The sequence below is a fragment of the Microtus oregoni genome, unplaced genomic scaffold (genome assembly GCF_018167655.1).
Source record: "Microtus oregoni isolate MIOR12 unplaced genomic scaffold, Mior012 000011F_ref0000422, whole genome shotgun sequence".
Lineage (NCBI taxonomy): Eukaryota > Metazoa > Chordata > Mammalia > Rodentia > Cricetidae > Microtus > Microtus oregoni.
The window spans coordinates 20,623,366-20,695,454 of NW_024543070.1; the positions used below are offsets into that span (position 1 = coordinate 20,623,366).

At 42.0% G+C, this 72,089-nt stretch overlaps 1 protein-coding gene across 3 annotated transcripts; it reads left to right on the forward strand.

Annotated features, from left to right (window-relative positions):
- Positions 1-18,071: 18,071 nt before the first annotated feature.
- On the forward strand, positions 18,072-44,445 carry LOC121453713 (neuronal regeneration-related protein-like). Of its 3 annotated transcripts, none has more exons than XM_041660651.1 (5): positions 18,072-18,157; positions 18,570-18,613; positions 19,927-19,990; positions 39,696-39,773; positions 44,240-44,445. In XM_041660651.1, the coding sequence occupies exons 3-5, from the start codon at positions 19,988-19,990 to the stop codon at positions 44,363-44,365; spliced, it is 207 nt and encodes a 68-aa protein (XP_041516585.1). In that variant the 5' UTR covers positions 18,072-18,157; positions 18,570-18,613; positions 19,927-19,987; the 3' UTR covers positions 44,366-44,445. The 3 variants fall into 3 exon arrangements, with proteins under 3 accessions (XP_041516585.1, XP_041516586.1, XP_041516587.1); XM_041660652.1 differs by lacking the exon at positions 18,072-18,157 and adding an exon at positions 18,369-18,393; XM_041660653.1 differs by lacking the exon at positions 18,072-18,157 and adding an exon at positions 18,433-18,451.
- Positions 44,446-72,089: the final 27,644 nt, after the last annotated feature.

Below are 72,089 nucleotides of genomic sequence, written 5' to 3' on the forward strand. Positions count from 1 at the left end.
ACCCACAGGTGAGTGTTGCTCTCACTCCTCAACAGAGAAGGTTCCCTTTGCAAGAGACAGCAGCCATGACAGGGAGCCACAGCTGGCCAAATGCAGAGAACAGTGGCTGAGTGATGCTCAGAATTCTATCGTTATAAAGAAAAACGCTTTGCTGTAGGGACGAGGCATCTCAGATGATCTCAAACTTCGTCATTGGTCCTAGGGTCTCCTTTGTGGAGAGTAAAGCAACATTTCTGCATGGGAATTTTGAACATTTGAACTAACACAGAGGCAATTCTTACTGATCTCTGGTGTACAGCTGAAAGCAATAGGTCTCAACTCTTCCAACAAATTAAGATAACCCCTCTCTATTAACTATTCTTCGTAAGTAATCACCTCCAGATTTCTGGAGCAAATGACTTTGGTGACTTAGTTTCTGCTCTGTGGTGTGAGCAAACAAAAGCCGCCCAGTTACCACTATTGATTTTTTATGGTCAAGACCATGAAGTAACTTCCAAATAATGATTATTCGGTTTGCTTTAGGATTCATGTTTTAATGGATATGAGTGATTGATTCTACATCCCCAGACATAATGGTTCAGAGGGCTATTCCTTCCTTGACCAAGGAATTTGCTTCTAATTCAAGAATACAGTATAGAGAGGGTCAAGCAACAATTTCTTTTAAAAAAATGAAAAGAAAAAAATAAGTGAAAGCTTGGAGAATTAAACAGAACACACGTGTCCAATAACCTGCACACTCCTCAACCATCTGTTTGCATCCAGAACAAGAGATGTGACTATATCTACCAGCTGAAAGAAAGTTATATTTTAAGAGCTAAATAGTATTCTATTTATATATGTGCCACATTTTCATCACTCATTAATCTTTTGATAGACAGCTAGGCTGGTACAATTTTCTTGCTGTAACAGATAAAGCAACAATAAACACGAGGGTGGAAATATCTCTATGGTAGGGAATGCAGCTCTTTTGGTTTTTGCTTAGGTATGAAATGGCTGAGTCAAATGGTGGTTCTATTTTTAATTTTTTTGAGGGAACTCCAAACTGATTTTCATAATGGCTTGCATTAATTTGCACCCCTACCAGCAGTGAATAAATACTCCTCTTTCTTCACATTCTGTTCAAAATTGGCTGTCAGATTTCCTGATAGCTATTCTAACTAGGGTTAGGTGGTATCTCAAAGGAGTTGTGGGAAAATTTGTAGACTTAGAACTCTACTATTCAGTGAGGCCACACAACCTCAGAAATAGAAAAAAAAAATGCACGTTCTCCTTTATATGCGGATCCTAGCTGTGCATGTGTGTGTGAGTGTGTGTGTGTGTGTGTGTGTCTGAATAAACCAAATAAAAATATATGTATGGTTACAGGATAACACATAGAAAGGAGAACAAGGAAGGTAAATATTAGGTATGGGAAAGAGTAGGTAATAGAAATGTGTCATGAAAAGCAGACTTAAAGCTAATTGTGTTTCAAGTTTTAACTCTTTCACGTGTCTTTTCAGGATTTTTGGTGATGGATAAGTGCATAGAAATATATGTATAGTGAAATTGTAGAGGTAACTGACATGGGATGTCCTTCTGTATATGTGTTGCTTTTATTGGTGCTCATTATTCACCTCTCCACCTGTAGTACAAATTTTTGTGGGGTTCCTTATGTACTTTCTTGTATGCCTGGCCACACTTTTGTGCATTTTGGGGTTTACTGATCAGCCCCACGTTGAGCACCAGATGTTGGTGCCTCTTGCTAGGGTCGGGGCACAGGGATTTAGAAATATAAGTAAAAAATATGCATCCATGTAAAAAATAATAACTATAAACCATAAAATAGTACAAGGAGAGCATTTCAGTGAATACTGAAATCATCTGCATTTGATTTTTTTTATATACTCTTATACCCCAATAAAAAGAGGGAAGAAGGCAACAAAAGACTTCTTTAATGTGATACAAAGGACCACTCAAGCAGTTAATTGCTTTAGGCATCAAGTCATTAGCATTTTTGTTGTTTTGGCAGTGAAGCTACTCTGGACTAAGTAACCTAAAAACAGCCACTCCCCAGGTAACCTCCACAAGTACGCTTGCATATCCTGACCATCTGGATCTACTTGTATGAGCCATCTTAATGTCAAACAAAAACAAACAAACAAGTAAGCACATCCTGAGTTGGGATGTGTAGCTACACTTGTCAACCATTTTGAACAAGCTCCAAACTCTCTGACCATCAGACAAAGTAACAATAGGCTCACATTTTTGGGCCTCCACAGTTACCTAGTCCAAAGCTTTTGTACCATGAAACACAGATTAATTTGTATTAAACTCATGATTATTAATGTATAATAAAAAGAATTTGTCTTTTCATTAAAATAACTTACCTGTGATGCTCTGTGAAGGAGATTTCACTTGTGTTCTTCATAAGTGCCATACTGTTCCTCCTGGCCAACAGATCCCTGCCATGTGTTAATGGCTGTCTGAATGAGGCTTTTACGTATCTGAGGCCATCCGCTTGTTCCTTGGTGGAGAGCTAGGCATACACTCATCAACTACATACTGATGTTATCCCAGACACCATGAGGATATTATAATTGAAATTCTGAACTTGAAGAAAACTAGAATATTTGTTAAATAGAAATGTAACTTTATTTTTGAGAAGAACTTCTCATTAATGATAAAATATTCTCAAAATTATTTCTATATATTTAGTGATATAAGATGGATAAAACATCAAAGAAATAATGTTTCAAATCTATCTAAGAACTCTAACTTTAGAGTAAAAAAACACAGCCTCTTCATCTTCTCATTTCTGATGATTTTTTTGGGAGGGGGACTATAAATATAAAATCTTGGTGGGGCTTAAAATCATAGTTTACAAGTCTCAGCTCAAGGGTAACTGAAGTATTGCATTTAGGCATACAACATGGCTTCTACGTTTTCACACAGTAATTCTATCACAGATTCTAGTTCTGGGATTTTTGTGTTAACAGTGAAAATAGTCTGGAGAATGTCCTAGTTTCAAAGTTAATAAAACCTATAATATTACCACTTCCTCTAAAACTTTTCCTATTTTAAAGGGAGATTTAAAAGTCATTCTACAACCATGAATTTTTGCTCACTCACTGTAACTAAAGTCATAGAGATCTCTCTTATGGATTTTTACCTGATGTTGGTTTACACTGGAATAGAGAGATTCTGGTTTACACTGGAATAGAGAAATGCTGGTTTTCAGTAAAGTCCTGTTTCTAAATATTCCACTAGAACACACACACACACACACACACACACACACACACACACACATATGTCACATAATACATGTGCATATATTCAAATTACATGTGTCTATAACATATAATAAAACATATAATAAAACCTCTGGTCAGAAAATATTGCTTTTAAACCCTTTGTTGTTTATTAATTGTGTGTGTTATCTGTGATTTCAACCAGATTATTTCTTTGGTAATCCAAGATCAGATTCAAAGAATTTAGCGCCAAAGGATACACTTTCACTGCAGTTCCTGCATCTATGGCTCAGAGAACATCCTAGAAGAGCGGGTTCAAAGACTGCAAAATCCACAATACCAGAAAAACCACTGTGAACCTTTCTCCCAAGGAAATGGCTGAAGAAACAGGATCCAAAAAACAGCAGCACCATTAGACATGCTGCAGTGGGATCAGGAAAATCTCAAGGGGTCACATTTCTGGACAGCAAACTGTGGAAGGAGGATGATGGCTAAGAGAAGGAGAATTAGCCTCTCTCAGGAATGAGCCCTCTGATTGGTTGTCCAGTGCACAGTAGTAAGTGCTGACACTGTACATACACAAACAACAATAACAGACTCAGCAAGTTGTATTTTTAAATTTGTGTGTGTGTATTTGTGTGTGTGTTGTAACAATAATAATCAGGGAGAAAGAGACTATCAGTTTGAGAGGGGCATGAATAGAGTTGGAAGGAAGGGCCTTGGGAGGGGCTGGATGAAGGGAAGTCAGAGAGGGAAATAGTGCAATCACTTTTACCATATCTTAATTAATAATAAAATCATACTTTAATTAATAATAAAGAAGAATATATCACAACAAACTTTATTACATTTAGGGAAGCTATGCAAAGAAATGTGTTTATACAGCTTCTCAGAAGACACAGACTCAACTATTCCTTTCAGTCTTTTCTCCCTCCACTCATTTTCTCTCTCCACCTGCTTCCCAGAGGCACACTGCCTCCATCCATCCCAGAGTCACCTAGAGGCATTGACTGACATCTCAATCTCCTCTGCATCTTCCTATACTCTAGCCACACCATGTCATTCAAACTGCCCCTATCTCATGGAAATTCCTACTAGCTCATGCCTGAAGACTTTTGCATTGACTTCCCACTCTAAGAAGAATGTTCATCTCTCGGGTCTTTCAATTGCTGGCTCCATTTCAGGAGTCAGATCTCAGAGTTATTATCAGCTCAGAAAGGGTTTTCCTGAATCTGTCTTCCATCAGTCCCCTTCCTGGCATTCTTTGTCACATCATGTTATTGTTATTAATTTTCTTTATCTAAAAATAACTTACTTGCTGTTGTTTGTGTCTTGTTGACTGTTTGCAGCATTAAATTCCACCAGGACAATGCAACTGGGTGGACACTGCTCTATCTGAGGTGACTCACACCTTGTCTTATGCATAGTAAACAAATGCATAGTAAACAAATGCATAGTAAACAAATGCTCAATAAATCTTGAAGGTAATTAAATGATCCAGGGCATGTAGGAGAAGTATTGCGATGCTGAGGCCAATGCTTGAATGATTCTGTTTGATATGCAGAACTTATGAACATTCAGGATTAAGAGGAAGAGGGTTTGAGAAACTTTTTTACCTTGATTAAGAGAATATATGGGAAAGTACCCATTTACAAAAATAGGAAATAGAAGATGGTGTCAACTTTTCAAGGCAATTTAAATTTAGATAAAACAAGTTCATGGTGCTGTGGACCGTATAGATGGTGATGGGCTAGGGACACTTAGACAAGGGGAAATCTGTCCACGAAGGTGCCGGACATTACTGCCTTAAGAAGACAAAACACTGTCAAGCCACTTAGAAGAAGTTGCATCTGAACGGCATTTACAGTTACACCCAGCTTCTTTAGGACTGACTTCCAGGAATCTAAGCCCTGCGTATTGCATTATTTGATTTCATAAAATATTCCTTTGTACTTGTGTGAAAATTCAGTTCTATTTGAGTTCAATTCATCCTAACTCAGGTTGAACTAGAATGGTGATTATTTGAACTCTTGAGGACATGGTCAATCTCACCAATTGTTCACATGTTCTTAAATGCCCAGCGTAGCCAGTAAACTAAACTAACTTGTAACTTCTGGAATGTTTTAAAAGAGTATAGGACATTTAACCAATTCTGTAACAAGAGTCAGGCATACCTCTTCGGAGAGAGGAATTAGAACAGCAAGTAATAGTTATGCTTGGGGAAGCGATGATTGTAGGTTCACCTCCAAGGTCCATGACTTCACTAGCCCTGGGTAGTTGGCTGGGCTTCCAGTATTAGGTATGACTTTCCTCTTGTTCAGTGGGTCTTCAGCACAATTATGGAGCCAGTGGTTACCTCCAAGGAATGGTATCTTTAGGAACAGAGATACTCATAGTGCAACAACAACCACAGAGCAATTTAGAAGAAAAAAAAATGAATTTGAAAGAGACTAAGTGAGGGTGTTATAGAAGGGTCTGGAAGGAGGGAAGGGAAGGGGAAACAATGTTATAATCTAAAACAAAGAACAAAAACAAAAAGACAGATCCAAAAACTAAGAAACCCTACTGATGAGGGCAATGAGTTTTGGGAGTGGGAGGGAGATTGGTTAGGCATTTTGGGGTTAAAAGACCTCTAAGAAAAGTAACCTTTCTTTCTTCCTTCCTTCCTTCCTTCCTTCCTTCCTTCCTTCCTTCTTTCTCTTTCTTTCTTTCTTTCTTTCTTTCTTTCTTTCTTAAAAGCCACAGACATCTTTGAGTCTCTGGGTATCCTTGTTTTTGCAAGAGGTTAGAGTACTTATTTGGAGGAGAGATATGTTAGAGTAACAGTAACAACACATTAAGAAAACTCCTCTGGTTCAGAGAACAGAATCTCTACCCTTGGTGGAGAGCTAACATTCCAGTTGGCCTGCGTGAAGCACCTGGCCAAGAGATTACCCCTAGGAAGGTGGGGATCACCTTAAGCCATGGGAAAGAGACAAGCAGAATCATTTTTTTTTTTTAGTATAATGTTGTTCTTTTTCAACCCTGAGTTCCAGCCCCACCCTTCATCCCCCACCCATCTGCCCAGCATAGTCTCTGTGAGCCACCATGAGGCTCAGCTGGGTTTGCCCAGATTTCTGAGGCCTGAGTAAGAAAAGCAAAACTCTCCCTTTTCCTTTTTATCCTTCTTTTATCTGGTGGTCAGAACCTAAGTTTTTTGATAATTTGGACTTCCTTGCTTTTTCTCTAAAGCCACCCTTTCTGCCATGTACTTTCTTATACCATGTGTCTGACCTCCATGTTGGCTTAAATAGTGTGGCTGTATTTCCTCTCTCTTCCATTCTTCTCTGGGGAGCTGCCAAGATTTACAGTTACCCACTCTGGGGTATTTTTCTTTTAAAAAGTAGTACAACTGTCCTCAAACTTAAAGAGGAAAAAAGGAAGAGTTGGGGGCATTTAAAAGTATAAGAAATTATTGAAGGAAGAAATTATCTTGCTTATGAACTTAGCAACTAATTAGTGAGGGTTCTCTAGAATAAGAACATACACACATATCACATATATAATATATCATATATATAACTATAACTATACACACACACACATATATATATGTATATATATACATATATATATATATATATATGATTTATTAGAATGACTTATGGGCTGCAGTCTAGCTAATCCACAATGGCTGGCTATGAATGGAAGGTCTAAGAATCCAATAGTTGCTCAGTCTATGGGGCTAGATGTTTCCACTGGTCTTAGTAGATGCTGGAATCCTGAAGAAATAGGCTCTAATGCCAGTGAAAGAATGGGCTTGTTAGCAAGGTGAGGGCACATAGTCAAAGATCAAAAGCTTCCATCTTCCATGTCCTTACATAGACTTCCAATAAAAAAATGTGACTCAGATTAAAGGTGTGTCTTACCACCTACCTCAGGATCTGGATTAAAGGCATGTGTCTGCTGCCTGCTTCAAAAATCCAGATTAGTGAATCTACCTACTTCAAATTAAGCAAAAGTCTCTTACAGTTATGTCTTCCACGTTTTGGATTTCAGTTCATTATAGATAGATGCAGTCATGTAGAAGGAGACTACTGCTCATTCATTTCCCGGCTGCCCAGACCCGAATAATCACACAGCAACTATATTAATTATAACACTGTTTGGCCTATTAGCTCTGGCTTCTTATTAAGTAACTCTTTCTTTGTTTTTGTTTTTCAAGACAGGGTTTCTCTGTAGCTTTGGAGCCTGTCCTGGAACTAGCTCTTGTAGATCAGGAACTCACAGAGATCCACCTGTTTAACTAACTCTTACATCTTAAATTAACCAATTTCTTTTCATCTGTGTATCACCACAAGGGTGTGGTTTACTGGAAAGGTTCCGGCAGCTGTGTCTTTCTCCTTTGGCAGCTGCATGGCATCTCTTTGACTCCACCTACTCTATATCTCTATCTCTGTTTGTATTTCTCACCTGGCTTTATTCTGCCCTGCCATAGGCCAAAGCAGCTTCTTTAATAACGAATGGTAATAAATCATATTCACAGCATACAGAGGGGAATCCCACATCATGGTCAAGCTGACAACCAAGAAGAGGCATCACAGAAACCAATCAAGACTCATTATTCATATAATTGGTGGGGAAAAGATTGTTCTTGCCAAACCATTCTAGAGAAACACCCATGTCCATCCCTTCCTGGGCCACCACAAATGGAGAGAAACCAGCGGCACAGAATAGACAGCCGTGGAGTGCCAACTGGAATGTGAAACAATGGGCTCAGAAAGCTGAGAAGGTAGTGAGGACAGCAGCTCTGACATCTACCGGATGTGGACTAAGAATGGGGGCGGAGCTTTGAGGGACGGATAGGGACCCGTTTCCTGCAACTCTTCCCACCCGCATCCTTGTTTGGCTCAGCCTGGGGTCATTCTCTCTGATGAACAGCTGTGTTCTGCCTCTCCCGCTCAGGGTGTCGTTACAGGATAACAGCTGGATGTCTAAAGACGCTGACATTTTGGTGCAAAGTGAAACAAAGCTATACAAAAGAAAACTTGGCTTACTTTTCTTCTTCAAACTGTCCTATTCAAGTGTGAGCAATCTTAAGCTTGTAAGGGAAGTCTCAGAGATCATCCTAACCCCAGTATTAACTTTTTACTGTTTCATTTCTTTCTATAAGACCCATAGTTAATAAAAGCAAAATGTTTACAATAAAATATTGACTAGGATGTTTCTTTCACTCCTGCAAAGTGATTCATATGGCCTAAGAAAGTGTGTGCAACACCAAACTCAATACGAAATTGAAGTTAGGAAGTCTGGGGTGTAAATGAGAACTGGTCAGAGAAGTAGGCAGACAACAAAGTCAAGGAATTAAGAGCAATCAGGACACATAGTGTGGCCATGTTCAATGGATCCCAGTCAAACAGAGCAGCTATAGTTCATGAGCGTGCTGGCTAACTGGATTCTGGATCTAAGTTTTCTGAGTTCAAGCCTCTTTCTTTTCATTTACAGTGTTGAAACACAGTGGATCCTATGTGCACTGCATTCTATATGAATTCAACCAACCTTGGATAAAAAAAAATATTTCAGCCACATAGGATTTATATGGACTACCTTGGTCATCAATCCTAAGTAATGTAGTGTAACAACTATTTACCCAGTGTTTATACTGCATTAGATATTATAAGTCACCTGGTGATGAGTTAAAGTATATAAGTGTGTGTGTGCTTTGGTGTATGCAAACATTACATCCATTTTTTTTTTTTTTTACACAAGGGGTTTTATGTCTGAAGACGCAGGAATCAGAGAGGGATCCTGGAATCAATCCTCTGAGGATACCAAAGGAACACTGTGATCTGACAGCTTGCCTCTCTCTATCCTTCATTCATCTGTGAAGTATGGCTACTGCTGTTAGTATGTAGGCTAAGCGACAATGTAACGACTCTGTCATTCTTGAACTAAAGTGTCTGTCCATGGAGAATGCTTGGTTTGAAACCAGTCATCTGGGGGAATGTATGCTCTTGTGAAATAAGTGATGCAGTCTAGTCAAGATTTACCTAAGCAGTTTTGCTTGTGAAAGTTGCAATATTTTCACTTGTTTTTTTTCTACCTCTGTTTCTCAACTTGAAATGGGAATGAAGAGATATGGTTTTATAGCTTTTAAGACATACAGTAAAAGGTAGATTTTTTTCTTCCTTCCTTCCTTCCTTCCTTCCTTCCTTCCTTCCTTTCTCCTGGAAATTTCTCTGTAGACCAGGCTAGCCTTGAACTCACAGAGATTGGCCTGCCTCTGCCTCCTGAGTGCTGGGATTAAAGGTGTGCACCACCATCACCCAGCACATTTTAAAGATAGAATTTTTAAAAGAAAGTGTAGCAAACATGTGATGTTACTATTGTCAAGCACACACACACATGCACATGCCTTTTGCTGTTCTTTACATGTGTATTTCCACAAATTCTCAGGGGACCACATTGTCTGATGTATTACGTTCTTAAAAGGGTCTTTCCACAGGAGAGGAGGGTAATGACCTCACATATTTTAAGAAGGAGGAAGAAGGGGAGGAGGAGTAAAAGGAGGAGGAGGAGAAGGAAGAATAAGAAGCAAAAGGAGGAGAAGAAGGAAGAGCCTTCTCCTCCTAATGGCAAAGACCCTTCTGTCTTCCACCCAGCTGCTCGTGGATAAATCTTTCTATCTCTTCCTCCAAAGTATAACAGCACCACATTTAGTGGGCAGATGAAGAAGACACTTAAAGGAAAGGGTCCTAAGCTCTAACCCGCTATGCCTTAAGCTGTAGTGAATCCTGGGATCTTAGGTGATGTCCACTAATTCACGAGGACATTGCTTATCTTTCGGGTACTTGCATTAATTTAAAAATTTTATTCCATATGTTCAAATTTTCATTCTAACCATACCACAATGCCAGAGAATATGTAAATCTAGAAGTGTTTTTTTCTCCCTTTGGTTATAATCTCCATAATTGGTAAAACAAGCAGTACCCTACTATAATAAAAGACGTTTTCAGCATCTTTGAGTATATTTTGGCATTTTCCCAATGTTGTAGAAAATACTCATTCATTATTCTAATCAACTTTAAAAATTCAAACTTAAGTAAAGTAGAAAATTCTTTGTCAAGGCAAATTAGTTCACACATGCACGCACACACACACACACGCACACCACAGATGCTGGGGGTTAAAAACAATTTTCCTTTATTTATTTTAGCACAGCATTAAGCACTAGCTTTTACTTTTAAATTTTCACCCCGTAGTTCAGATCAGTTTCAAGAATGAAGAGGAAAGCGTTTTAATGTGTCTCGAATGCTTGGTTTGGTGTGGTGGGGTAGCTGGAGAATTTTCCTGGAAACTGCCTTCTCTCTTCGCTTTGCTTCTGCCACACCCCCCCTTCTTCTCCCCTCCAGGACTAGCCTGACTGTTCCAGGGAGTTTCAACTATTTCCAGATGTTGAGCAAAATAAAAGATCATGATACCAAGATCTTCAAAAGCTCTTAACTTTCACATGTATCCTTTATCTTTTAAATACTTTGGCTTTTTTTTCATTATATTTGATAGCACAGTGGCACTCGTGAGCCATAATCTATCAAATTTCTACATCTTTTCTTCATATTTTGTCAAGTTCTTACCTAATTTCCTTTCACTGCCTCTGTCCTCAGTGGCTCGGTTCCTGGTATTTTATGTCATTTCTCATGACACACTGAGTCCCTCAATGGGAAGGCAGCTAGCTATCTGCGTGTTTTCAGTGTGTGTCTCTCCAGGCTGCCTTCAGCAGCTGTGTAAATACAGCTGGGAAGCTCTGAGCAGACAGGGGCAGTTGTGAGTTATTTTCCTTTCCTTTATGTGTTTTGGAATGCTGCTCTGAGAACCACGGATTCCACTTGAGCCTCCACAATGGCGCCTTTCATGTACATGTTTAAGTGACTTTTGAGGGTTGGACAGAACTTTGCCCTTGATGTGCCAGGACAACAACGTCTTCCACTCTACAACAGCTCAATTCTTAGAACAAACATGGGGCTCAGGCCTTTTCCTCTTCTATATAATGGTGCAAGGGAATGTACTTAGCTTGCTAGACTTGGCATGTCTTAACAAAATACCTCAGATTGAATAGTTTAGACAATAGACATATGTTAACTTATAATTCTAGAAGCTGCTAATACAAGATCAAGACAATACCTATTTTGGTTTCTCTAGAAATTTCTTTGTCTTGTAGATAGCTCTTCCCACCTATGTCTTCATGGGTTACTCCTTCTGCCTGTGTCTATGTTTGAGTCTTAGCGGTTTCCTGTTCAAAGGATAAGTCAATTAGCCCTGAGACTAGGGACCAACCATTCAACCTCATTTGACCTTTGTCACTTTAAAGACCTCTCTGGATATAGTAATAATCTGAGATACTAGAATCATAGCTTTAGGTGAAGTTGAGGTATAACATGAGGGCCGGCTTGTTGGGGTTTATGTCCTGCCCAGTTCCCACAGCCAGTAAGCCCCAAAGAAAATCACACAGAGTCTACATTAGAGATAATCTGATTGGCCCATTATCTCAGGCTTCTTATTAACTCTCATAAATTTTATTAACCCATTATTTATATCTATGTTAGCCACATGGCTCAGTACCTTTTTCAGCAGGGTAGATCACATCCTGCTTCTTCGGTGATCTGGGCAGGACTGCAAGGAATGGACTTCCCCCTTTCCAGAATTCTCTTGTTCTCATCACCCTGCCTCTACTTCCTGTCTGGTTGACTTGCCTATACTTCCTGCCTGGCCAATCAGCATTTATTTAAAACATGATTGACAGAATACAGACAATTCTCCCACACCGTTGTGGGGATATAATTTACCTTTCAACAGAAAGGAAACGCAAGGATAAAGGAGACCCTGGTAAGAAACTTCCTCTAGTCTAGTGGTTAGAACATTGTGCATGGTGGCTATACACTTAACAGGCACAAAATGAGCTCTATTACCACCAGTTTCTCTTCCCAAATTCATTTTCTTCCTGTGTTTTGAGTTTTAGGAAAGACCATCATTATCCCACCAGGAACAAAGCCAGAAGCCTGGCATTGTCTTAGCCTCTCCTCCAGCTTGTCTCTCATGTTGCCTGGAGACCCTAAGGAAGCCTGCAAGCCCATCTGCATAATTAAGTGGAATGCTCCCTCTTTTCTGGGTCTCCAGCTTAACTTGAGCCATTCATAATTACTCACTGGGGTTAGCGAACTATTATTTTTATTAAGTTCACTCATTCAATTCTGTCCCTCCTTCATACTCAAATCTAAATATTTGAAATACTCCAAAATATTTAAGAAATGTTTCTAGGGAGAAAAACAATCAGTCATATCACTTTCTGGTTAAATTTAATTCTTGGTTTGTGTTGCAATTGGATTGCATTTACGTTATGTAACTACAGTATGCAATCTAATACTTCCCTATCAGTTAGGTTGGTTGAGTTTCCAGTAATATTCTCACTATCTCTAGTCTATTATCAAATCCGAGGATGTCAATTCACATCGACTAAATAGTTAGGCTCTGCTTCTCAGAGTCATCTCACCTATACTTGTGGGTTGTATGGGGGGTGAGGAACACCAGGAAAAAGTCAGTGTTTCATTAATAACGGGGAAAGAAACAATGGCTGTTAGGCAGGCGATCCATAATGGTGTAGTCTGCTTGCAGTGGAGAAGATTGAAAAAGTAAAGTTGATGTCACTTGTCACATGATAAGGATGAGCCTACAGTTCAGCATAGAGGAGCACAGAAACTCTCTAAATTGGACCAGGAGATTAATGATAGATTCAGACTGGTGTGTGTGCCTGCGTGTGTGTATGTGTGTTGAAGTGATGAGGATTGAATCCAGAGATGTATTCATGCTAAACACTTGCACTAAGCTATACCCCTCAACCTCTAAGTCTTTGTTCTGTTTGTATGTGTGTACATACATCTTCATGTATGTGCACCTGTGTGTCCATGGGGGAGTGGTCAGAGGTCAAAGTCAAATCTCTTCCTCAACTGTTCTTTATCTTAAGTTTTTAAGACAAGGTCTCTGAGCACAGAGCACACTTGTTGAACTACACTAGCTGTCCAGAGGGCCTTGGTGAGCTTCCTTTTTTGCTTCCTCAGCCAAGCACTCAGTGTTTTACATGGGTGTTGGAGATCCTCCCCAGACTCAGGGTTTAAAAGCGCTGGCTGCTTGTGTAGAAGACTTGGGTCCAATTCCTAGCATCTACATGGCAATTCACAAAGTCTATAACTGCTTTCCTGATTATCTTCTGGTTTCTATGGGCAAAACACCCATACACATAAAAGCAAATTAGCCAGGTGGTGGTGGTACACTCCTTTAATCCAAGTGCTCAGGAGGCAGAGGCAAGCAGATCTCTGTGAGTTTGAGGCCAGCCTGGTCTACAGAGCAAGATCACTCCATAGCTACTGAGAAACCCTGTCTTGAAAAACCAAAACCAAACCAAACCAAACCAAACAACAACAATAACAACAACAACAACAACAAAACAACCAAAAAAACAAAAACAGGTTCTCATGCTCCTGTGGTTGAGAAATTTTCCCAACTTTAATTTTGTTCTGTTTTTTAAGGTAGAGTTTTGCTATGTTTGCAAAGTGGCCTCAAACTCAAGAGCCACTTCAGCCTTCCGAGTGTTAGGATTGCAGGCGTGACTCCCTACACTGGGCGTCTAAGCTCAAGTCTTGAAGAAGCAAGGGGCAGCAAGTTGAAGGGGCTAAGGGCTTCCCCAGCAGCCAGAGCAGCACTTGGGAGACTCACTGGGGACCAGCCCATCATTCATTTTCACCAGAGAAGGACAAAAGCTGAGACCAGGGTGAAAAACGAGGGCACGACATGGCATGTCACCTAAGATTTACTCTCAAAGCTTGCCTATAAGACTTGTTGATGTCAAACACTGCCCACAATGGCACCTATGTATTCTGTGGGATAAGCTTTAACCGAAAGCTGATGAAGCATAAACAAAAGGATATATATAATTGATCCAAAGCTTCATAGGCCTGCTTTTAACTACTCTCTATATAGCCTTCTGCCTGGAATTTGTGGTTCCAAACCCAAAACTAAAGTCACAGGAATGCCTGTGTGAGATGCACTGGGTCGCATGAAGCTGTATCTGAGAAATAATTTTCTTTGAGCGTTGCCTGCACCCTTTTCTTCTGATGTACTCTGGGATGGAATATTCCTTGGTATCCTTGCAGCCAGGGACAGAGTGCATGAGTCAAGTCCTAACCTAGGGCTTTCCTTCTCTCAAAGCACTTAGTGTCACCAGCTGCAGAATTTCTAAGTTTATGATTCTGCCCTGCTGCCTATGCTGGATCAACTCCGCTCCCCTTTCCTCAGAGTGCTGCTTCCTTCTCCACAAATGCAGCTTAGGCATTAGCTCCTCTGAGACTTTCTGTGAAGCGTGGTTTGGTTTAGAACTTGCTGTTTGCAGTGTGTCCAGAGGAGGAGGTTATAATTGTCCTTATTACATTGCACAAAATCTTTGGCTTTAGTTCTTTCTCCCGTCTCTAACTTCACACTGCAAATCCTGTGAAGATAAAGACATCGTCTACTTCAGTTTTTCTCTTTCTGAAGAAAATCTTGATCCTATCCAGGTGCTTGCCCCTACTCCACACTGTCTGCAGGACTCCAGAGAGCCCCTTTCCATCCCAAGAAAAAGACTCGATTCTGACAGTGTAAGTCAGTTTCTCTCAACTAGGGGTCAACATAACTGGTCAGACCACAGTGAGGGACTTTGGTCTGATCATACACTCCATGATTAGGAGAGAAACAAATGATGAGGATGGAAAGTTGGACTGTAGTCACTTTGAAGTTACAGATGGCTTTTATTTCTAACAGAGCCAGGCATGTCACGATTAAAAAGGAGAGCTGGTCAGCCGTGAGATCTGCAGGCTAGACAATAGTGAGCAGGACACAGTACTCATGCAACCATGAAATGGCTATTGCTTAAGCTCTTGAGCGAGGTGACCTGGAGTGACATCCTTTCTATCCTTGAGTAGCTGGTCCCATCCCTTTATAACCTAGAAGGGACTCAAGGATATATCTTGAATAGTTATATTATAACTGTTTTCTGGACTATTACAGATGACAGGGCTATGATTGTGAGCCAGCATTCCTAAATATCTGTCACTTGAATGTCTATGGTTACAATGATGAAAAATTAGCATTTAGCAAATACAAAATTGTTTTGGTTTTTAAAAGATATCTGAAGGTAATTTTTCATAAGTATTTTAAAATCCACATATCTGTGTCAATGCCTGTGTGTGTCCATGTGTAACCAGTGTGTATGTGTGTGTGCGTGTTGGACGTTTACGGGTCTATGTGTGTGCGCACAGGTTCATGTGGAGACCAGAAGTTATGAATACCGTTTTCTGTGAAGACATAATGCACCTATGCCCAGCTGCTCCAGAAAGGCAACCCAGGACAAACCAAGGTGATGATTGCACTAAGGTCCAACTTGGCGGACTGGTGAGTTTTTACTGTGGTCACTGACAGAAGTGTGGGTGAGAAGCACTCACAGGACCAGGGACGACTCAAAAGCAGCTGCATCATAGAAAAGCCAACCCCAACTCAGGTCACAACTCAGGACAGCTACATTCCTGGAACTTTCTGCACACTCTGCAGGCAGCTTGACACATTGGAGAAATTTCTTCCCCATGGCTTGGTTGGTCAGAGTTCCTTCCCCAGGCCTTTGTTTAATTGTGCTTTCAAGCTGGGGAAGGAATGGATATCCTCTACATTCCATTTTTTCCCCAGGGAAAGTGCAAAATTCACGAGCTTCAACCTCTACCCTGAAGGGAGCGTTTCCATTCCGAGGGAACTGCTGTACAGCATCCACAGTGCAGTCACTTCTGCCTTATTTGTTTGTTTGTTTGTTGAGAGGAAGTCTCTTGCTGAGTTTGGGGCTCACTTAACCAGCTAAACTGGCTGGCCAGAGAGCTCTGTGGAAATCTCTGGTCTTGGCTCCCCTAGCACTGAGGTTGCATTCAGTGCCTCATGAGCCTCTTTCTGCCTGTCCTAAGGCGAATTCAAGTCCTCCGGCTTGTGCAGGAAGTGCTCTGCAAACTGTACCAGCACAGTGTGCAAGTGGAGCTCAGGGGACAATTTGCTGGATTCTCTTTTTTTCTTCCTAGTAGGTCTCAGGAATCACCTCAGGCTTGGTGGTATATCCACTGAGCATCTCTTCTGTCCAAGATCCAACTTCTTACACATTGCTGGCTTGGGATTTGGTAATCTTTGATGTGGTAGCAACTGTGGGCTGAATGGCAGAGGTCTCCTGTGAAATCCCCTTGATCAGCCTTTCAGGGGTTCAAACCGGAGAAACTGCCTCCTCTTCCACACCTGACTACTGTTATCCTCAGTTTCTTTTCAGTGTTTTCCCGAAAGGAATGAATGTACCAGGGGAGTTCGATGAACTAGGTTTCTTTCCTTTGTTCTTCGCCACCCTTCCAAGTATTTCCCACTCTCCCCTCCCAAACACTCCTGGGCGGGGCAGGGGGGGGGGAATGACGGTGAAATTTTCAATGAAGAGAGGTCTCCTGGGCTTCCCAGGCATCGCACTCATGTCTTTCTGAAAGGTACTTGTTGCTATAGTGGCTTTTGTAGTTTGAAAAGCACTCCAGTCTTCCAATAAGCTTATATTATTTTAGAATTATCCTTATAAAAGATTACTTTTCAAGGTTTGCTATTTCCGTACCCAGTGCTTGACTCTTGAGAAAAAAAGACATTCTGTAAACATATGACTTAAAATTGAGTTTTGTGAATCTGTCTTTTTTTTTGTTGTTAAAATGGAAAACATTCTTTTTAATAACTAGAGGTAAAATATAGATAGAAAATTTGGAAGACATTAGCAACCTTTATTCCCTCCCCACCCCCCGGCAAAGCAGTTTAATTAGGAACTATTTTTTTTTTTTTTTTTTTTTTTTTGGTTTTCGAGACAGGGTTTCTCTGTGGTTTTGGAGCCTGTCCTGGAACTAGCTCTTGTAGACCAGGCTGGTCTCGAACTCACAAAGATCCGCCTGCCTCTGATTTGCCATGAAACATCTGACAATCGCCATAGTATAAGATATCCTGCCGTCTTGGCAACACTACCAATTTGTTGCAACATTTTAAGCTATTACATTACTACGGAAAGAGCGATTTTGTACATGAATTTTTAAAAATAAAACAAAACAGATTTTTTCCCCCCTTAAGCAATCCATAACTTAAGGAAAGTTGCTCTACAGGAGCTGAGAATGAGAACTTTGAAATCCTTGAGGGAAGAAGGAAGCTCTAGGGCTGAACGTCTCCGGTTGCACCCACCAGGCCGCTCTTGCAGTATGGATGTGCGCGTGCACGGGCGCGACCGAAAGTGTCCGAGTGCGCGCGTGAGATTGTGCACGCGACCCCGTGCGTGTGCATTCTCCCGCCCGCAGTTCCTGATCTGCTGCGCCGGCCTGGCGGACTCCAGGCTCGGGCTTCCCCCGTGCGGGGGCGGGCACAGCGGGTAGCCCGGAGCAGCTAGGACACAGACGGTCGTGCGCGCCCCGGGGCTGCGGTGGGCACCATTTTCTGCTGTGCTCAGGACAGGCACATAAAAGGGAAGGCGGCAGGGCCGTGGCTGTCCCGGTTCCCTCAGATGCCCCGGCCGCAGGTTTATTATTACAGTAGGGCTGCACCGCCTCTCCCTGGCGGGCCGCCTCCGCGCCTGGCACGCCCCCAAACCGCCGCCTCCGCCTCCTTATTTGTCTGCAAAGCCGCCGCGCGGCGAGGCGGAGAACCCGCCAGAGTGCGCGCTGCGCTCCCGGGACTGCTCGGCGCGGTCTCCCCCCCCCCCCTTCCCCCCCCCCCCCCCCCAGGGCCCAGTGCCCTACGGCGGCGACGGCGCGGGTGCGGGGGCCGGGGAGCGCGCGCGTGTTGGCCGCGCGCCCACGGGGCCGCGAGCCGCCGATTCCTGCCGAGTAAGCAGTCTGGCTCCGCGGTGGCAGCAAGGCTGGGGCGCTGGCCGCGCGCCAGCTCCATCAGAATTAGCTCATTGTTCACTAGTACACTAGCAGAAGAGAGGGGAGGAGGTGGGAGGAGAAGGGGGGACAGAGGGGGGAGAGAGAGAGAGAGAGAGAGAGAGAGAGTTGAGATTGAGAGATCGGTTTAGAGGAAGAGAGAGACGCAAGACACACACTTGGAGAGAGCGCGCAAGGCAGGGAACCCTTCCTTCCCCTCCTCTTCCGAGGCTGCACTTCTTGGAAGTGAAGCGGGTTGGGGTTTTGTTTCCCTTCCCCCCTCCGCCCTCCTCTTCCTCCACCCCTTTCCCCTCCCCCTCCCTCAGCTGTCTTTCTAGCATGATGCCCTTTTTCACCCACATTTGTGTTTCAGGTGTAGAGAGGAGAGAGAGTGAACAGGGAGCGGGGCTTTTGTCTGTAAGTATATGCCTTTCTCATCCCCAGCTGGGAGCGCTGCTTTCTCTTTTGTGTCAATTCCTTGCCTTTGCGCTAAACTGGACCCTCCAACCTTGCAGAGTTCATGCTTTTTCCCCTCTGAATTTTAGGGCTAAAGCTGACACCTTGGAGAAATTATGTCATTTTGCTCCTGCTGCATTAAGGCTGGAATTTAACTCGACCTCCCCCCTCCTTTGTTTAATGCACAAGTTGAGAGAAACGAATTCTTTTGTGAAGGGGTGGGGTTTTGCTCGCTGGTGGGGTTAATTTTGTTCTTGCTCATTGTTAATAAGGAGCCTTTTTGTTCCTTTGCATTAAATGCACTTTGGTGCATGCAAGCTTCCCTCTCCCCGTGTAAAATCCGGACACTTGATTACTCTTTCAATGTTGCTGCTGCGGCCGTGGGTCTTTCATGTTTTCTCTCCTGCAACACTTTTCTCTGTATTTTTTTTTTTTTTTTTTTTTTTTTACAAAGCAGTTTAACTTGGGTTCGGGAGTATTAAAAAGAAATGACTGCTTTTTCTCGGTGCTGCTAATAACCTGATTTGCATTTGTGTTTCTATAACAACATTATAGGAAAACTCGAAGTGCCTCTGATACCCGTTTGGAGAACTTTTAGTTTTTCCATTCATCTTAATTTTGCCATAACTTACATTAACAAAAGAGTTGTGCTGTAGTGGAATAAAGGCGGAGGGCGAGCCACCGAAGGATCTACATGAATGTTTATTGGGTTTGGGGAGAAGGGCATAATGGTGTATGTTCCTGGCTTTCTCCCCTGTGTAGGTTCTTTCCTTCTTTCTTTTTCTTTCTTTCTTCTTCTTTTTTTTTTTAAACACGGAAGGTTATGTAATGCAGTGCCATTTCCAAAAATATCCACTCTGAGGCATCACACTACGGTGGAAGGCTGATTCTTGTTCTGCCGTCTTGATTGCAAATACACTGCCAGTAGTATGTCTGGGAACAAAGAGCAGCCAGCAAACAATCTATTTTTATCACTTGGGTCTACTTTTAAGTTGCCAAACCTTTTGAACTGCAATTTAAAGATGAACCAGTCACTAAGAATAGCCCAGGACTGCAGAGACAGGTGCCAGGGATTCCTTTGTCCCCTATGTAGACCTGTAGACCACTCGGGAAGCTCTTTCGGGGACTCTAGTGCTTAGAATAATTTGCATGGAACTCATCTCCAGTTCACATAGTGCTTGTCTGTGACCCCTGAGGAGGCATTTTTTTTTTTTTTTGCATTTGCTAACCTGTGGTGAAACAAAGTGTCTACTGTATTTAAACATATTTTGCAGATTGGTCTCCCTGGACTGAAGCAAGGGAGAACAGAAGCTCAAGACTATTAAGATTCTCAAAATGGTAAGACATGGTCATCAGAAGAAATTCTCAGTAGCTCCTTATCAATAATTCCGCATAAGTAGCAGCCACCCACCTTCATCCTGCCTGGTTCTCTATTGTTCCTACCCCATCTGACCTTTCTCAGGTCTGTCTCCAGCATGTGGAGCTTGCCGGTGCAGCGGGCTATATGGAGGGCATGTGGTGAATTAGACTTGCAGTCATTTGGAATAGGAAATGAAGATTCTTGTTTTCAGAGCAAGGATGTTTTAGCTCGAACAGCAGGAACTATTCTGTTCTTTAAGAAGATTGACGTGTTGTGACATACATGCGGGGAGAATGGCAGCCGGGCTCAAACCATGGGTCTTCTATACAGATAGCCAGAACTTACCCCAAACTATGAGTCTGTGCCTAAGGAACAAGCTATAGTATGTGCTGTCCTTAATAGCAGAAGATAGGATTTTTTTTAGTGAGTGCATCATGTATTGTTGTTAAAATGTATATGTATATTTTTTTCTGACTTACAACTTCCTTTAGAAGAGACATTTCAGTTTTAGAGGGCAGGCATATTAGCCTCTAAATTAAAATATAGTGATTTCTCCTAAGAAGTGTAAACCAAAGAGAGGATAGTTACATTTCTGATTAAATGAAGCAACATAGAAAATATAAATTAAAAGTAGCTAGATACATATGTTAAACTTCCGGGGGAGGAAACAAAAACGTTTGCAGCTTTCTGTGCAACCTGCCCTCCTGGGATGCTGATGGGCCTCCATGCACTTGTCTTCTACGTACAATGTGTGCTTTCCTAATTTGCCTCTTATTTTTTTTTTCTTTTAAACAAGGGTAGAATTTAGTGAATTAAAATTGGATTTGATATACTTCATGTTTTCTTTGAGAACAACCAAGAATTAGCTTCCAGGGAGAGAGATGAGTCAGAGGCAGTTAAATGAGTTCAGATTGGCTTTCATTAAGAAGTGAGCTTTTTAATTTTTTAACATATGCCTTGCCTGTCATTTCAACAAGTGGGTGTCAAAGCACTGAGCAAAGTCGGTCTGGCTTGGACTGGCTTGCTGATGATGAAATTAAAGAATTGGGGCAGAAAGACAAAAGAGGTAAACATAAAATCAAACTAATCAATGACCTCTTTGCAAGCAGTTACCCTCATAGCCCCTTCCCAGTTAGCCACTTTTGCAGAGTTGCAAGGTGGTGGTGGAGTGTAGCTCTCGTTATTCAGTGCTCTTGCTGGAGGGGCCGCCTCACTTGCCTCTGCCCTCCAGCCCACTCCCTTTGTATAGCTGTAGAGAGACCACAGAGACTGTATGTTGCAATGTATCAAGTGATAGTTTTAGTTAAACATAAATAGGACCATTGAGCCCTGCCAAGTCCAGGCCTATAGATCAAGGTCAAAGCACAGCACCAGGCTTCTGTAGGAGGGGGTGGAATGTGCTCTGTGGAAGGCAGGCATGCATGCCAAGCTGTGAACGAAAGCTGGAACCACTGGAAGGCAGAAAAGCAAAGACAAATTATTATCAAACACTAATCTTCCTCATGTGTCCATGTTGTGTGGTGGAAGAATGGACGGTCACAGTTTGTTTCTCTTGGGAGGATTTTACTCATGGAAAAAAAAAAAGAAAGTTCTCACAACTTCTCGGTGCTCCTTCCATCAAGACGTCAGTCCCTTCTGGCACAAGCCCATTGCCTGAAATAAAACCCCCGGCAGTTATTGTCTGAGGGTGATTCCAAGTCACTTTCTAGAAATTCTTGTATCTGGAAAGTCTAAGTTCTTTAAAGTCCTTGTGTGTAGTATTGTAAAAAAAAGTTTTAAATATATTTTTTAAAGACTGATATTAGAGATACCCTCAACCCTTTTCTTTTTTTTCTTTTTTTAACAAAATGAAGTTCATTTCCTTTCTTTGATTAAAACTGGGATTGCTTTGTAGAACTCTGTATCTAATTTACTTGAAGATTTGGCTCACATACAGTAGAAATTTCTTACAGGAAGCGGCCTGATTAACTACTGGCCATCTCTGGAATGAATGTGTGTGTGTGTGTGTGTGTGTGTGTGTGTGTGTGTGTTGCTTTTTCTCTGAAGCATATATTTTCATCTACATGTATAAAACATTACAGAGAATCTAATCTCCATATGCTATAAGGGTTCATTTCAAACACAAATTTATAATCTTTTCAATCCAGCGTAAGGAATTAGTCAGTGAACTGTAGACTTCTACAGGTTGGGATTAAATATCTGGTCTTTTTACACACTCTAAGTTGGTAAGGTGCACTGGTTAGTTCTACTTGACACAGATTAAAGTAGCCTGGGTGGAGGGAACCCCAATTGAAGAATGGCCTCAGTTTTTGGACAGGTTTGTGGGGCATTTTTCTTGATTAATGATAGACGTGGGAGGGTCCAGTCCACTGTGTGTAGTGCCACCCCAGACAGGTGGTCCTGGGTTGTATAAAAAAAATCAGGATAAGCAAGCTGTGAGGAGCAACCCAGTAAGCAGTGTTCTTCTGTGGTCTCTGCTTCAGTTTCTGCCTTCAGGTTCAAATCTTGGCTGCTGCCCTGGCTTCCCTCAATGATGGACTTCTAGGCCAAATGAATCCTTTCTTCCCCAGGTTGCTTTAGGTCATAATATTATTACAGCATCCGAAAACAAACTAGAACTTAGGGTTTCACAATAGTAAATTGGAGGCATGCCAGAGTCATAGAGTGCTGTTTGTATTATTACAATAAATAGATAAATAAGATGATGTGACTGTCTCCAGCCCTGTGCCACCTTTCACAGCATTTGTACATCTGAGTACAACAAAGAGGGTGCCAGTCACGTGTGATGGTTTTGGAGGTGATGCCTGAGGTAGTAACAACCCAAGAATATTGTTAAATTGTTAGTTCTAAGCATATTTTCTGCATCTTTATTGTCCAGAATATTTTTATCAGTGACTCATTCTCCAGTTCTTTCAGGCCCTTGCTTTTATTGTTTGCAATTTGTAGGATTTTGTATAGTTTTTTAATTACCGAGAGTTTACAGCAATCTTCAGGATTTTTTTTTTTGTATTTCATGAGGGTTTTTTGCTAATTTTTTAATTTCTAGACCTGTAATTTTATGATGTGCCGTCGATTCATGTAGTTTATTTTAAAGGTGCTTGGCTTGTATATGTCAAAGAAGAGAAGACATTTCAGAATATATATTGAAACTAGTTTGAAAAACCAGATTTTTAATCCACTGCCAAAGCTAAAGTCTCGGTTTTACCCTCTGTGGAGTAAACCTGCCTCCCAGTATGTGTGTGCCATGAACTCCCAGTGACATGAGCATGAGCTTGGAATGTTTTAACAGAGATGTAGGAACTGGAACAGTTTCCCTTCTCTCTGTGGCTGATGCTGGGCATTGAGAAAGATGGGTTGGCGCTATTGGACCGCTCAGGCTGCTCTGCTTCTGTACAGGTTGTGAAGGAGCATCCACGGGCTCCTAAGAAGACCCCTCAGCAGTGCCCCCTCCCCCTTAACATAAACTTTCTGGCTCAAAGAAAAAGGCTAGACTTGGAGAGGGTTGGTCTTACTGGCTGTCTGTGCCACTAGGTTTGGGGTGTAAATTGACAAGTAGCTGCAGTGACTTTTGCTACTACCTGGGAGGTAATTTTATATGGTGCCATCTTGTCTTTCCCCAGGCCTTGCTGTGTATGAAGGGGAGAATTAGCAATTGTTTGGGAGAAGTAGGACAGAAGAGATAATCAGTCTGTCTGGGCTTAGCCTCAGTCAGCTTCCTCCTGATCTATAGAGATAGTCGGGTTGGAAATGGTATTCACGTACCTACCGTCTTGGTGTAACTAATCTTGGAATAATTAGCTATTCAAAGTGTGTCCCACTTTAACACTGTATTTCTTGAAAAGTTAGATATAGGTCAGGTTATCATAAATATACAAATGGAATTCACTTCATTTTAAATCTTAAATTCTTCCCAAATCAGAAAATGCACTTCTAAAATATATTTTGCTCAGATGAATGGGTAATCCTGAAATAAGAATTTTAAATATTCATTTACCTGGTCCCTAAATGTCACGCCTTGAAAGGTGGTGCTGCCACATCCTTGGTCCCCAGCTCTCTGATCAGTGCTCTTCGTGGCTGGAGAGTCTTTTAAGACCAGGTCCTTACAGCTTCAGCGAAATGGAAGACTGAAATAATTACCTGAAAAACTATGTTATATATATATATAAAAAACCTTTGATTTCATCTGATTCAACTTGGTAATTCAGATGTTGCTGGAGTGCTGTGGTGGTGGAAGGGTTTGCTTGCTTTATCTGTGTAATTCTTCTGCTGTGCAGAAAGGGCTAAGGATAAGGCAATCTTATCAGCAACTCCAATCCAGATATGCAAAGGGAGAAAGATTCAAGTGGGCTTGCACTGCGTTATCTTGTCTGATGATGTGTTGCAAGATTCCAACTTTAAACTGCTCTGCTGGCTTGCACTAGAAAACAGCTTAGCACTGGGTCTAAATTTATCCCAAATGGATATTTAGGAACATTCTTATCCTTGAGAGAATTTCAATAATATTTCAATAATATTTCATCTCATTGGCTGAAAAAAATTCACAATGCTTCTGTCTAGTGCATTGTATACATTGCCAGCCCTGTTAGTTTGTGACTTAAACATTTAAATTTCTCCCCACTACATTCTCAGTCTCAATCCATTCGTTGGTAGCAATGGCATGCTACTAACCCCAATGATGTAACTTGTTAGTAGTGCATAAGCTTTTTTTCATATTGCCCAATTGATTATAGGCCTACAGAGGAATTATCTACTTAATATTTCATGCTTAGAAATAGTAAATATGTAGTAGAAGCTTAAAAAATATTTTGTGTGTCCATACTAATATCTATTAAGTTGGATGTTTTACAGTGTAGCTCTAATGAGTTACCATGATTAGTTTTTGTGAAGTAGAAGTAATTTGCCTCATTGACCCCCTCCTTGTAAAGTGCCAGGGACCCGAAATGAATGTAACCTTCATTTACACAGCAAACTGCTTGCCATTCTTTGTTAAAAGGGTAAGAAACTTAGTGGTTAAACCATAAAGTGTGGCACTTGCCAAGAGAGAGTAGCTTGGGCTGCGCTGGTGACCAGTGTTCGGAGCCACGCTCTGAGTAGGCAATGAGGTTCTGCCACTCTGGGGTTTGATCCATCCGTGGTACTCAAAGCCCACAGCAGCTTATCCTACAGCGATAAAGAATCCCCTCCTGAATCCAGGAGGAGCTTCACTGTCAGCCTTGTGACATTAACACTCACTTGTTTCCAGTATACTCTGAATCTGTGGTCCAAAGGACACAAAGGCAGCCTGACTGGAAACACGAGACTAAGAAGAGCCAGCATGGGACTGTGTACCATTTGTGTGCCACGGAACAGCATTTCCTCCTAAGCACTGTGCGTAGATTGCAGACATCACGTGACCCCCATATTCTAATTGCAGGAGGAAGACTAGCATGCACAGCCAATCTACCAGACACTGCAAGACCCCATAATCCAGGACTAAGCATAAGATTCAGAGGCGCAGGGTGTGCGGTACCAGTGGAAATCTTTCTTATTGGTGGAATAGAAATTAATCTAGAGCTAGAAACGGCAGGTTTACCATGCATGCCACCTCTGACTCCCATTGCACCTGTGGCCGATGGCCTCAGTCAGCCTCCACATTCGTCCTTCATCCTGAGTGTGGTATTTAAGTCCTCCATGTAGTATTTCAGGAAGACATGCACACTTGACTGCTGTTAACGCAACATTTGAGCCCTAGAAGTGAACTGTTTTCTCCTTGAGAGCAAGTAATATGTGACATTACATTTTCTAATCTAAAGTCTTGAAAATTGTCATTAATAAACATTGGACACATGAAGAATTAAGTATATTCAGGTAGCTTTAGAGGAGGCAGAAGAGAATTCTAGATGAAAAGGATAGATCAGGGAGTTATACTTGCAATAGCACCTCTTCCCTGTTAAGGTCCTCTGTGCTGTCAAGGATAGGCCTCAGAAATTAGACCTAGAAGTCAAGGACTTGATGCCCTAAGCAAGAAGAAGCCACGGAGTAGGCATTCTCCAGATGGCTGAGGGCACTCACTCGGGTTACCAGACTATCTCAGATTCTGTGCCTTCCGACTGAGCAGAGCGTGTCCCCTACTCCCATACTCTGGTTAAAGGTACAGCTGTCTTTATTTCTCACTTTTACTGTCCTTGGACCAGGGCTTACCCTGATGGGAAAAGGGGTACCCCTGGCCAGTGATCTGGAAAGGGGAAAGGGAGCCCAAGGCAGCAGCAGCCCCTCTTTGTGACAGTGGTGTCCTCTGAGTGAGAGACCCTCCCAGTTAGACAGACTGGGTGCATGCTCAGGCTGACCAGATGTGTTAGGGATTCGGCTGCTTGTCGCCCTCAGGTCTCCCTGACGAACAAACGAGACAGACTTTAAAGTACAAGCCAGCTCCAAACAGCGTCTTGATAAAACTGTTCACCATTTGGGTCCTGTAGACTTTAGTATGTGTAGGCAGTAGCTGTGAGTATCGGAGGGGAATCTCCTCGCATGGTTCACCAAAGTTGGGGAAAGTCAAGTCTGTCCTCCAGGGACTTCTCAGAGGCCCTCTTGGGGAGGTGTTAGCTGCAAGGTCTCCACAGGAAGTGACAGGACTAGGCTCTATGGGACTGACCCACAGCCTCTTTAGGTGAGTTGGGCCCATCCCTCAGTCTTCCAGTGAGGGCAGTGTAGGCACCTGTAGTTCCCTCAGGTGAGTTGAGCTCTTCTCCAAGGCTTTCTCCGAGGATAACATAGATGAACATTGCTCCCCGGACTGTTTATCCATCCTCCATCATGTCCTAGATCTTCCTTAATTTCTGGGGTGAAACCAACTTGTTTGGAACCATTTGAAATAATCCTTTATTTGTAGCCATGATTGGGATTAGCCCAGGTCACTTGTCCTGTGGTCCTTCCTTCTGTGCCTCACCACTCCTTGGTCTATATGGAATGCACCACCCAACAAAATAGAGGTGGGCTTCAAGTCTGAAAATGATCTCTATGAAATAACCCTAGTACCCCTTTATCCCTGTAGGGGAGACTTTCATGTACCTTGTCCGTATATGACACCAGTGCCATTCCTCCTGTGCTAACCTACTAAAGCATGTTTTCCTAACCTGCCAAGGTTGTGACCTTGAAGTATTGACCCCCTAACCACCACATAAGTCTTGGTAGCAGTAAGGCTGTGACACCTTGCTCCACTCCACCCCCTTCGTCTGTGGGTAGGGTGGAGAATTCGGAGATGGGAAAGTTTCATGACTCAGAACTTTAGAACAACTAGTAAAATAACTTGATGTTCTCATTACATAGTGTGGAAGCAAACCCTGGCCTTCGTTAACATGCTCTGATGGGGCCTTGGAATGGCGCCTACATCCATCTATAGGCCAGGTTGATCTCTGCTGTAATGCCTAACCAGGATCTGCCATGTCCCCAGTGACCAATAAATGTGCCAATGCTTGTGGAATAAATAAATGAGTCACTGGTCATAGATACATGACAGTCTGGCATTTCTGGTCAGAACCAGGTGGCCTACTTCGGGATTTATGACCATTACCAGCCTGGCCCTGGGGAGAGTTGCAATCTCTCAGATTATTAATCTTGTGGTCCAGGAAATGAGATGAACCTGGACAGGTGATGCATTCATTCACTGAGCAAAGCCTCTGTCGTTGAGCATCCTGGAAGAGTCAGGAGGTAAGGGAGACAGTTAGGTCAGCTCTAACCAGCCTAGAAGCACAGCGTTAGCTCAGGATGCTGGGTTTGTATGGTTTGCTCTTTCCGGGGAGAGTCCCAGACCTCACCCAGGGTGCTAGCTGTGGAGTATGCACTCAGTAGTGACATGTTTCCAGCAGGCAGCATGGATAGCCTCTCAGTACTCGAATGGATGTAGTTGAGCAGAATCTGCTCTGGCTTCACAGTGATGAAATCCTCAAGACAAAATTATTGCCAAGTACTTCCTTGGCCTGCTTTCTAAAATCGTTTTTCTTCAGGGTGTTTTGATTCTATAGCTGAAGGTGTTTCAAAGCCCGGATTCCAAGAGGCTTGGTTCAGTGGCCATCCAAACTTTCACGGAGGACAATACAAGAGTAACTTGAGTTTGAGATGGAGGAAAAGATGCAAGAGAGTGTGGCTGAAGAAAGGAAGGTCTGTTTCTCCTTTTTGGCTAAAATTGGCAGTTAGAGACACTGACTGGAAAAGAGCGGGGAGGAGCCAAATAGCTGTGGCCAATGAGAATCCTGAATCCGAGCCTTCCCGATAGGTAGTTAAAACAAAGTTTTTTTTTTTTTTTTTTTTTTTTTTTTTGGTTTTTCGAGACAGGGTTTCTCTGTGGTTTTGGAGCCTGTCCTGGCACTAGCTCTTGTAGACCAGGCTGGTCTCGAACTCACAGAGATCCGCCTGCCTCTGCCTCCCAAGTGCTGGGATTAAAGGCATGCGCCACCACTGCCCGGCTAAAACAAAGTTTTACGAAGTGTGAAGAAGTGTTGGTGTGGCTGGCCAGCTCTAGCCCTTCAGCCCCAGCCCTCAGGTCACGATCACACAGCTGTCCTTTGATTACCGGGGCAGGTAACAACCTTCCTGCTGGAGCCAGGCTTGATACAATTCCAGCAGGGAAAAACACCACAGGCTGAAGGGGGAGAATTTTACAAAAGTTGTTTTGTTTAATATAGGCCCAGGCATTTTGAGGACACTTTTATCAGGTAAAGTTGGTGTCTAATAAAGGAAACCATTTTTTGGGGGTGGGGGACAGGAAGGAGAAAGTAAGGGAACACAGTGCTTCTTGGACATTCTCTGTGAAGGAAAAACTATAGTCAGTACTTAGATGGATAAAGGCAGTGGTAAACATGACCCCAGTAAGTGCTATTAAGTACTCAGTACTCCACCACAAGAGAATTTCATAACCTTCACTAGGTCATCCTTGTGAAAGCCCCCCGCCACCCCGGCTCCTTGAGACCATAGTCTGAAAGGTTGTCAGGCGCTTGCTAAGTGGGCATATTAGCACGTGTGGGGTTGGCAGCCTAGGGTTGAGCGTTCACCCTGATGCGTTGTAGGAACTCAGCTAAACCAGATGAAAGAGAGAACATTGTACACGGCATACAGCCATAGTTAAGTCATGCAAGCAGCATTGGAGGGTATCAGATGTTATATGATTAAGATAATTAGAACTAGAACAGATGAGTGATACTAGCCAGCCCATTGCTTTCCCGAACAGACTTTCTTTGATTGGCAGCTTGTGATGTATGTGCGTGTGTGTTGCTCACCCTGCGTGTACACGCAGAGGCTAGAGGTTGGTGTCCACTGTCTTCTGCTGCTATCTGCCTTGTTTTTTGAGACCAGATTCCTTATTAAATCTGAAACTTGACATTTCGGAGACTGACCAGAAAGCCTTGCATGCAACTCTTGCCATCCAGCGCTGAGGTCATACACTGCCACACTCAGATTGTACCTGAGTACTGGGAGTGCAAACGTTAGTCTTCCTGGTTGTGTAAGGTACTTTTTCCACTGAAACATCTCCTTAGCATGCCTATCTCCTAAAAGTCTTTTGGAAAATTGTATTTACTTCTTTGATGGTCCCAGTCCAAATTAATGGGACATTACTAATTGATAAAAATGTGCTTTCTGTTTTTACAAAGTGCCCACCATACTTACTACTTCACAGAAAGTGAGGGCTTTGTAATACTTTTTCATGGATTGATTGGGCAACTGAAATTATATAATTAATTAATATGTTAGTTAATACAGAATCAACATATCTGCTCATATCTTTAAGCCCTCTGTCTCATATGTTTTTATCCTGATTGTCTGGATTTGATTTTTCCAAAGTCCCAATGATCTGTATCAGGTCAAGTCCCTGGGCTTTGCTCTCTTCTAGACTTGGGTCTAACTACACATCATCAAGTGCTTTGGCCTGACAGTTTGCTTAGTTCTTGATAATAGAATCTTAAATTATTCAAATCTTGCTATCATGGTCTGGGAGCCAGGTCTATACATCTTTTTATTTAATCTTTACAAAGTCTTTCTCCACCCCACCCCCTTTTCCTGAGGACTGTTTTTTAAACTTTAATTTTATTATGTGGGGCTTGGTTGTCTACCCTGTCATAATCAGTTCAATCAGAGGTTCAATTAAATTTATTCTTGGCCTCATAGAAGCAACTTCTTTGATGATGTGAATTTTTACTAAAATCACCAGCTATTCGTACCCTATAACTTTGATTATGGTTGAATGCAGTCCTCCGTGGGGTCTGAGCATGGCATAGGACACATTTTCTTGCTTGATATTTGGTGTGTTTAGACCGTGACTACCTGGTAATTGGCTTGTTACCCCTTCTCCATCTTCTCATTAGCCTGTCTTTAGAACTGTCTGGATCTCTGCTACGTTAATTAAAAGTTTTCAAATTAAATCATGTTAAATCTATTTTCTTTCTGAATGTCTAATTTCTAGGAGCTTTCTCACTGCCTTTCTGCTCTAATGAGTGTTTATTTTCTTCCTTTCTGGTCAAGATCACATTATGTTTTGTGCAATGCATGGTCTGTCTCCACAGATCACTGCTGAAGATAAGATTCTAATTCTCTTAGCAGTGTGTTTTAAAGTTGGCTAAATTTTTGAAAAGCAAAGTTATAGTGAACAAGATTTCAAATCTCTTCCGTGAAACAGAACCCTGTGCAGCATTAGAGCGGCCTTTGAGGGCCATCTGAGGAGGGGCTGTCGGGGAGTTCATTTGGGGGTCAGATTAAAATGACGTGTGTTTTTCAGCAAATGGTCTTTGTCATCTGCTGCAGCGATTGCTAGATACATTTGTGCTGTGTTCATCATTTCCTTGCAGGGAAGTGGAAAGGGAGGGAGAGAGGGAGGAAAAGGGAGGGAAGGAGGAAGGGAGGGAGGGAAGGAGGGGAGGAGAGGGGAAGGAAAGCTGGAAAAAGGAGACTGTCAGGTTGGGTTCAGTAACATCCAAAACCTTAATGCAGCCATCCATGCTGGAGTTTCTGCTCACGTAGGAGATTTCCACAGCAGCAGTGGTAACACTTGAGCAAATCTTGTGTTTATTTCCAAAGACTGCTTTATTTTTTCCCTCCTTAAGGTTAGTTCTATTTGAAGGAGTGGCTATTTACTGGAAATAGATTTTAGAAAAACAAATAATTTGAGAAAATTGCTTTTGACAGTGGGTATCAGACATCTGTCTACATTTCACCTCCAGCCACTGAGAGGGGGTAATGAACACCCTTGGGGGTTGGGAACAGACCTCTCCATTCTGTGGAGGGCCTCAGGGAGACACTCCAGTGAAGCTAGGAAGAGCTCACGATGTAAGTAGCGACAGGTGAGTCTGGGAGGATAGAGATGTTCTACCTTCTCCATGTCTTGTCTGTGTGACCCTGGGAAACCCCCACCTCTCCCTCAGTCTTCTCATCTGTAGCATGGTAAAAGAGGAGAGCGGTCCAGGGAGCACCCACCTCTGTGCTGGGCCCTGGTGCCAATACTGTGTATTGACTCATTTCATCCTTACAGTAAAATGGTGGAGATTAAATTATTGCCCAGGCCTGGGGGTGAAACTTCAAGGTAGAGTGTTGGCTTGGCATCATAAGATGCTGGGTTCCCTCCCCAGTACCAAATGCCTACAACTTTTTTTCCCTGAAAACACGGGTGTAAATTGAGGTGTATAGCTCAGTGATAGAATGAACGCTTAACCCTGGACTCATCTTCTGCAAGGAGGAAGGGAGGGAGGCAAGCCTCGTGATGGACTCTGTGATGCCGTACCACGTGTACCTGTGGGTCCATGACTTTGCACATTCTGTCCCCGCGGGTTCCCACAATACCCACGTCTTTCTCTTGGAAAAGGATAGTTCTGATGTTTGGTGAACAGTGGAGTGAAGACGCAGGATGGAGGATAAAACAGAAGGCTGTGGAGTAAAGTCAGGTTTATAATGATGGTCTCAGTTTAAACAGGGTTTTCCTGGTGCTTGGAAGACAGGGTCTCAGTCAGGCACTTTCCCTTCTAACTTGGAGTCCCCTTTACAGACAGTGTCACAAGTCCTACGACACTGTTTCTTTCTTCATGTCTTGCTCTGGAACACCATTTCCACTTGGGGTGGGGGGTCCTCCTCTGGTCCTCTGCCTTCCGGGACTCTTTAACAGAGAGGTGCCTTCATCCCTTGCTCCACCTAGTAGCTGAAAACCGGGCAGTGTTCAGGGCTGTAGCACACCCTTTCCGAGCTCGTTTCATCTCTCCTGTCCAGCTAGGTGTGTGCTGGTTTGTCTAGAGGACAGGCTACGGGAAACTGCTTTGTGGCCTCCCTTTGGCCTGAGCACCCAAAGAATGAGCAAACAGATCGATAGACTCGTCTCCTTTTCTTGCAAAGGCCAGGCTGCTTATAAGCTGTGTCTTCCTACATAGAAACTACTTTCCCTCCAGTCCTGGAGGTCTCTTAGGAGGCTGTGAGGGTCCCTTGGTCTACACAACAGGGCAGCGTTTACTCCGCAAGCATTGGCCTGTGAAACGTCTTCCATCAAATGCCAAGCAAAAGACAGGGCACTGATAGAAAGAGTGAATATTTCCTTCGGGGATACACACTTGTGGAAGAAACGCAGGTTTTCTGGAAAGCTTATTCTTAGGTCTTTTACAAAAGTCAACCAGATGAAGGCTCCAGAATGTCTTTAGACCTGGGCAAAAGTCCATCTCATTATCCCACCGGACCAGGGAAATCCAGCATTCTCTGTCTAGATTAAGTATCTCACTAGCCTTTGACTGAAGGCTTTAGCAAAAGAAAGACAGGTTTAAGCAATTGTTCTTCCATTTGATATTTTTTTTTAATTCTTAATGGGCAGCACAGTAATGTTTTGGTACAAAAAAGAGGGAAAAAGGCATCCTCAGTGACGAGAGGTGAGGCGTCTAATAGTTCTTTGAAGTCCGAAACCTGGAAGAACATTACCCAAAGTGATTGACACCAATAGCATCAAGTCTGTTTAAGCTTGGGGCATGGTTAATTTTGCTGTGTGATGTTTTTATTTATTTGCAATTTTTGTTTTCAAGACAGGGTTTCTCTGTGTAACAGTCCTGGCTGACCTGGAACTCTGTAGACCAGGCTGGCCTCAAACTCACAGAGATCTGCCTGCCTCTGCCTCTTGAGTGCTGGGACTAAAGACATGTGCAACCATCACTCGGTGCAAGTTTTTTTTTTTTTAATAGTAAAGTTCATAAAATTTAAAATGTTAAAAAAATTTAAGTCTGGAGTTCCTGCTAGCCTTGGGATGGCTGTAGAAGGAGCTCTGAGGCGCTGGGCTTGCAGTTTGGGGAGAGAATAGCAGTGTTATTCTTCCTGTGGTAGAGAGTGTTGTCCTGAGGTGGACAGCTGCAATTCAGCACATTGAACGGGACACAGAGCTAATAGCCCAGTGTTCTTTTCCTTTTGATGGGCCTTCAAAGTTGGAGAAATATCACAAGACGGAATGTTTCTCCTTTCTTGCTGACACAACCGAGCAAATTCATCTAATGGAATAAGGTGGTCCAGACTCAGAATTCAGATGTGTTAAATAAATATTTACTCTGGTTCTACTCCACGGAGGTAAAAGATTTTTATAACATATTTGTTGGAGTCATGGGGGCAAAGAGAAGCTTATGCTGTGCCTGCATGCCTCGAGGGCTTTTTGACTGCAGCTTAACAAAGGCTTCGTTTTTCTTTTTTATTCTCTTTATCATTCATTTTTCCCCTTTACTGAAAAGGCAAATATATTGTGGCCTCTTCTTTAAAATAATTTTAATTACATTTCTTTGGTTAACTAATTATGGTACATGTGCACATGTACCATAAGTCAGAGGACACAAGCCAGCTCGTACTCTGACCAGCAGCCTTGGCAGCAAGCCTGACTCACTGAGGCATCTGAGGCATTTCACCGCCCAGTTCTCCTTCTTGTTCTTCAGCTGCAACTCTGTAATCACGGAATTTAAAAAGCTCCCCTAGCTTTTGGCTCTTTGTTTGGAAAGTCTCTTCTCAGGCGCGATGAGCGGGTTCCAGAGCTTTGGTCTTGTGCTTTACTTTGAGCTGTAACCAGCTGTGGAGACTTTGTTTTGTCTTCATTGCTGAGGAGTCACCCATGAAGTCCAGATTTGAAGCACGAAGCTTACTTCCTTGAGCCTAGACCACACTTGGCTCTGATCCCTGTACCAGACTGACCTCCAGTCCCAGGGAGGTGTCTTGGCAGAAAACTGGGAATCCCTCGATGCATGCTCTCTGATTTGGGTGTCTGTCGTCTTTAGGTGGATTTTATTGTGCTAAACAAGTTTTTATTGGGAAGGAATGAGGCTGGGATAAGAGGGGGTGTTTGCTTGGTGTCAGTGTTTGCAGGTGACCTCGGTGTTGTTCTGCGTTAACAAGTCACTGCCTTCTATCTGGATTTGTCCCATCAAAACCTAGAAAATTCACATAATGAATGGGTTTAAGCAATGGTGTAAAAGGAAAGCCAGATGCGGTTGTTAACCTTTTGTGGCTTGTCCCTGCCTTGGTTTGTTGCTACCCTTGAAAGTCTCTTCGCTGTTATTCTTAGAAAACAAAGTCTAAAAGAGTCGGCAGCCAAACAGACTCTTACGTTGTGGAACGGGAGGACTGTGAAAGCTCTTTCTGCCGACAATTAATTTCACATGTAAACACTTTCAGTTTGTTGCCAGCAAGGAGATTTTCGTTTCCTTTCTCTGCCTAGTTGAAGTCTAGAAATAAAATTCCACAGCTGTCAGGTTCCCACGTATTCATCAGCGCCTCTCACGGTGGCTTTCCAGCGAGCAGAAAGAGTTCAGAGGATTCTACTATTAAAGTCCACACAACTGTTTTAAGGCAGTCTTTGGATGATAGTGCAGCACATGATGCGAAATGGTCATATAATCTGCTCAGACTATGAATCAGACGTGAAAATTTTCTTGGCCCATCAGAGGAACATGCAGCTAGGGTCAAGCTGATACCAGTGGGTCTGACCAAGTTGGGAGCTGCCCTTGTCTTCCTTGTGAGGTCCAGGTATATTCCACCACCCCACTTTCTCCATGTTAGGGACTTGTCGGACCGTGGGGACTGGCTTGAATGTCAGCAGGACTACCTGAGCCAGCCATTCCTTCTTGGCAGGAAAACTCACAATGTTTTCTCTCTAATTACTCATTGTTCTGACTGCCAGTGTGTGTGTGTGTGTGTGTGTGTGTGTGTGTGTCATTTATTTCTCAACAAATGTTTGCCAACTTAGGCACTAACACCTTTATTCTGCTTGCTGAAATTTGCAAGGATTCTATACATCATTTGGGTGGCCCAGTGGTTTTCATGCTTTCTTTTCCCTCTTCCAGTGGCGATGGCTCTCTCCCCATGTGCTTTCCCTGGGAGAAGTTCTGTCTAGCTTTTGCAGGGCTCTAAGGCCAGAGCTCCAGAGAGCGAGCACAGTGCACCGTCTTTTGGCACCATCTGGTCTTTGGTGCAATGCTCCTTAGAGAAAAATGATCTTTGTTCCTCATTGATGGTTTCAGTTTACAGTCTTCACTCATGCGACCAGCAGCACTTGGGACTCAGTGGCTTTTGAGGAAGAATCATAATTGTGCTCCTTCAGAGGATATTTACCGAAATGAGCTATATGAATATGCACATAAATTCCCTTCAAATTATAGGACTAGGTTTCACAACCTCCTGGCCAATTAGGCCTAGCAGAACGTGTACATATGCAGGCATACACTGCTTAATTGGCAGCTAAATTATGAAATGTACCCCTTTGCTATGAAAAGAATTAACTGTGGAGGTTGGGCACCCGCTACCCTACTCTGTTTTCTTAATGGCAAGGGGTGGGCATCTATCTTTTTAAGTCCTAAACAGGCCATTTGTGTACATCCTTGAAACACAATGGACCCCTCCAAGGGTAAAGAATTGCATTACAGTTGTGGTCATTAACAGCCAAGCCATGCAGTAGTCTTTACTTCCGATTTCTGGGAAGGTTTGTTGAACAGCTAAGGAAGTGGCGATTAGCTATGCGGTAAGTATTTGCTCAGAGTAAAGATATAATGGCGCCTTTGTTGGCCATTATCTTAGGACAGTCTTCTCAGAGAAATGTTGGGAAAAAGCAGCAAACAAATAGGGGACAATTTAGAAGCCTCTAAATTACCAGCTGGTAATACATAGAAATCAAATTCTGCAATGGAGTACTGGGAATGATAGGAAATAAGACAAAGGACTTCTCCAGCCCCCTAAATATGGACCACAAGACTACTGGAAAAAAAATAAAAATAAAGCACAAAAAGAGCAAACTTTCCAATGAAAAGCTTGAAAGAATTTAGGCAATGTTCTATGTTGCTTTTTTTATTTTTCTTTTAAACATGAGACTGGTTTTTGATTATCCTCCAACACACGTACACACATACACTTTATATTTCTCATGTAGAATACTAGTTGTTAGTTATAATACCACCAGATAGCAAATGGTTTTCAAGCTTATTACCTATAGGCTTAAAAAATGAAGGTTTTTTTTTTATTGTGTACTTGACAGAGTAAAGTAAATCTTTGAAGAGAGAAGCAAAGAGGGGAGAAGGTAGGAAGAAAGGAAGGAAGGAAGGATGAAAGAAAGAAAGAAAGAAAGAAAAGAAAGAAAGAGGAAAAACATGGACATTTTATTCTCAGTATGTTTGCTGTGCTGGGATAGTTAAACTGAAGGCCGAGCAGTCCGGTACTTTAGGGATAAGAAATCATAAATTTCATCATAAGCCACATTTAAATGTATATCATGGATTTACACCTTCACATAGTCATGCCAATATATTGTTATGGGAAAAGGTACATTAATTAGTATTCTCAGAGACAATCATGAACACAATTTCAGGCAACATCAAATAAAAACTGCTCAATTCTTCTCTATATTTTAGAACACTCATATCTTTGTAGTTGTCGAAAATAGCTTGTCTCTCTGGGTCCCTATTTGAATTCTAAGAATAATATTTCGGAAGGATTTGATAGAAAGTTCTGTTTATTTTTCTACATGGAAGACAGCTTTGAAAGACTGCATGCTTCTTTTGTGATGATCAAGGCATAATTTGTTTAACTTGTTTAATAAAACAGTTGTAGGGTACTTTCATGTATATTACCCAGAATACTGGCATTTTTGAGCTGCAAGGTCCCGTCCCCAAAAGTAAGAACTCAACAAAGTGTGAAGAAGAATGTTACTTTAGTTTTCATGAAAAACAGGAACATGAATCCAGAAAGGTGAGTGCAGGTAGAGCCGTGTGTAGTTGTGCAGCATGAACCATTGGGTACCGAGGAGAAAGAGAGGCTTCAGTCTTCACACAGGGTCTCCAGATGGGTCCCTAGCGGATTCCCAGCAACATTTGCAGGCCTTCTTTATTGGGAGTCATTGCCAGATATTAATATTCTGAACAGGTTGGAAAGCCAGACAGGGTCTGACAGCCTGTGACACTTGGGTCCTGAGAGCTACAGCAGGCACAGGAGCGTCTTCCTGCTTGGAGCACATCCCCTTGAACTTACCCATCAGTCTATTCCTGCATCTGCATCTAATAGCAAAGTTCCTTCCTAGAACTTCTCACGCCAAGCAGCCTGTGTCCTGCCAGAAGTTCCGAATGTTACACTAAATGTTGATTTTGCTTGCTCTTAGTTGACACATGCTCTAGTAGCTTCAATATGCTAAGGCGGTGTGACTTTATTAAAATGGAATATCCCTAGAGAAACACAGTCATAAATGTCACTTCTTGACTCGGCCTTTGGTTCCTGAGCAAACCATTTCTCACGTGTGTGTGTGTGTGTGTGTGTGTGTGTGTGTGTGTGTAATTGTAGTGAAAATGTTGAAAAGGGATCAGCCACTGAGGCCAAGTTATATTACGTGAACTTACTCCTGATTTTGAGTTGGGGTCAAACTGAAATGTTAGGCTAAACTGGGATTTTATGTGCTATGATTTTGTTATATGCCTTGAAACAAAACGAAACAAAAGCTTATTAAATTTAATTGATTGTAATTTAATTCCCCCTTTTCTGGCTCAAGAGAATGCCAAGACTGGCTGCCTGTCCCAAACAAGGCAGATGGTGTCATTCTGTAAGAAGGAGCTGGGCAGGGAGGGGGAAATGTGTGAAGAGAAGGTGGGGTAGACTTGAGGGAATCACAGGGCTCAGAAAGCAGCTGCACTCCGAGGAGAGGAAATGGTTCTGCTTCTTCCAGGGTGGGCACCAGCCCCTTAAGAGCCAAAAGTGGGTGGTGGCTATGGACTGGTCCTGTTTTAAAAGGGGGGCATTAGAGAAGAGACATTTTGCTTTGGGGAAATGTGAGACCAGCATCATACTGGGAAGAAGGGAGCTGAGATCTAGGAACCCAATTCGAGTTGCAGTACTGACCCACTCACTGTGTGATACTTTGGCCAAGCTGGCTTGCCCTTTATGAGTTTTCCTTTTCCCATCTTTATAATTAAAATATTACTATTCATAGGCCCACTGCTGTAAAGAGTGTATATAGTGTGTGCACTTACTCTGATCTACAGTGTGCCCTAACCATTACTGATAGAACAGCAAAGACAGTTACTATTATGTTACCCAAGAGGAGGAGTGCGTTATCCTTTTATGCTCCCTGCTTCACACTCCCAACCAACTAGACTGGTTGAGACATACAAAATAGGAACCCTTAACTCAACAAGTAGTGCTTCCAAAACTGAAAATGACACGTGAGTCTCTTTGCTAATCTGTTAATGAGATCTGTGTCTTAATTGTTACTGTACGGAAGGGTTACTTACAAAACTGAGGCCTGGAAGGAGTCGCCTCTAGTTTCATCCCCCACGTCAGGCAGCGTGGTGTCAAATGTGACTTAGTTCTAACAGATGGCTATTGGATTCTGTCTCTAAGTTTTTTTTAAAGAAGATTTCACAGTTTTCCACTCTAAATACTTTTAGTAATTTAACAACTCTCGTGCCAAGTTCTTTTTTATAGCTGACCTAAATCTGCAATTTGTAGTTTAAGCCTCCCCGCGCCCCCACACACACTCCCTCCATCTTGCTTTCTGGAAATAGAGAACAGCTGGTCAGCAACCTTATGCGAATAGCCCTTTGTATATTTAAAGGAGACTTGCTCAGCTTGCCTCCCTCCCTTTACGTCCGCCCACCCTCAGAATTCATCAGCTCTTGTTATCTGAATCATTCATTGCACAGCTGTCCAGCTCCCTGCCCCTCTCTTAGTACCAGGCTGCTTCAGGGAGCTGGATGCAGTGTGGTCTGAGTGGTCTCATGGGCTGGGGAGATCGTAAGACATTTGGGCCCTCCTCCTCAGCTTTGCATCTATTCTTCAACCTTCTGATAAGTGAAGGATAATTCCTCAGAGTGTCGATCACTACCTGAGCAAGGAGACTTGCAAGGATACTCACGGAACATAAGATACTTTGAAAGCTCTCCACGGGCGCTTAGCGCACCCGGCCAGACATGCATTAGGCTGCCACTTTGCCTGCTAACGCTCACATTGATTGATATCACTGCTCTGTCGGACTCCATCTTGAAAGACTAGCCAAAGCTCTCCTGGGTACAGTGTGTATTCAGAAAATGTGTAATGAGTTTCCTGGTGCTCTGAGCAGATGGGGAAAGAGGAGAATGTAGACTCTAGAATGACCATTAAGAACTGAGCTTGTGGGAGGTGAAGCCATGTGGTTTCAGGATGGACCTTGTTTGTGATTTGAATGTGTGCGCTTTTATGTCTCCATAGGTTTACTACCCGGAACTCTTGGTCTGGGTCAGCCAAGAGCCATTTCCATACAAGGAAATGGAGGGAAGTCTTACTAAGGTAAGAGCCCCAGCTGCTGTTTGTAAACATTGCTTTCAAGTTTGAAGTGTAAACACACATAAGGAAATAATCCAGACCTATTTTATTTTTGTCTTAATATCCATTGTATACTCCCATAATAATCCACTAATACGACACTATGCTGGTCTTAGAAATAACATATTTTTTAAAACATAACCTAGAGCTGGGATCAGTGGTGCTTACCTAATAATCCCAGCACTTAAAGGCTGAGGCAGGAGGACTGCCGGAGATTTGGGCCTAACCTGGGCTACATCATGAGACCCTGTCTCAAAACAGACAAGTCAACAACAAAAACAGAAAACAAGCAAACCAGCCTCGTAGCCTTTTGTGATCCATAACTCAGATGCAAATTTTCACTTAAGAATCTCCCTGTTTCAAATGTGTCTTTTACAATTTCAAAGTTCAGTCACGAGTTTTCCCTGTAGATACTGTGAACTACAGAGAGTTCAGTCTCCAGTTCTCCCTGTAGATCCTCTGAACTACAGTGAGTTCAGTCTCCAGTTCTCCCTGTAGGTACTGAGAACTACAGGGAGTAGCAATCTGACTTTGAGTGGAAGATTGTGCTTCTTAGCACCGATCTGCTAGTTTCACAAGGAAGAAAGACTCCAGTAAAATTTCTGCTCAGCAGTTTCAGGGGACTGGAGGTGACTCGGTGGTTAAGAGTTCTGCTGCTCTCCAGAGGGTCAGGGCTTGAGTCCCAGCATCTACATGGTGGCTCACAACTGTCTTTAAGTCAACAGCCACTTCTGACCTCCTGGTCACAATTTGTTCATAGCACACAGACACGCATGCAGGGAAAAGACCTCTACACATAAAAGTCATATTTTTTCCCGCAAAAGGTCAACATTCCATGTCATTGAACCATGGTACCACCCCACATGTGATATCACTGCCCTTTTCCTATATGAGAAGACCTTATTTAACTGACTGGTTTGAGCTGTTCTCCTGGTTAACAGGATCTTCAGAAACTGCAGTCCTGTTATCAGCAGGTGGTGTGGAAAGAATACAATCCTGTCGTTTTTTTAGACATTCAGAGAATTTCCGAAGTTTAAGTTGAAACTTTCGGCAGAAAGGCAGATGGAGAACATTTTATGGGACCTGGTGGAGCTGAAAGTGTGATAGCCTTACAGAGCTGGAGTGGAAAGGACCTGAAGTGCAGAGTCCAGCTGCACCCCACAGCTCCAGCCTGGGCCACACACCTGCAGTGCCAACTCCATCCTCACCACTACCATCACCGCCTCCTCTTTCTCCTCCTTATTATTATTTATTCTCCTTATTGTTGTTGTTGCTTTGATGGCCCGAGAGGTAGAGCCCATCCTAAGTACACATTTTGCCCCTGGGCTCCATGCCCCACCCCTTAAAATTATTTGTACACATACATGTGTGCTTTTGTCCTTAGACATTCTTTTCTGGGCCAGACCAGGGCATAATTCCCCTAAATTAGCAGCTGAGGGTGGAAAAGAAAGCCATGTAGTCAATTTTTGTCTCAGTCAGCCCTCCCCACAGTACCCTTGGATAATGGAATATCAACCAAGTGGGAAAGACTAGGCGAGGCTCCTCTATGAGCTGGGAGGTCCGTGGGGTGTCCCTTCACTCCGTGCCTACACCAAAGCATGCTCTAGGGTGGGTGTGGAGGATACTGGCCACCACACTTCAGCCCTTTGGTTGTTTCTTCTCGACAATGGAGTGGTATTTTAAGCATAAAATACTTGCCCTTTTTCCAGAAGGAAGCTTCGGGAAAATCACACTTTTGCATAGCTGCATGAAAGATGATTTCAATTTACTTGGTCCAAAGCACCTTACTTAGTAGCTGGGACCGAGCTAGCAGTCACCAGAAAAAACTCCATCCGTGAGGATGTGGCTTCTGGCGGAGCAGGCCTGTTGTGGACAGGGAGCACCTCTGCTTGCCCTCCACCCTCAGACTTCTAGATAACCCAAGTTCCTCTGTCTCACTAGAGTCTTTGTGTGCGGATGGTGGAGAGAGGTGACTGTTTCACCTCAACTGTCAGAAAGCCTGACTGCTGGGAAAACAAGGTATACGGGAGACAGACAGTTCTGTAGAGCAGAATGGTAGGAGTCAGGGAAGAGGATTGTGATCTAGTAATTCTGGGCTCCAAAGAGGAGGTGCAAAGAGCCTGGCTCTGGGAGTTGCTCCCTTTAAAGGCGTTTTGGTTCATTTGGCCCTTGAGGTCTTGTAGTAGCATGCCTCTGCACGACTTACTGATGGTCCTTCTGCCATCCGGTTACTTGGATGTCTCCCACAGAACAAGTTAATTAAGGGCAGGCTGGGTAGGGACAGTTTGTTGCTGTTTCTCTGTAGGCTCAAAATCCAGTAATGCGCAAGCATTCAGCACAGCAATGAGTGATGATGTGCATGGGGGAGACGAAGTAGTACAAGTGTTATGTTCACATCTGAAATAATCCAGTTTTTTGTCTCTGTTCTGGAGAGAACTCTTCCCAGTTTTCATTTGGTAGTGTATTTTTTATGGAGGTCAAAGGTTAGTGGGACAGGGCCTCATAAACCAAGACACAGTGGTGTGCTGACTTTAGAACAGTTTCAAGGCCACACTAACGGTCAGATGGGGTGGTGGCATTGCTTGGAAAGTATCGATGGGTTTTGCTTTTGTTCTGTGATTTGTGGATTATATACCAAATTTCAAGATTGAGATTTTTTTTTCCACAATTGCCATTTTAACTCTTTTTATGCACTATTAATGAGTGCCCCGATTTAACATGCTTTGAGAAATTTTGTTTAGAACCTTAATGCTGTGTGAAGAATGATACTTCTCTGGCTATTCACTGATATCAGAACACCCTCTGAAATTACAAGAATTATAATTCTCTGGCTACTTACTGATATCAGAACACCCTCTGAAATCACAGCCTAGACCAGACTGTTCAGGGACACACTGTGTGGGTTCCATATAGGGCTTTTGTGTGGAAATGCTTTCAAAGTTCTAGGCACATTGGGTGTTGCATGTAGTAGGTGTTGCTTCTTCAGCTTGAATGACCTACCCTGAGGCTGCTGGAAATAATACTTAGCTTCAGGTGGTCTAGAAACTCCTGGCTCCCAAATTCATCCTTAATATAAATTCAAATGTGTAATTTACAAGTCACAAAATGAGACTATCGCTTCAATCCTAGTACTTCTATCCAGGCAACTTCATCGATTGGAACTTTCTTGTTAGAACCTAAAACCCAAGCAAAAAGAGATTTAAAAAGAAAAAGAGAAGAAAAGAAATACTCAAAACCCACAAAGGCTATTCCCACCCCACCCCCCCCCAGAAAATATAAACAAGTTATGGTTTCATTAAGAAAGATCTTTGTCTTCATTGTGAGTATGTCTGGATGGGGCATACAGTCTTTCTTATTTTAATGAATTAAGGCTTTTGTTCAGTTGTTCAGTGGACCCCACTCTCTGGCTCTCTTGCTGCTAGATTCTGATGGAGCCTCTCCTCCTCCTCCTCTTCCTCCTCCTCCTCCTCCTCCTCCTCCTCCTCCTCCTCCTCCCCCTCTTCCTCCTCCTCCTCCTCCCCCTCCTGTGTGTCCAGAAGCAGCACAGTGGTGGTCATCAGTTGGGCCCATCATCTTAGTCCTTGACTCTGTAAGAAGAGACTCGAGTCCTAGGCTGCCTGAATCTCACCATCCTCTGGATGTGGTTTCTCACTCTCCTCTTCCTTCCTACGGCTGCCAGCTGAGATTCCTTTTCATTGTGCACATCTCAAACACTTTCATCTTGGGTGCCGGTTTAGTCCCGACATTAGCGCTTATATGAAGTGTGCCGGTTGCTTATAGAAAGTTCACATAGAAAGATGCATTGTGATATATTTTTAAGTATTTTATTGTGTAAAATGGGAAGTAGATTACTGTCTTCCCTCCATCACGTCACTCACTGAAAAATAAAAGTATGGGTCTAGAGAGATGGCTCAGTGGTTAAGGATACTTTCTATTCGGGCAGAGGACCTGGGTTCAGTTCCTCACATCCACATCACGGTTCACAACCATCTGTACCACAGTTCCAGGGATCTAATGCCCTCTTCTGGCCTCCATGGACACTGGACATACATGCTGCACACATACAGACAGACAGACAAATGCTTGTACACATAAAATAAATCTTTAAAATATGTATTGGCACTCCTGTGTGCTCTCCTAACCCAGCTTGATCCTGGGTACTGACTCTAAGGAGTGTTGCCACCACCTCGAGAGAAACACTTGCCCCCACACAAGCAAAGGAAAGCTGTCTTTAATGGCTTCATCACCCGCTGACCTAATATTTACCTTTAAGAGAATACTGTTAATATATAAACTGCAAAATAGCAGAAGTTCAAGAATAAAAAGTGGGTAGAAGTAAAAAACAAAACAAAAACTTTTTTCAAATGGTTTAAAAGTGTCTTTCTTTGTGTGTGTGTGTGTCTGTCTCTCTGTTTGTGTGTTTCCTGCAGGGGAGACTTCTCGTGCCAAAGGAAGTGAACCGCAAGAAGGCGGAGGAGATCAGCGCTGCCTTCCTGGCTCCACCAGGCAGCCATGAACTCTGCTCCCCAAATATCAGTTACCTCTACTCTTTTTAATCGTAACACCTCCATTTGTATTGCATATGGTATATGGGGTTTTGATGAGGTCTTGGTATCATATATGGGATTTTTTTTTTCTGTGTAAATCATCAAATATAAGAAGAAACTATGGGACTCTAAGCCTTGCTTTAGAGAATTTACAGTGGACAAATAGGTATCATCAAAACAGTTTCTAATCATTCTGACTCAAGTGAAAACGCTCAGAATTTCACACTGTGAATCCACGTTTACAACCCCTACAGGTGGGCCTTCAGGCCTGGTTCGCTACAACAATGTCTTCCACAACTCAAACTCCCACTGCGCTCACATGACTGGTCCACACCCACCTCTTCATCACACGGCTCCCGACTGCTTCTTGCAGAGGCTGAGAGTCCCCCCACTTTTTTTTCTCACTTAGATGTAACAAGCCTAGTAGTTTATGTTCATCGATCGTCTGTATATCTCTATATTTTATCCATGTACTCTTTTGATGTATAGAAGTAGTTTGAAACTCATCGTTTCCTTGTGGTAAGTGACCGAGATGCTGCCACAGGACCTGAGACACTGATGAATGGTGCTATTTTGGACTTTCAACATGCTCCTTGGCGAGGTAGCTCTGATGGAGTTATTTTTTATTTCCATGTTCTGAGAAGGTGTTGTTGGTACTCTGTTTCCCCGAATGTTGTTCTCCAGACTGGATTGTCTTGTTTTCCTGGTGTCTTCAGTGTGGCTTTCTTCTTCAGTGTAGTAGGTTGAGCGGATGCTACCGAGAGTGTGAGGGGCTGTCCTCTCGTGGCTGGCCCTGGTGGAGATGCCGTCATGGTAGCGGGAGCAATCACAAAACTGTAATGTACCTACCAGAACTCTTCCGTTCTGCAGCCTCACCTGCCTGGCTAGAAAAAGAAAAGCAATAATTCCACAGGCATTTGGAGGTATCTCTTTAGATTCTTTTTGTTTGACTGGATATTTGGGGGGGTGGGGGGAAGATTCACTCTCTTTAAATAGGTGCCACGTGGGGAAAAAAAATCCAAAGTACTGACATCCAAGTAGGAATTTGAAAATTATACCTTTCCAAAAGTTGAGGTTGGAAAAATGTCTTTACAAAATAATGATTATTATCATGATGATGATTATGACGACAATGATGATGACAAAAGGCAAAACACCTTTTTTGGGGCCGATTTGATAAGCAAGGTGTAGATTTTACACTTTTGTCCTTGCTCCCAATGAAATGGATAAACAAAAATAAAATCCGATAACACCATCTCTTCACGGAATGTTGTTGTGTTAAGCCAGACTGAAAGCCCACCTTAATTTTTATATAATGTCTTTAGCTCTTCCTTTGACAGGGCAGGCCTTGTTCTGAACTGTTTGCGCTTCTGACTGTTAAACACCAGTGACGCATGCACTGTACCTCTTCCTCCTCTTCTTGCTCCCCCACTGGCCTGAGTTTCTCGTGCATTCTTCCCTCTCCACCCCCACCTTCGTTAGGATAGACATATCGGCTATGTAAATAGAGCAAGAAAACAGTGTTGTGCATTTGTGGCATTTCTGTAGAGTTGCAGGTGTGCACTGCTGAAAATGCTGGCTTTTGGAACATGTGCTCCTTACTGTTGCTCTCATAAGTACCCAATGTATTTTAGTTATTTTAGTAGTATTTGTTCAATAAATATGCAAGCTGTAAGATAACTATGATCTGGTGTCGTCATTGCAGAGTCTGACTTCTTAATTAATGCCTACGCAGATTCAAAGTAATATTGTGTTTCTAGGACCCCTCGAATCAGGCCAAGGGCCAGAAGAGAGATTTACCTTTCAAGGATTTTCTCTTTGAGGGTTTTTTGAGAGTAGGGGAAAGATAGGGGGCTTATTAAGATGGTATTAACATCATTGCCTTGGTCACAAAGTAGAAAGGGAGAATTAAATCCAAATCCTTTTACTTCTAGACGTTTACTCTCTAGGGCTTTCCCACATACTCAGAATGCACTTTCTCACCCTCTCCTTGCCATTAAGACCCACGCCAAAGGGTTTTCACCTTCACGCAGACAAAAGGCTTACATTTGTAAGAGGATACAATTCTGGGATGAATGTTTAAGCCACTAATGTGTAGGCATGTAATCACTTGGAACCCTGTGGCTGATGAGATGCCATCATCAGAGCCATTTAGAGGTCTCAAGTGACGCTGAAAACAAAATTGGGGATTCATGCCGCATAAGTACTTGGGCTTATTCCTAACTCTTTTTCTGTGGTGTGTGTGTGTGTGTGTGTGTGTGTGTGTGTGTATACATGTGTTGCTGTAGATAGAATACAAGGTTTTGCACATGCAAAGTAAGCTACTCTACCCACTCATTGATACTCCCAAACCTCTCTTGATATGTTCTTTAGGAAGGCAGATGTTATGGGGGCAACTAGATAGCTCTGAGACCTATGAATAGAGGGACCGAGGTGCCCAGGCAACCGCCAAGGGAGTGGGCATGGTTCTCCAACCCCAGCCAGAACATTAGATGATTCTAACCCCATTTGACATCTTGTCTGTTGAGAAATTTCTACTGCTTTCCTTGTTTATAAAGGATAGAAGCATCACCTTGATTTATGCAACAGCTTCAAAATCAATTGGTCTGGTGTGGATACTGAGAGTTCAACTCAATAGAGGGTAAAAAACTGGAGAGAAAGAGATAGAGCGTGTGTGTCTTACCACCCCACACTGAAGCGTGTCCTCAGTAGGGTGGACAGAAGGTTCTTGGGGGAGATCCTGGTGTCTGATGCATGTCAAGAGGTAGTTTGTAAATTGGGAGGTTATTGAGTTTAGTTTGAATGAATACACATCTCAGGTGAGATACCAATACCTGTACACACCCAGAGGCTAATGCCTCTGCATATAAAGGAAGGGCTTCTTTTATTTGATTACCTACTCAAAAAGCTCCCTGTTTTTGGAAGGGTATCAGCTTTGAGGGGATATACTCTGCTTTATTACCTTTTTTTTTTTTTTTTTTTTTTTTTTTGGTTTTTCGAGACAGGGTTTCTCTGTGGCTTTGGAGCCTGTCCTGGAACTAGCTCTGTAGACCAGGCTGGTCTCGAACTCACAGAGATCCGCCTGCCTCTGCCTCCCGAGTGCTGGGATTAAAGGCGTGCGCCATAAACTAAGATTATGAAAAGATGATGAGACTGAGCCATTGGAGTGGCATTTCTCTGTTATTTTATTTCCATCCATATTAATTATCTGTTGCTACTAAAGAGATCACAATCATGTTTTTCATATTGAAACCATATACATTCGTATTCCTTGGGTTCTACATGTCAGGATTTCTGTAGTAGTATAGCTGGTGGCTATTTGTATTTCCTTGCAATCAAGATGTCAAATGGGGCTGCAGCTATCTGATGGTCTAGCTAAGGTTGAACCATGCTCCCTCCCTTGGCTCTTGGCTGGGCACCTGTCCTAGGGTTTACTATTGGGTGAAGAGATGCCATAACCACAGCAATTCCTATAAGAAATCATTTAATTGAGGGTGGCTCGCTTACAGTTTCTGAGGTTCAGTCTATTATGATCATGAAGGGGATCATGGTGGCATGCAGGCCGATGTGGTGCTAGAGCAGAGAGTGCTACATCTTGACTCAGAGGAAACAGGAAGTAAACTGACTATCACACTGAGGGAAGTTTGAGAAAAAGAGACCTCAAAGCCCACTCCCTTAGTGACACACTTCCTCCAATGAGACCATACCTCCTAATAGTGTCATTCCCTTTGGGGGCCATTTTCTTTCAAACCACACACCTTAGTCCCTCTATCCGTAGGTCTCTCTGCAGAGCTATCTAGATGTTCCCATAACTTCTGCCTTCCTAAAGAATGTATCTATAAAGATAGGTTTGGGAATATCATTGAGTTGGTAGAGTAGCTTACCTTGCATGCGCAAAATCTTGGATTTTATCTACAGCAACACGTGTACATACATACACATATACACCTCTCTCTCTCTCTCTCTCTCTCTCTCATACACACACACACACACACACACACACACACACACACATCACACATCGTACCACACCATACCACCCACGAAAAAGAGCTGGGAACAAGTCCAAGTAGCTATGATCAAGTCTCAAATCTTACCATCATGCTGGGATGTGGCTCACATCAACAATCACAGAACTCAGGAGTCTGAGGGTTACCATCAGTTTGAGGCAGCCGAGTTTGCACAGTGAGTTCCAGGCCAGCCTGTCCTACAATGTGAGACCAGAAAAAGTACAAAAAAGAAAGAAAATATAAAGCAAGCAAACAAACAAAATCCCCAACACTGAATACCATCATATTCTGATCATGTAAATCAGCCACAAAATTTATAGCCTAATGGTATACTCTACAGGATAGAAAGCCAAGTTATAGCTCTTCAAAAAGGGGAAACTAAAGAATTTGGGGACATAGTTTTGAAATAATATACCATCACTAGTAAAAAGAACTCAGGTTTTATTGTAGCTTAAGAGGTGTATATGAGAAAATCTGAAACCTGGAATTATAGATGCTTCTTCTATTGAAAGTTCTCGGAGCCCTGGGACCATGGTTATGAGGTGCACATCCCAAATACAACAGGGCAGCAGAGCTTCCATTTTCTAATCAGATTGCTGTGAGCCCCACAAGAAATCGTTATCAGCAGTTGTAAAAACACAAAGGTTGCAATACATGATGTTTACAGTTCTAAGAAAAATCTATGGTGTTCTGGGAGGCCACCAAAGTCGGCTCATTCAGCCTCCATAAAGCTTACAGTTATAGATGGTTGACCTTGCCCTCTACTGTAAAGTTACAAGAATCATTTCAGGAGCAGCCCCTAAACTGTTAATGGTTAATACCTGCTGTGGCAGGGGAAGGCTGAATTTGAAGGCTGGCTAGGGTCAATCAGGAGCCCCAAACTTTGGATAAAGGCTTTGTCCTCTCACCAGCAGCAAAACAACAACAACAACAAAAACAAACAAACAAACCCAAAAACTAAGCATTACCTTATTGCATTGGAGATGGTCAATTAACTATGGACTAGATATAACCCATTGACTTCAATGAGTTTTTAAGAATGTTGATTAATTGCAAGTGCTTAAAAATTGAGAGCTTCCACATAAACATCTAGGTAGAAAAATGGAAGCTGTAACAATAGGAGAACGGAGCTGAAGAGCAGACTCTACCTTCAGATGGATGCAGCATGCTTCCTCCTCCAGCTGATCCTCACCGTGACCTCTGTTCTCACTCCCTGCTTCTTCTATCACCTGCCTCTGCTGGAAAGGCAGTTTGCAACAGAGAGTAGTGGTGCCCTGGCTTTACTAACAAAGGACCCGGAACCTTTCTATCAAGAGTTTTTGTTTGACAGTGGAACTACTTGTCAGAACACTAACCAGACTAGACACAAGCTCCTCCATGTTGATCCAACAGCCTGACAGCTGCGATGCCATCTGCCCCATCTCAAGTTCTCTTTGGAAAGGTCCAGTAATCCTCCTCCAGCAACTGAGGGTTTATGATTTAAAAGGGGGAGGTCTTGGATAGGTTCAGACTATATATGAGCAGAAGAGATGCATGACATTCAACATGGGTTATATGGCAGCTTTCGCCAGAGTGCATGCTTGCATGCTTATGGGTAGCTTTAAGAAAGTTTGTGTTAAAATCTTCTGGGTTCTTTTCCTAAAATCAAAAATGACTGTGGGTTAATAATAATCTCTTTTTCACACTCTTTCTTTTCTAAGAGATCTCATCTATCTCAGATCTGGCACATGGCTCTTAAGATGATACCAAACCCCAGATGGAGGGAACAGAAGGTTTCTTCTAGGTGGTCATGAATACAGAGTCTCAGGCGTTTCTTTCTCCTATCCATGTTAGTGGTGATTATAGTGTTAATCAGCAAGAAAAATCACATGAATTTTCAGATTTTAGATGTATGGAGGTTGGAATGATTGGAACAACAATAATATTTACTTAACACTCCTTCCTCTTCCTCCTCGTGATTCTTAGCAAAGATTACTTTGCTTTTGAGGAAAGATCAACAACAACAATATGTCAGGAGATATCAAATAGGGGAAAATGGCTTCTGCAAGGGATTGTATAGAATCATTTTTTGCTGTTCTTAACATCTATCCAGAGGGTAGATTTTGATTACTTGACTAGGAAGAAAAGTAGCAAGAAACAGATAAGACATCAAAGATTGGCAATGTTGATTTTGTTCGTTCATTCATTCATTCATTCATTCATGGTATTATCTTAAGGGCCATGTGCCAGATCTGAGATAGATGAGATAGATGCATTCATTCATTCTGAGACCAGAACTTTCTATGTTGCCTAGGCTGGCCTTGAACTTCTGGGCTCCAGTAATAATCCCATCTCAGCCTTCCGAGTAGTTGGGACTTCAGGTGTGTGTCTTTATGTCTCTTGCTGACTGTTTTTAAATGGGATTATAATGCTTTCTGAAAATAGCAAGTGAATAAATCCAAAGATAAGGACACTTTCTTGAGGATTCTCTCACATGGTGTACATTGTTTAATAAAATTGTCAAAACTATTATTGAACAAATTATGATGTGAAACGTTTATTCAATTTTAATCATTTCTCCTTGCATCATCATATAAAATGTTTAACGTCTTTTCCTAATCAAAACAAAAATTCTATCCTATTAGACTGACTAGCATCTTGGAAGGACCTTTTCATTATTAGTGGCTTTCTTGATTTTGATGAGTTCTAACGTAATTATTCCTTAAAACCAGTCAGCAGTATTCAAGAGTTGCATATGAGTTTGCTGCAGAGATTACCTTCCTTGTAGGTTGACTTCTTTTATGCCATTAAGTCCATATATCTTACAAATACTTAGAAGAATGACTCATTTTGGCTCATGGTTTGAGAAATTACAGTCTCTCATAGTGTGGAGGGCATGTTGGAGCCCATTGTGTTAGGTTCATATGGCTGGGAATCCTCAGATCCTATACCAAGAAGCAGAAAGTCAGGCCTGAACCAGGGTTCAGCTATAACCTGTAAGCCCAGGGCCCTACCTCTGCTAGCCACGCCCCATGGCCAAAAGTTTCAGCGAGTCCTGAAATAAAGCCTATAAAGGAACTTCCATATTCAAATCATTACACTTTTGTCTTAGGGTTTGTCGCGATGAAACTACATGACCTAAAGCAACTCAGGAAAAGGGTTCTTTCAATAAATATTTCTGGTAACATCCTATCGCTGAGGGAATCAGGCAGGAACCTGGAGGGAGGAGCTGGAGGGAGGGAGGAGCTGGAGGGAGGAGCTGGAGGGAGGGAGGAGCTGGAGGGAGGAGCTGACGCAGAGGCCCTGGAGGATGCCATTGACTGGCTTGCTGCCCATGGCTTGCTCAACCAGCCCAGGGGTCCACCACCCACACTGAACAAACCTTTTATGATAATCACCAATTAAGAAACTGTCCCACAGGCTGGCCTGCAGGCCAATGTAGTGTGGAAATCTTTTCAGCTGAGATTCCCTCTTCCCAGGTGACTCCAGTTTGTGTCAAGTTGACATAAACTTGGCAGCACAACTTTGCTTTATGTCAGAGCATGTTAACCATCTTGCTCTGTAATGGACTTCGGGAGCGACAGTTATAGCTGCATTGCCTTGATTTGTAATTTTAGTGATCAGTTTCACAGGGTTTTGTAGAATTTAAAATAGGTATTTGAGTAGAAAAATAACACTAACTTTCTCTCTGATAGAAATTATACCTGATTTAGCTACTTGATAGTAAAGGTTGCCCCTATTGATGTGTATTTTTGAAGACATTTTTTATAACAGAGTTAAACCCACAGCTCTAAAGTAGAAGTAATACACTGAAAGCAAAAATTAAGATTGAAGTATTCCATCAGAAAACATTGTTTTGTCAAGTGTTTAATCAGCTTTTAAAAAAAGCATGTGGTTTTATTCCTGCCATTTCTAAAGAGGTAGGTTTTAAAAGGTGGCTCTAACTGCAAGTGTTACAGCATAATTAACAATAATTGGAGAAGTCAGAGTGATTCTGTCTTGGTATGCTTCCCAGAAACTGAGAAAGTGAATTATTCAAAATAACTGGAGAATATGTTTCTGCTACTCTGAGTTCACAGCGCATTCAAGATGCAGAAGAACGTTCCCAAGCTGTAAGGAGAGAGAGAAACAAAAGTATTTCTGATTGTAGATCATTATATGAATTTTGCCACATGGCATTAGATGTTCAAAGAATTGAATTTTGTTGCTGTAACAAAGGATTTTCAATGTAAACAAAAGAAATCTGTGGATATCCCATCTCATATGAGCAGAAAATAATCATTGATAGATTCAGAAATTAATAACTAAGTTTATTGTCTCCTTAATAATTTCATGGGATGTGATTTCCCATGTGTTTTTACCTAGTGTAAGGGATTCATGTTTTCATCTGTAGTGCACTGCTTCTAAAAATAATTCACCTTTCAAAGATTTCTTTTTTTTTTTTTTTTTTTTTTTTTTTTGGTTTTTCGAGACAGGGTTTCTCTGTGGTTTTGGAGCCTGTCCTGGAACTAGCTCTTGTAGAACAGGCTGGTCTCGAACTCACAGAGATCCGCCTGCCTCTACCTCCCAAGTGCTGGGATTAAAGGCGTGCGCCACCACCGCCCGGCTCAAAGATTTCTTTTTATACTTGGAGATTTATGGTCACAGAAAATAAAAGTGAAAGTTTACATGCATTTTAATTGTAGACAAGTGTGATAAAGAGATAAAACATTTTTGATAAAAAATGACATTAAGATAAAGTTCTTTGGTAAAAATAAAAAAGTTCAAAGTGAAGAAGAAAAAAACATCAAATTTCTGAAAGTTAAAGAAGTATTTGTTTTTGAAAACAAAAGGATGGTACTTTACTCAATACCATGGTGTTTAGATTCTGTTGTATATATTTGTACTAGAATCATAACTTTCATTTAAAATGCAAACATAATATTTTTCTTTAAATTGCATCTTTTCTCTTTTATTCTTCTCTCATATATTACATCACGACCACAGTTTTCCCTCCCTTTTCTCCTCCCAGTCCCCCCCTCCACCTCCTCTCTCTTGCAGATCCACTCCTCTTTCATTTCCAGAAGAAGAAGAAGAAGAAGAAGAAGAAGAAGAAGAAGAAGAAGGAAGAAGAAGAAGGAAGAAGAAGAAGAAGAAGAAGAAGAAGAAGAAGAAGAAGAAGAAGAAGAGCAGGCATTCAGGAATATCCACCAAACATGGCCTAACAAGTTACAATTATACTGGTCACAAACCCTTATACCATGCTGGATGAGGCAACCCAGTAGGAAGAAAAGGGTCCTAAGTGCAAGCAAAAGAGTCAGAGATAGCCCTACACTCCCACTGGTGAGACTCCCACAAAAACACCAACCTACACAACCATAGCATATATGCAGAAGACCTAGCTCAGACCCATACAGGGTCTGTGTTTGTCACTTCAGTCTCTGAGAGTCCCTATCAGCCCTTTTTAGTTGATTCCGTGGGACATATTCTTGTGAGCCTGTGACCACTCTGTCTGGCTCCTACAACCCTTATTCCTCACTATCTTCTCTGGGGTTCCCTTCGCCCCACCTACTTTTTGGGTCTTTGTATCTGCTCCCATAAGCTGTTGAATGCTGCCTCTCTGATGATGATGGACTGGGTATCAATTTATGAGTATAGCAGAATATCATTAGGAACAATTTATTTGCCTTTTTTTTTGTTCCAGTCATGTTTGCTTCTATCCTGGGTCTCTGGTGTCAGGGTCCGATGCTAGCCCTGACCATAAATTATTTTTCTTGACCAGACCCCAACATAAACTATCTCTCTCTGAACTGGCATGGAGGAGATGGGAATAAAGACACGACTCACATGTTTTCATTGGGAGGGAGATTCTCAGAGATCCCTCATGATATCCTGAGTTCACATCCTGAAAATTTTCTCTCATTTATCCTCCAAACAGCTTTATACCAAAACTTCACCAACAGGGAAAATATATTAGCATTCTGTTTCCTAGGTAACCAGGTGAATGGCTTTCAGTTATATCCACAACTACCTGTCTGCTATGTATGCTAGCTGTCACATAGGCTTGAATCATCATCTCTATCAGGCATCCTCCAAAGGATGGAGCAATAACATCCTGATCTTTTGTTAGGTTGTGACAGCCTGTCTAGTAGGCTACGTGACCATCCTCAGGTGAAGCCTATGGCTTTAGAGCTTGGCTGCCACACCATATAGAAATCTGGGCCTTCAATCCACTCCTCTTATTAATTTTAATAAAATCTGTGCTTCTGAAACACAACAGAATGATCACGCCTGGCTTGGGCAAAGACCTCTTCATTTACCCAAATTTTCCCATCTTTGGAACAAGCATTCATATATGCGAGCTCCTGACTTAGACATCTAGGGAGAAGAAGCTTCAAACCCTTCTTTGACTACTGATCTCTGTGAAGAAAAGATATTACTGGAGAGAGATACTTTTGGGCCCTGTGTCTCGGAGCCATACTTTCTTGTCAGGATAAATTATAATGCTTTATGAACAATCACACTCCCAAAGGCTATCATCTCCTACTTAAAGGAGAAGAGAATCACCTGAGTTGAGAATGCTTCTTCAGCTGATTTAGTGCGGCTCTTGAATCTTTTACATTGTATCAAAATCTAAAATTCTTAACATATGTATTAACTCCCAACATTTACAGAGCGTGTCAAACTTTTCTCGGCGGATGACAGGTCAATATTATAATTCTCAACATTGTCGGTCAATACCAACTTTCCAAATATCTTTGTCAGTACCATGATTCTCAGCATTGTTGGTCAATACCAACTTTTCTCAACATCTTAAATACAATTAGAAATATTATCAATATTAGGTCATCACAACAATGAATCAATAATTAAACAAGTCATAATTTTCTCAAATCCACATTAACCAAAAGATAAAAAAGCTTTTCTGATAGGTAAGAGTACAATAATATTGCTGTTATTAAATACCAGTTCCAGTCTCTGAACAGCAGTTAAACTTTTGGTCTGCAGCCTTCTTACGTGAAGAGGGGTTTAGTCATTCCTTATTTTGAGTCTTTCTTTCCCTGAGGGGAAAATTTAGGTCTTAGTTCTTAGGTTCAATATTTTAACCAAAATGAGTTCTGTGTCCCAGAAATTAAAAACACTCAAATGTTCGGTCTGCATCTTAGTTCCAAAGCAAACAGGATTCAAACTGCAGAAAATTGTCTTCATCACGGTCAGGTCATCTCAGCAGGGCCTCTGGGTCTGTGTGGGTCCCAAGTGTCTGGAAGCAGCTCAGCATCTGGTCCTCAGTGCAGCATGGTATCCTGCAGTGTAGAGTGGTGGTAGCAGGTCCTGCAGTCAGGCACTCCTCTCGGTTGGGGGCAGGGAAGACTGGGCCAGGGACACTTCTCCAACTCCTCTATGGGGGAGTTTGCAGCTATGATGTCATCAGGTCTGCCACTTCTTTACTGTATATGCAGTCATCTCATCCAGCTTTTATTTTCTTTCTGTGAAAAAAGAACATAAACACATCCTTGATCCCAAATATATATATAGGTCCGGTCTTTTTATAATTCATTGCAAGGGCTTTTCCACCTTGCCTTAGCAAAGGTCACCTTGGTTCCACCATGTTAGATCTGTCTGTAGCACATCTGTTTGCAACTTTTATAAGTTGCTTTCAAGGAACCATACCACACCCCACAATTCTTTTTATTATTAACTGTATATGCCGTTCTTCCATTGGAAGAGCCATTTGTGAAATTTTTGCATAACATCCTTTAAGGGATCTTTAGCTATAACATTAACAAAATATATGTTGTGCAAATTGCAGTGAAAATCATCTGGGAAAGATTATTTTTCTGACCTTTGGATTGAGCAAATACAATTGTCCAAGAATCACTATCTTAAAGTTATTAATTAATCTATTGCTTAGTATAAGAAACATTGATCACAGTTACTATTCTGTTAAACTATCTCTTAGATTCCATTCTGCTCTTTTGTATTAGACAAGCTACTGCTTTAAATTAAGAGTTTAATATCCTAACTGGCAAAAATGAGAAGATGCAGCTATAAAAAGAATTCTGTTTTTCAATAAAACTGCAGTAGCTTAGGTTTTGTACTTAACACGCACATTTGTTATAACAGAATCATAATTAATATGTTGAACTTGCAGATTATTGTTTACTCGTCGATCTATACTTTACCTGCTTGAGTACCTGTCTGGCAGCTTCTATAAGCTCTCTATGGGAAATTGGCTCATATCTCCCTTTAAGAATCTTACTTTGTAGCTCAATATCTCCCAATAAGAATATTATAACTAAGGCTTTAACCATTGAATATCTAATTAAAAGTTTGTAAACTATCCTCCTCTTAAGTTGCAAGTCTGCCTAGCTGATAGGAAAATAGAAAAAGAAAGCACATTCAACTAATGATCCTGGCCTAATTAGACATTAACACGTAGAAGAATGAAAATAGATCCATATTTATCTCTATGCACAAAGCTGAAATCCAAATGAATCAAAGACCTCAACATAAAGCTAACTACATTGAACCTCACAGAAGAAAAATTTAGAAATACACTTGAATGCAGTGGTAAATCTCAAACACAGCCTCAGTGGCACAGACATTGAGAGAAACAATAAATGAGACCTCCTGAACTGAGAAGCTTTTGTATAGCAAAGGATATAATCAACAAGACACAATATCAGCCTGTAGAATGAGAAAATATCTTTACTAATCACTAATAATCTACTCCAAAAACACACAAAGAACTAAGGAAATCAGTCATCATAAGAACAAATAATCCAATAAAAATATATGTCACAGATCTAAACTGAAAACTCTCACTTAATCAAGGTGGATTGCTTATACTTTCAGAGGTTCAGTCCATCATGATCATGAAAGGGAACATGTGGGCGTGTGGGCTGACATAGTGCTGGAGCTGAGAGTCCAACATCTTGCAGGCAACAGGAGGTTGACTGTAGGTAGAGGCTTCTCATTCGTTTTCCAGCCACCCAGACCCAAACTTATTACAAAGAAACTATATTAATTACCACTGCTTGGCCAATTAGCTCATGAATATTTTTAGCTAACTCTTGCATCTTGAATTAACCCATTTCTACTAATCTATGTATCATGAGGCTAGTGGTTACTGGTAAAGTTCTTTGGTGTCTGTCTCCTTTGGCAGCTACATGGTTTCTCTTTGACCCTGCCTACTTTCTCCTCTATCTCTGCTTGGAATTGCTGCCTTGCTATATTCTGCACTGTTATAGGCCCAAAGAAACATCTTTACTTACCAATGGTAGTAAAACATATTACAGTATACAGAGGGGAATTCCACATCACCTACCCTTTTCTGGTAGATTTTAACTTTAACATAGCAAGATTATATACAACAAAACAGTTATCAAGCAAGAATTATAGTTATGTTATTTAGTCAATTTACATTTGGCAAATTAAGGAAAATACTCTATCATCTATCCTATCTTTGTGAGTCTAAAGTTTTACACCTAATTTATCTTTTATAATTATAACTATCTTTCTTCAACTCCATCAAAGACTCCAGAAGGCTACGAAATTACCTAAGTAAAGAAGAAGTGCATTGTAAGAAACTTCCAAAACTCTATAATTGATAGAGAAATCTCACTACCTTTACAGCCACACAAAGTTTTTCTGTAATATTTGGGCACCCATCTTTAGCCTACAGGCCCATAGTATCCGGCAGTCTTTTCCATGAAGCAGGAAATTTCAAAGACAGTTCCACCTATATTGGCATTTTGTCAGTCACTTTCTTCTGTGTCCTGCAGAATGTCTGGCAGAGTCTTTCATGAAGCAGGAACTCTGAAGTACTGTCTCATCTTTAGGCAAGTTCAGCAGTCGTTTTTCTCTGTGTGGGTCCTGCATGTTCAGTTCATACAGCATACCATCAAGCAGTCCAGAAAAGAGCAATTTCTTCCCCAAATGACTAACCAACTCCATAAGGAGCCTCTTTAATGCCCATCATCCTCTTGAAGTAGACTGGTGCTGCCAGGAACAGATATGTCTCACTGTCATAAAAAGTCCTAAGTTCTTAAAACATTTAAATGTCATATTCTGTAAGTCTTTGAAACGTTTGAAGAATACCTATCCACCTGAAACATATCTTTGTACAGCTAGGAAAACTAACATGACTACAAGCTTGACTATTATAGATGGTTATCTTTTAACCTGTATTTCTTAATACATAACATTTAAAAAAAATGAGCTGCACAAACACAGTACCTTAATCAAGAGCAGAAATATAACAAAATTGACCTAAAATTTGTATCAATAAAACAAGACCCATACCAATGCAAAGTGTTCATTTCTATAGCATATCCCCCTTTAAATGTAACATTAATCTATGTATCACCACGTGACTGTGGTTTACTGGGTAAAGTACCAGCTACATGGCTTCTCTCTTACTCCACCGTCTTACTCCCAAAATTTCTCCCACCTACCTCTATTCCCTGCACAGGCCCAAGACAGTTTCTTTATTAACCAGTGGTATTCACAGCATACAGAGGGGAATCCCATATCATATGGTGGATGACATTGACAGGTTTTCATATGTTGAATCATTCTTGAATCTCTGGGATAAAGCTTACTTAATTGTGGTGGGTAATCTTTTTGATGTGCTCTTGGATTCAGTTTGCAAGTATTTTATTGAGCATTTTTACACATATATTCTTGAGAGAAAATGATCTATAATTCTCTTTTCTTTTGTTTGGTTTTGGTATCAGGGTGACTGCAGTCTCATAAAATGAATTTGGCAGTATTCCTTCTCTTTCTATTTTGTGGAATAATTTAGGATGTATTGCTATTAGCTCTTTTTTGAAGTCTGGTAGAATTCTGCTTTAAAACTGTCTGGCTCTGGGCTCTTTCTGGTTGGTAGACTTTTAATAACTGCTCCTATTTCCTTAGGGGTTGTTGGTCTATTTAAATTGTTTCTCTGGTCTTGATTTAATTTTAGTAATTAATATTTGTTAAGAAAATTACCCATTTCTTTTATAGTATCCAATCTTATTAAGTTTAGGATTTTAAAGTATGAACTAATGATTCTTTGGATTTTCCATGTGTCTGTTGTTATATCCCCCTTTTTGCTTCTGATTTTGATAATTTGTATATTATGTTTCTGTCTTTTAGTTTGTTTAGTTTAGTTAGTAAAGTTTTGTCTGTGTTATTGCTTTCCCCAAAGAAATTGTTTCATTGATTATTTATATTGTTCTCTTTTTTTGCTATTTTACTGCTGAGTAGTACTCCATTGTGTAAATGTACCACATTTTCTTAACCCATTCTTTATTTGAGAGGCCTCTAGGTTGTTTTCAGGTTTGGGATATTACAAATAATGTTGCTGTGAACATAGTTGAACAAATGTCCTTGTAGTATGGTTGAGCGTCCTTTGGGTATATGCCCAAGAGAGGTATTGCTGGGTCCTGAGGTAGGTTGATTCCCAACTTTCTGAGAAACCAGCATACTGATTTCCAAAGCTGTTGTACAAGTTTGCATTCCCGCCAGCAATGGAGAAGCATCCCCTTATGTTGTTCATTTATTTTCATTGAAATTTAGGAAGACTTTAATTTTTTTTATTTCTATCTTGACCCAGAAGTCATTCAGTATTTACTTAGGATCCATGAGTTTGTAGATTTTATATTGTTGAAATCTAGTTTTAATCTGTGGTGGTCTGATGAGTTGCAGGGGATTATTTAAATTTTATGGTGTTTGTTAAGACTTGCTCTGTGACCGAGTATGTGGTCCATTTTGAAGAAGGTTCATGAGGTACCGAGGAGAAGGTGTAGTTTTTTGTGTTTGGGTGAAATGTTCTAGATATATCATTTAGGTTCATTTGGTTCATAACATCTATTAGATCCAGTATTTCTCTGGATAGTTGTTGTCTGGATGACTTGCCCATTGGTGATAGTGGGGTATTGAAGTCTACCCCTATCAATGTGTGAGGGTCAATGTATGATTTAATAGTATTTCCTTTATAAATGTGGGTGCCCTTGCATTTGGTGCATAGATGTTAAAAACTGAAAGATGATTTTGCTGATTCTTTCCTTTGATGAGTATGACGTTTCCTTTGCTGTTACTTTAGATTAATTTTGGTTGGAAGTCTGTTTTGTTAGATATTAGAATAACTATACCAACTTGTTTCGTAAGTCCATTTGCTTGGAAAATCTTTTTCCAACTGTTATTTTGAGATAACGTTTATCTTTGCTGTTGAGGTGTGTTTCTTATATGAAACAGAAGATTAGATGCTGTTTTCTCATCCATTCTGTTAGTCTGTGTCTTTTTATTGAGTAATTGAGTTCATTAATATTGATAGCAATGATCAATGATTTAATATTGAGAGATATCAATGACCAATGATTGGTTATTCCTGCTATTTTATTGTTGTTGTTGGTAGTGGTAGTAGTAGTAGTGGTGTATGTGTTTCCCTTCTTTTGGTTTTTTTGTTGTGAGATTATTTATTTCCTGTGTGTTCATGGGTATGGTTAACTTCCTTGGGTTGGAGTTTTCCTTCTAGTACCTTCTGTAGGTCCAGATTTGTAGATAGTTATTGTTCAAATTTGATTTTGTCACAGAATATCTTGCTTTCTCCATCTGTGGCAATTGAATGTTTTGCTGAGTATAATAGTCTGGGTTGGCATCTGTGGTCTCTTATAGCCTTTAGAATATTTGTTCAGGCCGGGCAGTGGTGGCACACGCCTTTAATCCCAGCACTTGGGAGGCAGAGGCAGGCAGACCTCTGTGAGTCCAAGGCCAGCCTGGTCTACAAGAGCTAGTTCTAGGACAGGCACCAAAAACTCAGAGATATCCTTTCTTGAACATCAAAAAAAAAAAAAAAAAAAAAAAAAAAAAGAATATTTGTTCAGGCCCTCCTGACTGTTAGAGTCTCCATTGAGAAGTCAGGTGTAATTCTAATAGGCCTGTCTTTATATGTTATTTTGGCCTTTTGGCCTTGCAGCTTTTAACATTTTTTTCTTGTTCTGCATGTTTGGTGCTTTGGTTATTATGTAGCAAGGGGACTTTCTTTTCTGGTCTAATGTATTTGGTGCTTTGGTAAGCTTCTTGTACTTTTAAGGGCATGGTTATTTTTACTCTTTACTCTTTGCTCTTTGGGGGCCTGCCACCCAGCTCCCAAATAAATCATACAAAGGCTTATTTTTTTTTTAATGAATGCTCTGACTTAGCTTGGCATGTTTCTAGCCAGTGTTTCTTAATTTATCTTCATCTATGTTTGCTTTTGGGATTTTACCTTTCTATATACTTTACTTCTTACTCATTGGCTTGCTGTGTAGCTGAGTGGCTGGCCCCTGGAGTTCTTCTTTCCTCCTTCTCTCACTCCTCAATCTTTGCATCATTAAACAAAAATTCCACAGCATAAACAAATGTAACATATCTTAAAATGATATTCTATAACACACATCCTTCTTTAGGCTAGAGAGATTTTCTTCTACGATTTTGTTAAAAATATTTTCTGGGCCTTTGAGCTGCAATTCTCCTCCTTCTTCTAGTCCTATTACTTTTAGTTTTGGTTTTTCATAGTGTCCCAGATTTCCTTGCTGATTTGTGTCAGGAAGTTTAAATTTAACATTTTTTGATCAATGTATCTATTTCTATTATGCATCTTCAACACCCGAGGTTCTTTCTTCTTCTGTAGAAGAATCTTCTACTGTGTTCTGTTGGTGATACTTGAACCTGTAGTTCCTTTTCACTTACATAGGTTTTCCATTTTCAGGATTATTTAGGATTATGTTTTCATTATTGTTTTTATTTTTATTTTCAGGTCTGGAACAGTTTTATTCATTTCCTTCAATTATTTCTTTGTGTTTTATGGCTTTCTTTAAGGGATGTATTTATGTCCTCTTTAAGGGCCTTTATCATCTTCATAAATTTGGCTTTAAGGTCATTTTCTTGTGCTTCAGCTGTGTTGGAATATTAGGGCCTGCTGCAGGGTAGTGGGCTTTTGTGCTGACATACTACCCTGGCTGCTCTTGATTCTGTTGTTAAACTAGCATCTAGGCATCTGTATTTGGGATAATTATAGGTCTATGTGCCCAATTTCTGAGTTTGTCTTTGTTGGATGGGCTCTGCCCACCCCCTCTTTGGTTTCTGCATTTTCTCTGGTTTTCTGGCCAGAGTGGTCTGTTATTGATTGGGGGTTCTCTACCCAATTTGAGGGCTGGAGTTCTGGCAGCCTGCGTGGCCTCTGGCCCAGGAAGGAGTCCTATGCAGGAACTTGGGGCCAGGATATGGTGATGACGGTGGTTGGATGTAGGCTGGGTGAACACTAAGTTGGGGCAGTGCTGGGGCAGGGGGTTACCTACAGTTCTGATATCTCTACTGGAGTTGGGGCTGGGATATGGTGATGAGGAAGGGAGGGCTGACTGAGGATGGGCTGGGAAGGCACTGAAAAAGTGGGGGCAATTCTCAGACAGCCATCCTACCTTGGGTTCTGGTAGCTGGCATGACATCTGTTGGGCAGGGTGCTTCCACCTAAGTTGTGGTTCAAGATATGGTGACAAGAAGAGTGGGGGCTGTTGAGGGCAGGCTGGGTAGACTCTGAGAGAGTATTGGCTGTCTTTGGGTAGGCGGTGCTTACCTGGGCTTCTGGGTCCTGGTGTCGCCTCTGGTGAAAGAGGGGCTAATGAAAATATGTGAAGTTAACCATCCAATTACAAATTGTACAAAAGTGCATTCTTTCAAGATTTTTGTAACAAGGATAGTTTGGGCTGGGGGATCTTTGAAGCACTTGCTGTGCCTGTGTGGGAACTGAGGTCCAGATCCCAGCACCCAGAGAGTATAGGGTGCCACCATGCAGGTCCGTGATCTCCAAGAGGCTACAGCAAGAGGTGAGATGCAGGAATGAGAACCTCGGAGCCTCATGAGCTGGTCACCCTGGCATACACACCTGTGAACAAAGGAACTTCCTCGGCCAAGGCGGAAGATGAGGACAGACAACTAAGGTTGTTTCCTGACTTTCACCGTCATGCCGTGATACATGAGTGCCATTCCCCTGTGCTCTTGAATGCACACTGTGCAAGCATCATGGACACATGCAAAAAACATGAGAGCCACATAATTTGAAAACCTTTGGCGATGCAGCAGTCTAAGCTCTGTGCTGTTTACTTGTGTTGTTTTAGTTTTCAGACAGTATCTTGCTGTCTCACTGTCTTGCAGTGACTGGCCTAGAGCTTGTTATGTAGACCAGACTGGCCTCAAGCAGAGATTTGCCTATCTATGCCTCTTGGGTGTTGAGAAGAATGGCATGTACCACAAACCTAGACTATTGCTTGGGTGAATTTATTCTTGGCCAGAAATACTTACTAGCTAGTCATGATGCTTGGCCCCCTCCCCATCAGTTACTGTCCACTCACTATGGCAGTGTGAAGGGGAAAAGATCTCAAGGAAGGCTAGCTAGCACCAGCACTTTCTTGATGGAGAAAGGAAAATGACACCCAGAGTGCTTCTTAGTTCTTAACTATGGCAACCTGGATGCGCCAGTAAACCACATTGAATGGGGGTGGCAGACTGCAGTGGGGTACAGTCTCTTCAAATGTAAATATATTGTTTTGAGATCAACTTAATGAACAGAAATGATAAAAGGAAAAGCCAGCCCTCTTTTCTGGCCCCGATGCACGAGCTGCTTTCTGCTCTGACTCTTCCTTAGGAGAGCCGAGGTCTCAGGACTAAAGATTGGAACCTGACTAATGCAGTCTCACCTCTCTCGTTGGCTTTGTCCTCCTTCTCCCAGGAAAGTGATCGTCATCCAGAGCTCTGAACTATACTAGAGCTATAATAAGCGACTGTAAGGAAACATAGCTGTACCGGTGAGCAAATGAAGAACAACTCTAGACAAGAGTTGCCTGTGCTTAACTGTTCCTCTCAGACCCAGGCGGCTGTGTGAAAGCCTTGCAGAAAGAGAATTTGAAGAATGTGTTAATTTGCTGAGGTCTTCAAGTTGAGAAGCTTTAATAATTAGTTGGGGTCCCTCTGAGCCCAAGGCTGCTATTAATTATTTTTAACACACTGGTCATAGCTGAGCTCTCTCTCAGGCAGGCAGCACGGTCAGCCTTATCTCCCTGGCATGCCATGACCTTTCTCATCTTGCTCCTCTTGCTCCCCACCTAGGGATGAAAACTCTCAGATCCTTTAACCAGTCTCTCTGTACCTGTTTTCTGGGACTTTCTGCATCCTTTTCAACCTCTTATATGAGTCCTTGTCTGAGACCAACCCAGATTCCATTTTTAGAATGATGCCTGCATTCTGGAAGGAACTGATGGGCGCAGCTAATAGGGTACTCAATGGTACAGCCAGATGGAGGGGAAAGATGAGCGCTCGTGCCCTAAGCACCTGCCATAGTGCCATGCTATTCACCTGTGCCTTGGGCAAGCCCCAGACAAGTGTCCTCATGACCCCTTACAAGGTGAGACTGTCACGTCTTTGCTTGAAGGCTCCAAATTCCTCCCTATTGTCTCCTTCTCTGAGTTTTATTAAAAAGTTGCTGGTACCTGGGAGAGAAACTGGTCCACAGGCTCCTCAGGCTTCCTCCGGGCTGTCAGTCTCTATGACTTGTGCCTCACAATTACAAGACTAGTTTCTGTATATAGTCGCCGTAGAGCTCAGGGACACTGCTTTCTAGGAAGGGGGTAACTGGAGCTCTTATTTGTCTCTAGCAGCTGCAATCTGCTTTGTCAAATGTGATAGTGAGGGGGTACTGCATGTGTGTTCTTGAGGAGGAAGATTAGCTCAGAAGGACATTTTTAAAAAGTGCAGTGGCAGCAGCCCCCAGGAAGAGTGTGGAAAATAGCCACTTGTTCATTGAACGTTAGGACATAGTCACAGATATCAGGGCGCATATGGCCACTCCACAACCCCAGGACGTCAGCAGCAGGGTGTCAGGTGAGGGATAAGCCATTGTGCAGTGGAGCGTCTTGGCTAAAATGGCAGAGTTATTTTACCTTCTCCAGGGGCCATTGTGGGAACCTAACTCTGCTATTTAAAACTTCCTCTAACTTTATCATCTTTCTCATTTCCCATATTAATAAAGAGAAAACACTGGGAATTGTCTCCAGAGAAACAAGAGGTACATATATATCTAGTTTTTAAGATATTTGTTGTAAGGTATAGGCTCATGAAACATCCCGACTGATGAATCTTTGCCTTTCATCTTCAACTCAGAGACCTAGAATGTAAGCAGAGAGCTGAAAGTTGGTGATCCTAATTCTATAGCTGGAGAACCTGAGAGCCAATGGTATAGATCCTAGCTCTGATATGAACTCCTGAGTATCAGAAATACCAAGGCCAAAATCCTTATTTTTGTTTGTTTACTTGTTTGCTATGTAATCCAAGCTGGTCATGAACTCATGGTAATCCTCCTGCCTCAACCTCCTCAAAGGTGGAAGTATAAGCATCTGACATCACATCCAACTTAATCTTCTCGTTCCAGGAGTTGAAAATTCAGGAAAGGTAAATGCAACTTCCTTTGCTTTTCTGTGTTATATTTGGATCCTCAGTGGCTAGGAGACTACTTGTATGGGGGAGGGCAACTTACTTTACTCTGTTCACCAACTCAATTGTCTTCCAGAAAGGCACATAAATGGCATTTAATCAGCTATCTAAGCATCCTATAACTCAGTCAAGTTGACAAATTAAAATCAGTCACAATATTTCACTTGTATGTAAATACGCTCTCAAAAAAGTCGGCAGTAGTTTTTCACTTAGCCGGGAAACTGGAAGCACAGAGAATGAGGGACTGTAGAGTGCCCAGCCATGAATGGGGCATCTGTGGCATCCAACCCACTCCCAAGACTCAGGAGACAGTGGACGAGGGGTAGAAAGAGTTCAAGAGCCAGAGTTCGGGTCAGACTGCCAGCAAACAGTGTTCTTTAGACATAAGAGTGACTGCTGTCATGAATTCACAGTAGTGGTGGCCCTGTACAAGGCCAAGGCAGCCTAGATTCAAGACTGCATCCCAGCCTGGATGGAGGATGGCTAGGAGGCCACAGTCCTGACTGAGGAGCTATTGCAGTTGGTGGCTGCTAGGAGGGGGAGAGTCATTTTTCTTGCATGGTGTGGTCTCTTGTAGGTTACCCATGCTTCAGTGCATGGTTCAACATCCATGCTCACCTGGGTAGCACCAACTGGACTCGGTAAGTCATACTCTAAAAGAAAAGAAATGAATAAGAGAACATGAAGGTGGGAGGGAGCCATGGGAGTCCAGGAGGAGCTGGAAGTATGGAGTGGGGCTGTATTGTCAAAGTGCATTGTGTGCAAGTATGGAATTCTCAAATAAAGAAATAAAATGAATAAAGTTGTTGCCATGGTTTCCATGAGGCTCTATGCATTTTAATGTAGTCAAAATTTTTTCATAAAAACATGATGGTTAGTGGAGAGGTTTCAGGGAGCAGAAATGGAAGGTGAGGGACATCAAGCAGCAATTTTGCACATGCCCGATGAAGACCCTTTTCTAGAAGCCTGGCTTTCAGCAGCCTGCCATCACGCATTTGTATTTGGACAGGAGCCCAGCACAGAAATACTTTGGATTTCTTTTTTGGATTCCATGTTTTGATGGTACATCGACAAGATTTGCACACCATCTGGTTGAGACATCGGTCAACAGGCTGATCCCAGGCCCGAGTCAGCTGGCCTGGCTACCTGGGTAGCTGCCCCCTTCTTCCCCTCCTAGCCCACATGGTTTTCTTCCCATGTGGCAGTTAGAGACAAAAGAACCATCTCGGGCCAAGAACTCTTACAAGGAACACACAGATGCACTCCTATGGCCTGCTTAATATGTTGTAAAAGAACCATTAGTGGATTCTTTTAAAAACCGCTTTTAGGAGGATGGGGCGGATGTGAATGATCTTTCTTGGCTATGTACCATAGCCACTTTCTGAATGAAGTTTTTAATCCCAGAATGCTCAGAGTGATGGCAAGGCTGCTATCGGATCTCACAGCTGCCCCCGTCCCTGGCAATGTGTTATCTGGGGCTCTAGCCTTAGTCAGCAGTCACCGTGCTAGTGGATGTTCTAACAGCTTACATCTTCCTGACCTTTGTAAACTTGCCCTAGTGTTAGGGGTCAAAATCAGGAAACCATGATACAGCTTTGACAAGTTCAAGGTACTCAAAGAGAGTCAAGAGCTTTGTGTGTTGTACAAATTTAAGGAATATGGGGGTAAGTGGGACCTTAAGAATGGTTTTCACCCAGCAACTTTCCACTGTAGCTACATATAAGGCTTGCTTGGAAATGCTTTAAAGAGCTTCTGTGGCTAACTTCAGCCTCAGAAGAAGGGAAGTCTTCCTAATTCTTATTCAGGGCCAAGTCTAGGTGTTTTTAATCTCTCTAAATTTCTTCAAACCATCCTGAGATTTAACCAGGGTTGTGTCTCTGTCCACGTGATGATAGATGTTGAAAAGCTTCCCAGTGACACCTGGGCCACAGTTGGGGTCAGATAGACCATATCTGATAAGACAGGAGTTATAGTAAGTGCACAGGAATGATTAGCAATGAGAGAGGGTCTTCCTCTTTCTGCAGATTCCACGTGATTCGGGTGGAAATAAAATTCCATCTTGCCTTCAGATTACCCTATTTCTGCTCTTAAGCACCTGCACCGTTACCATACTATGGCTGAGCCTTTTTAGTTGCTGTGTGAAAAGATCCATGCCTATCTTGTGTATTGTGAAGAGATGCTCTGATAATGAAAAGCACATCTCCTGTAAGGTGTGTGTGTTTGTGTGGATGTGTGTGTTAAGAGGGTATGCATGAGTGCATGCATGTGTGTGTGCATGAGTGTGTGAGTGCGTGCATGAGTGTGTGTTTGTGTGTGCATAAGTGTGTGCGTGTGTGTATGAGTGTGTGCTCAATGTGTGTGCTTGAGTGCTTGCATGTGTGTGTGTGTGTGAGTTTGTGCATGTGTATGTACATGTCAGTCTCTGAAGAAAAGGAACCACCAAGAGGAAATGGGACAGGTGTGGGGCAGACAATCTGTGGCGAGTGTCAGGGGAGTGGGGGTCAGAGATGAACTACAGGGAAGTTTGGGAAGTTAGAATCCGAGCAGGATGAGAGAAGCCTCAGAAGATTTTGAGTGTGCTGTCTTCTTTGTGAACTGAAGTGGGATGTTTGGGAGCTGAGGAAAGGAGGACATGCAGGGAATCAAGATTTGGCTGCGTCTGGTTTGTCCTATAAGCGTGCACAGGAACCGAGACCAAAGGCCACAAGCAGAGGTGGTTTCCACAAGGTGTCATGGTCTACTAGGGGTAAGTAGGTAGGAAGACTCTCGGGTGTGTGTCAAGATGAGGACGCACAACGGTGTGACTTGGAAAGTCTGATTTTTGCTACGAGGAAGTCGATGAGCCAGGGGCTCACACGGTGCCAAATTATTCCTACAATAAAATCTGAAGAAAGTTTCACATCAGCAGGTGTCCATCTGACAGGAGAAAAAGACCAGAGCTTTGGGAAACTCTGTGAAGGGAGAACAGTTCAAGCTCAAGCCAAGTTTTCAAGAGTGGAAAAAGTTCAGAAAACTTTGATTATTCCAATTAAACCCTCTCCTTGGGAGTCAGTACTAATTTTGGTCAAAAAGGAATTCAGAGTACTGCAGGCAGGGGAATTCCATTCTGAGTCCAGTCACGGCAGCAGAGCATCAGGGGAAGCTGGTAACCTTAAGAGTTGACATGACACACCTGGAGCTGAGCAGGCCACCTGCACCTATGATCCAGGAGGGCTTGCCCGGCACAGTAAGAGGGGCAGAGGCTCTGAGAGCACTTGGTGAGGCAGGAGGTGGGGAAGGATTAAACAGTGGGCGCTGAACTTGCTGGGCTGTGTGGAGAAAAGAGCGAAGCCAGTCCCAATGTGCAGCAGGAAGCTCAGGAGTACATCTGTCCGCAGTAGCTGTTGTGGGAGAAAAAAAATGTGAACTACAAATATGAGATTGGGGTGCTGGGAAGAGAAGAAGGAGAGGGAGCAGGCTGCAGTTCTCACGTGAAGAAGGAGAAGGTAAAGGTGTCTTAATAAAGATGAAAATGTGTGTGCATTATCGTGGAGATGAGGTGGGGGAGGGACAGGAGAAATTGCTCAGTTTGGGACAGAAAGTGCATTACACGACCACATCAATCAGTACAGAAAATCCTAGAGTACTTCAAAGACAAAGATAATCTGATTCTTTGAAGTCAGAGGAAAGTTTGAAAATAATCCATTCACACATCTCTGCTACCTATACTGGTCTTTAGTATGATACATGATATCAACTCTTACCACAGCAATAAATGAATCACCACAAAAAATGCAGAAAAATCATTTGAGGAGTTAAAGCCCATTACTGAAGATTATTCTTTAAAAATATGAGAATATTGTAGCTAACATTAAGTTTAATGGTAAAAAGCTGAATTGCTTTTTCTTATGATTAGGAACAGGTAAGAATTCGTTTTTTTTCCATTCTTATTCAACATAATGGGGAAAGTTTTAGCCAGGGCAACATAGTAAGAAAATGAAACAAAAAGAAATTCTTATAGGGAAAGAAATTTTTAAAAAGCCGGTTCCAGATGAATACATTCCATTAAATATTTGTGATGGAAAAATTTATGGATCTGTACTCCTACCTGGTGACAATAAGAAGGAACAGATTATTTCTACAACCAACAACTTGAATAAACCTCCAGAGAATTCTGCTTGGTGGGGAAAAGGCCAATCTCTAATCAAATGATTATGTACAGTGTAAAACATGTATACAATTTTTCAGAAATGAAAAAAATAATGAATAAAGAACTGATCAGTGGGTGTCACAGGGAAGGGAAAAGTACAGCTGGAAGCTTTTTTGCCTGACAGGCATGCTCTGTGTCCTGACTGTAGCAAGACATGTCCTAACTGTGGCACTGTACCACACTTTGACCAGACGATGTCACTCAGAAAACTGGATAAAGTCTAAATAAAATCTCTGCGCTTTCTTACAATTGGGTGTGAATCTACAGATATCTCAAAGGAGAAGGAATAACTAAGGGTAGAGGCAGGAAATACTGAATGTCCTTGGAATATCCCACAACAGAAAACTAGATACCCAGAAGATTCACGGTATGCCTCAGTGTCCCAAAAGCTTTAGGTTTCTGTTGAGTTTTCTTTGATTTACTGCTAAACTGATGTCCCAGAGTTTCTTACCATGTTACATTGACATCAGCAGACTGGGTATCAAGATCTAGCTCCAGGACACTTGGCCTGTGTGGGATACCGTTACTGCCTAATTCGAAGGTGAGAATTCCTGCCTTGTTGCCTCTACTTGCCTTATGTATTAGCGAGGCCAAACATTTTCCAACACTCACAAATCACATCATTTTATTATTTTTCGATCTATCAAGATCAAAGGGATTTCTCTGTGTGATCAATGGGCCTGGGAGACATGAGCTGGTTAAAAATTCATTGTAATTTGTTAAAAGTTATAGTAAAACCAACAGAGTTGGGTGTAGGAGAAGTTTTTAGGATGAGTAGTGTGTCAAGGTGAGTCAGAGACAGGGTCAAGACAAGATTTGGGTCTGTGGAGACCTCAGGAAATGATACCTTACGGATAGCAGTATTATAGCAAGACTCATGTCAGTACGGAGCAGAGTGTGGCCTTCCTGGTAGAAGAAAACATCAAAGACCGAGTAAGAGTCAGATGGCATAAAGAAACAAAAGGTGGAAAGCTCCACAGGCTACCTAGGAGAGCTTTAAACCCCAGAAACAAGCACCATTGCTTCACTGGAGACCTTCTCTCTAGACTAAATTCCAGGTGGGCTTTGTTGAAAGCTGTGTAACTGGCCTGTGAGTTTATACACTGGTCAGTTTCTACACACTTGTCCTGATAGAGGAAAGCTGCTGCTGACAGAAAGGGAGACACAGGGGTGCTTCTGAGTGTCGTTTTGGGATAAAAACCCAGTTAAAGAGAAGGCGGTTTTTATAGGACTAATGCACTCGACCTTTAAACCAATGAGACTGCAGACCCAGTGTGAATGGAAATGAGTAATCAGAGCCCAGTTGGTAACAGAAGGAAGGGAAATGAGCCAGTAGCATTCCAGAACCTAAGTGTTGTAGAGAGACCCTCCGCATCCCCATTCTCATCTCCTCTGAAGCGGTCCTGGGTCCTGGAAGGAGTTCTTGTGTTGGCTCTAAACATGCTCATCCCTAGTTCTGATTCTCACTCCTCACCCCTAGAACCACAGTTAAATGTGTTTTGCTAGTGACAGTTTGCACATCGTTTGCTTTTGTTCTTACTTTGGTCTTCAGACAAAGAAGTGAAAGGCCAAAGGGGTTGTGTAACATCTTCAAGCCAGTACGGGGGTACAGCACAGGCCAGTCTGTCTCAAGCATTTTTTTAAAAAAGTATTTTGTTAGATTCTGTTAAACTACCTCACAATTCTAAGCTGGTGTCCTTTAGAGAATTCTGTTAGTTTTGGAAGCAAGCTGTTCTGTAGAGTTACAGATTTCTGTCACTAAAATACAATCACACCTGCTACTAGAGATGCCTTCATGAAAGCACAGTCAGCCTGCATTAAAAGATAGAGAACCGGGGTTCAGAGTGGATAAAATGTTTTGGGGTCTACTTGTAAATGGAAATTGCTTAATGAACATCTGGTAGGACTCTGGAGATAGTAATTATTATTTAATAAACAGCTGACCAAATTTAGAGAGCTGGTTTTGTTTTAACTCAGTAGGGACTTCGTAGGGAAAAAGGGAACCAGTCTCCCCCACCATGACTTTCGACCATTATCCACTAAAAGGAATAAATAAATAGAAAAC

Coding starts and splice junctions, on each gene's coding strand:
- LOC121453713 (XM_041660651.1), top strand. Junction 39,774..44,239: donor TGGAGGGAAGTCTTACTAAG/GTAAGAGCCCCA, acceptor TGTTTCCTGCAG/GGGAGACTTCTCGTGCCAAA.